Raw genomic sequence first — 59,822 nt, 5'->3', positions numbered from 1 at the left:
AAACAAGTGAAATAATTTTTCAAACTATCCCATGAAACCGAATTTGAAAAAAAAACAATGTTCTAGAGAGAGCATTAAATTTTAAAGAATAGTTTGAAAGGATTGAGTTGGGGGGGGGGAATTGGTGGACTTTGCTTCTTAAAAGAAAGAAAAACTAAATCTCTATACAAATGAAAAAGAAAACAAAAAGAGATTGAGAAAAATAGAAGTCAAGGTTCAAAAGTTAAAGAGGTTGGGAAAAATAATGAAAAAAAGTAAAGTAAAGTACTCCCTTGAGAAAATTTTCAAAAATGCTCTCTTTTTAACTTGGCATTGAAAATCTAAAAAAAACCATTATCCAAACCAAGCCTCATTACAACCAAAATAAAGAACTTAGTGATCTTTGATTATTTATGCAATTTAAGAGAATAGGTGAGACAAAGAACAAGTTCAAATTACTTCAAACAAATGATTGAAAATTTGAGTGAAACACTTACCCTCCAAAAAAGTTCCAATTTTGAACTTGTGTGCAAAGAACACTTTTTGGTCAGAAAAATATTTGCTTAGGTAAATTGTTAAACATTTTTTATAAACAAAAGCATTTATTCCTTGTTTGAAGCATTATGTGTCAAAATTCACAAATCATGAAAAATCTCATTGAAATCAATTTTTGACATGCTTATGAACATTTGAAATCATGTTGATAATCTTTAAACTTAGCCAAATGTGAATTCAGATAAGCTTTACCTTTTGTTTGAGGACAAAAAAAGTTTTAAGTTGGGGGGAGTTTGATAAGTGCCAAACATACCTAAATTTCATACACTTTTATGACAATTATCTTAAGCATAATTGACAAAAACCAACTTAAAACAATACTTTTTGGATAAAATAGCACAATCTTGTATCTTTGTGTTTGTATTTCTTTTTTATGTGTTTTGTAGGATTTAGAAAAAAAAGAAAAGAGAATAAAGACTCATGGTCCAAGAAGAAAAAGAAGTCAAACTCAAGGTGCTCAAGCAGGCAGCTGGGCATGGACCAAGCGACGCTGAGCTGACCTAGACACCAGCCTGATCTGGACATCAACTTGGCAAATACCAAGCTGCTCAAGCAAGCAGCTGAGCGGACCTGCTTGACCGCTCAGCCTGGCAATAGACAAAACCTGACACGGTCAAAACTCAAGCTTGGCACGGTCAGACACAAGCCTGGCACACGCCCAAGCTGCTCAAGCAGCAACTCAGCGGTGACACATGTGTGCTCAGTGGTGAACCAGACACCTGCCCACGTCGGCAAGCACCAAGCCACGTCTCAGTCATCACAGTCAAAGCTGCTCAACAATCAGCTTAGCGGTGCCACAGGTATGCTTAGCGGTGTGCACCCAGACTTGACTTACCCATTAAGAAAACCATGAAGTCACCAATGAAATCACTTCAAGTAGCACACCATAGGCTTTTCAAAGTAGTTCACCATAGCTGGTCCTAAAACTCTCAACTAACTTTGGTGAGTCAAGCTTAAGGAGGTGACAAAAATTCTTGACCAAGTGACCAAACTCATGCTAAAGGGTTTGGTCAGCTGCTGAGCAGTGCAAATAAGCAACTCAGCAGCTCCAGGGAAAGTTCTATAAATAGGAGGCATTTCATTCGAACAAAAAACATCATATCTCATCTTGCCTTGAAATTCTTCTTCCCTAAAGTGAAACATAATTCTCTCTTCTTGTTCTTAGTTCATAGGAGCTTTGTTTAAGTAAGTTTTGTATTTTTTTTTAGTTTATAATTCAAGAGGAGAAAGGAGAAGGCAAATGAGATGCAAAAATCAATTTTGTAATCTCATTTGGAACTCAAAGTATCCAATCAATGGATGGATGGCTCATGCTCCTAACAATTTAATTTGAATGTTGGTTATGTATTTATACTTCTTCTTTTATTCTAAATTTGAATTTTTATCATTCAAGTTGGTGCTTTGGTTAATTTTATTGGTTTGAGAAGTTCTTAATGCTCTTTTTAGATTGATCACCTAAAAATGATTTCAAGACATAAAAATTACTTGTCTCAAACACTTAAAAAATAAACTAAGAAGTAGTTGCACTATTTAGTTTATTTGCCAAGTTAAGCATGCTTTTCTTAATATATTATATGCGTTACTACTTCAATATTAGAGTAGCCAAGATTAGAGTGTGACAACCTAGTCTCTTTGTGGACGTAATATTGTTTAGTAATAAATATAAGTGATCATCATTCTACCATTTTAGGACATACAGTAAAAGGAGGATTTTAGAACTTGGTGTTTGAAGTTAATCAAAGTAAAACATAAGAACTTGTCTAAGTAGTTCAAATTCATAAAAGGTTGAGAAATATTTTCATCATTCAAAATGATCTTGTCTCCTCAAGAATTTGTTAATATTTAGTTTATGTTTCTTGTTAATTGTTTATATGTAATTCAAAACAAAAACCACCAAAATATGTTTAACTCATTATTTGTGCATTTACATATTCATATGATTCATTCTATAAGGCAATTCCTCGTGGTTCGACATAACCCTATACTATATATACTACAATTTTTGTGGTTCGACATATTCATAAAATAGTAAAGTTTTATTAATAAATTTATTTGTTGAAAACACCTTTTAATATACAAAAGTGATGAAGCTAACTTACTAACTTTTATTTATTGTTATTTGCATTCCGTAATTTATTTATTCTTTAATACCAACCTTCCTTAAGGAAGAAGTTTGGTTTGTTAATGAAAGGAACCCGAAAGGGAGTAAATAAATAAAGGTCACTTAATTTTATTATTCTTTTGTTCTTTATTTATTTATTTGTTTCTAACAACTAACTATTCATCACTTTTGTACATTAGAATACCATTAAACTGGTGTTGGAATTTATTCCACAAAACCGAGACGGTATTCCAAGGTACTTAATAATTATGTAATAGGGGATTGCTTTGATACCATTATACGGGCGTTAGAATTTATTCTAACAAAGTCGGGATGAGGCAAAGAAGGAATAACTTATTCACATGATTATTAGAAGTAAGTTGTAACTGGAATATTCTTGAAACCATTATACCGATGTTGGAATTTATTTCAACAAGGTCGAGATGGCGAACAAAGAATAAAACCGAGTTCACTTACTTAATAAAATAAAAAAGAAACACACCGAAATGAGGGAATTTTCGCTTTCAACAAATTGGCACTACTGTCAGAATGATTTGTTGAGAGGGGAAAACCTCCTCAAAAATATCTTTCAACACTTTCGTGGAATTAAGAGCATGTATAGAAGCTTTCAAAGCATCTATGGCTCTCATCCAAATTTCCAAGGTGGAACCTATGAGGAGTTTGTTGCTAACACTCAATGGCCGGAAGGGAAAACACAAGGCCTTGATGAAGATGAAGAGGGTTGAGCAAAGCAACAAAATCGATTTCTCTTTACTTTAATTTTATGCATTTGATCTTTTGCAAACTTATTTCCTTGTTTTCATACCTTAAACTTTGATATTTGCTTTCTTTTTTTTTCGTTTTTGTTTGAATTATGTTGTGTGACTTAAATTGTTTGCAAAATATTCATTTGTTAGTTTAGTTATGTTTAATTTTCCATATTCATCAAAACATCCCCTTTCAAAAACATTGTTTTCATTGGCTTGAGAACAAGCCATCATTTAAAGAAGGGAAACATGATTGATGAATATATGAAAATTATAATTTTTTTGGAGAATGTACATTTATTTAGAAAGTAATTAGTTTGTCCATAAAAAACTCAAAAAAAATTCAAAATTGAATTAAAGTGGCTAAATGAAATAATTTGACAAAGGTCGCATGATTAAAAAAATTTCTAAGGCATATTTTTAAGCTTCATTGAGCAAAATGAGATATAAGCCTTAAAGTTTTTTTGTGAAAAATCACATAATGTCATAACAAGAAATTTTTGTGCAAATGGACTTTTAAATTCGTATAACATGATTGTTGCAAACAACTTTTCAAAACAAAAGTGTAAATCTAAACCAAGTGAGGGAGTGAGCCAAACACATGTGAAAAAGAGTGAAATCAACATTTGTTTTGTCTAATTAAAGGCATGTTTATTCTTTAGTTGAACCAAAATGGCCAAAAAGTCTAACAAAAAATAGGATCATCCTTTGATAATCCCCTTTGAGCCAAACAAAGTGAATTGTGTTTTTTTTAAAGTGTTTGAAAAAAAATAAGTTAGGGGGAAATTGGTAGGCTCAGCTTCTTGAATCGAAAAAGTGAAAAATATTTTTTTCAATCTCTTTGCAAAAGCAACAAAAGTTGTAAAATAAATGGAAAAACAAAAAGAGATTGAAAAATACAATGAAAAAGCCAAAAAGTGCCAAGGTTCAAAAGCTAAGAGGTTGAAAAAAGAAATTATGAAAAAAAGAGTAGTAAAACTGCTTCATAGATATGCAATTTAAAAGAATAGGTAAGACAAAGACCAAGCTCAAATTACTACATTCAACTGGTTGAATACTAAGTGCAACAGTTACATCCCTTGAAAAGTTTTATCTATAAATTTGTGTGCACAACAAACACTTTTTGATTGAAAATTATTTGCTTTGATTTTGTTACACAAATTTTGATGAACATAAGCATGAAAAATAATGTTTGAAGCATTATGTGTGAATTTCACAAATTTTGAAAAATCTCATTGAAATGTTTTAGCATGCTTAAGCAAAAATTCAAAATCATGTCAATCTAATCACAAAAATTAGCCAATGTAATTCAGATGTTCTTTACCATTTGTTTGAGGACAAACAATGTCTTCAGTTGGGAGGATTTGATAAGTGCCAAAAATACCTAATTTTCATACACTTTTCATGGCACTTATCCTTTGGAAATCAGGCAAAACCAACTTAATTCAACACTTTTTAGATAAATTGTCATATTTTGATTGTATATTTTTGTCCACTTCTTTTCCAAATCATTGTGTGAAGTTTCTAGGAAAAACGAAAATAAGAAAAAATCAAGAAATAGTCAAGCAAGGAGGTGTCCACATAAGCCACTATAGATGCACACATGGCAAGCTAACTGCTTGACCACAAGCATGGAACAACAACATGAAGCTGCTCATTAAGCAGCATGGCGTGGACACACAGCACCGCCCAACTGAATTGGCACCAACTTGGCTCGGTTAGGCACAAGCTTTACACGGTCAGACTCAAGCATGATACAAGCCAACCTGCTAAAGCAGGCAACTCAGCGTGCACCTTGGGACCGCCTAGCTGAAACCACACACTTGGCTAGAGTAGGACAAGCTGCTCAAGCATGCAGCTTAGCGTGGCCACTTAAGCGGCCAAGCGGGCTGGACCTAGCAAAGGGGTCAACTTGACTTAGCCACCAACCAACCATGACATCATGCTTGACCTCACTTGGCACGGCCTCTGAACACTTTTCAAAATATCTCACAATAGCCTGGTCAAGTAGCTCATAACTAGCTTTGGTGAGTCAACACCAAGCAGCTGACTAAGCTGCTTGGTCACGTACCAAACCCATGCTGAAGGGTTTGGTGCACTCAGCGTGGATCAGGAAGGGGCCAGACGGTCACGGTTGCCTATAACTAGAGCCCCCCTACTCTTCAAAGGCATTCAATTCAATCCATTCAACTTCAATTCTACATTCTTCTCTTCACTTATTCTCTCTAGAAATTCTGGTCACAGATCTAAGCTTGTTCTAGGTAAATTCTTGTAAATTTTAGTTAGAATTCAAGAGGATAAAATGAGATGGCGAATGTGATACAAAAACATAATTTTGTAATCTCATTTGGATCCAAAAACATCTCATCCTTGGACAGATGGCTTATGCTCCTATACATTGATTTGGATTATGGTGTAAACTTATTTCTTTTCCTCATTTGTATCATCTTTTGAGTTCAATATATTCAAGTTATTATTTTTAGTTAAGTTTTGATTCTTTGAGAAGTTCTTAATGCGGTTTTAGCTTGATCACCTAAAATTTGATTTAAAGATCCAAAAATGCTTCTTCTTTAAGTGTTGACAAGTGAACTAAAAAGTATAACCTACACCTTAGTTCACTTCTCATATCAAGCATCTATTTTAAGAAACTTATGTTCAAGGCTAAATAATGTTAATGGAGTAACGTGTGACAGCCTTCTCCGACGAGTGGCACTTAACTATTATTTAGTGTATCACAAGGTCGTAAAATCATCTTATCATACTTTTATCATACTAGGACACTAGGTGAAGGATTTAGAAATGGTGTGTGGAATTAACTGAAAGTATAACACATAACTTGTAATTTTTTTCAAAATCATTTGAGTCTAGAAATAATTCCATGTTTTAAACCAATTTTCTCCTCAAGAATTTGTGAATATTAGTTTATGTTTCCTTGTTAATATTTTTATGCAAAATAACTAAAAAATAATGAAAAATTTGTTAATCATTATTTTTGCTATAATATGCCTATATAATCTTCTTCTAATGCAATTCCATTTGGTTTCGCAAAAACCTTATACTATACTACAATTGAATCTTGAAAAGAGATGCAATGTAACATAGTAAATTGTTGACTTGTAAATTTTATTTGTTGATTAAAAGATTCATAAAAGCATAAGTTCAAACCAATTCATGGTTTGTAACTTTGTACATAGGAATAATATGCAAAAGAGTGTCATCCAATCAATGATTTGTTACTTCACAAATAAAGAGTGATGAATAATAATCTAACCACTAACATTTACTTTCTACAACTAACATTTACTTTATGTCATTTACTTTCCGCAACTAACATTTACTTTCAGTTATTTACATTTCCGCAACTAACATTTATTTATTGCTTTATTCTTTATACCAACCCTTCAAAAGAAGTGGTACGGTTAACTTTATACTTTTGTTCATTTTATTCTTTGATACCAACCTTTCATAAGAAATGGTATGGTTACTTAATAAAATGAGACCGCCCTTTATGGTATGGTTAAAAGGAACCCAAAAAGGGAGTAAATAAATAAAGTCACCCAATAAATAAGTTTTTCATCACTCATCATTCTAAAATAAAATAAAATTGCAACAACCAGGAAAACCCTTTCAACAAAGTGACATGTTTTGTTGTTGAAGGGAGCATTCCTGGCTTAGTGAAATCTCGCTTTCAACATGTATCCACATCTGATGTGTCGATTTCATAGTAATCAATGACACATGAGATTAAAATCCCATACGCAAGCAACCTTGACGAAGAAGAAGCTAATTGTTGAAAGGTTTTTTTCTCTTCGATGCTTTTTGTGGCAAGTTTCTGATTTATTTATTTAGTTATTGGTTTTTTTTTGCTCACCATCTCAGCTTTGTTAGAATAAATTCTAACGTCGGTATAATGGTTTCAAGAATATTCCATTTGATCAAAAACTTAGCTTTATCGAATTATTAACAACTTCATACCATCTCGGGTTTGTTGGAATAAATTCGAACGTCGATTTACTGGTATGAATTACTGGTATGAATTTAGCAAATCAACATTAGTGATAATGAGTGATATTTATTTACACTTTCCTTTATTAATCGAACTACTTCCTTATGGAAAGTTGATAAATAATAAATAAATAAAGCAATAAATGGTTAGTTGCAGAATTTAAATGATAGAAAATAAATGTTAGTTGCAAAAAATATAAATGACTGAAAATAAAAGTTAGTAGTTAGATCACTCATTATGACTGTGTATTTTTCCTTTTCACAAAGATATAATTTATGAATTAAATTTCACTTTGATTGAAGGGTTTCTTTCTTTGTCAACAAATAAAATTTATAAGCTAACACTTTACTATTTTACATTTTCACCTCTTTCAAGATTCAATTGTACTATAGTAGAGGGTTATCTCGGACCAAAGGGAATTGCATTAATAGAAGAAAATCATATAGACATATTATAGAGAAAATAATGTGCATAAAAAGTTAACAAGGAAACATAAACTAATATTCACAAATTCTTGAGGAGAAAATTGGTTTGAAATATGCAATTATTTCTAGACTCAAATGATTTTGAAAAACATTATCAAGTTATGTGTTACACTTTCGGTTAATTCCACACACCATTTCTAAGTCCTTCATCTCTTGTCCTAGTACGATAAGATGATTTTCAAACCTTATGTAATACACTAAATAATAGTTAAGTGCCACTAGTCGGAGTACGTTGTCACACCCTACCTCAGGCTTCATTAACATCATTTAACCTTGAACATAAGTTGCTTAAAATAGATGCTTGATATGGCAAGTGAACTAAGGTATAGGTTATATTTTTTAGTTCACTTGTCAACACTTTAATAAGAAGCATTTTTGGATCTTTAAATCAAGTTTTAGGTGATCAAGCTAAAACCGCATTAAGAACTTCATAAAGAATCAAAACTTAACCAAAAGTAATAACTTGAATGTATGGAATTCAAAAGATGATATAAATAAAGAGAAGAAATAAAATTACACCATAATCTAAATCAATGTGTAGGAGCATAAGCCATCTATCCAAGGATGAGATGCTTTTGGACCCAAATGAGATTACAAAATTATGTTTTTGTATCACATTTGCCATCTCCTTTTTCCTCTTGAATTCTAAGCAAAAATTGCAAGAAATTACCTAGGGAAAATGGATGGAATGGGGGCCTAGAGATAAGAAGTGAATAAGAAGAATGTGTATTGAAGTGTTGTATTAAGTATCAAGTGTGTTCTTCAAATGGGTGGAATAGGGGCCTTATTTGTAGGCAATCAGGCCACCGCCTAGCTCACCTACTTGCCCACGTCAGGCGCACCAAACACTTTAGCATGGGTTTGGTCAATGACCAAACAGCTTAGTCAGCTGCTTGGTTTTCACTCACCAAAGCTAGTTGTGAGCTACTTGACCAGGCTATTGTGAGCTACTCCAAAAAGTGCTCAGGGGCCTTGTCAAGTGAGGTCATGCATGAAGTCAAAGTTGCTTGGAGTCTAAGTCAAGTTGACCCCTTGCTGGGTCCAGCCCACTTGGCTGCTTAGGTGGCCACGCTGAGCTGCCTGCTTGAGCAGCTTTTCTTGCTCCAGCTAGGTGCGTGGTTCCAACTTGCCGGTCCCAAGGTGCATGTTGAGTTGCCTGCTTCAGCAGGTTTGGCTTATGTCAGGCTTGAGTCTGACCGTGTAAAGCTTGTGCCTAACCGAGCCAAGTTGGTGTTAGGTGAGTTGGGCGGTGATGAATGTCCACAGCAGGCTGCTTAGTGAGCAGCTTCATGTGTGCATCAAAAGTGGCTTATGTGGACCCCTCCTTGCTTGACTATATTTTATTGATTCTTTTTCTTCTCTTCATTTATCCTAGAAACTTCACACAAAGATTTGGAAAAGAAGTGGACAAAAATATAAAATCAAAATATGACAATTTATCTAAAAAATATTGATTAAGTTGGTTTTGCATGATTTGCATAGGATAAGTGCCATGAAAAGTGTATGAAAATTAGGTATTTTTGGCACTTATCACTATTCCATTCATTTCCTTTAAGATTTTAGCAGGCCAATTAACCGCAATACCTTCCTTATGGCAAACATTAGCTTAAGATTGTTGTTGGTCGGTTGAGCGTGGTCGGTGTTTCTCTAAACTAAAATGTATGCAATCAGATAACGCAAGAGTCGATTTTCAATGGATAATGACCCCGTTTTGGTAAATTCTTCTTATACATACAACTGATGTCTTCTTAAGCATGACTTATACACTTTAATAGCATCAAATGAGTCTCATAACTCATTGTTGCCATCTCCAAGCATGGATCCATAACCGGATAGTCCTGCAACATCCAGAAATAATTCTTCATCCAAAACAATCATCTTTACCATAACTATGATGCGTAAATCCCATCCTTATACCTAAAGTTACTATAGAATTCCCTAACAAGCGATGGATAAATTTTACCTCTTAATTCCAGAAATTTGTTTGCTCCTTGGGTTTCCAATCCATGGGGGAACTCAAATCCTTATTCGACTAGGCATGCCACATCCGCATATCGAATGTCTATTTTCGTCCTTGGAACTTGGCTAGACGAGCTTCTTGGAGTATCAGAGAGAAGTAGGGATCAATGCGGTCCTTTCTTCAATCTTGAGCGGAAGATGGGCCTTTTTCCATATGGTGAGGATGTTTAGAAGTGGTTTTTACTCTCCCTGTACATGGTTCACTCATGTTTCTCAGGTATTTTGATGATAAATCAATTGAATAATCAATCTCTGAGATTTGGGATTTAGGGTTTCCAAATAAAATTTGGGGAAAAAGTTAGGGTTTGAGATTTTGTAGAAATTGATGATTGTAAGAAGATGAGACTACGTAGTAGGATTTGTATTAGCTATTGAAAAGGTTTGGAAACCACAAATTTTGAAAAGATTCAGAAAGGGGAAACTTAGAGGATTTAGGGTTCTTGGTTGAAGTGACGTGATTCTGATATACTACCATCGTTAATTGATTAATAGCAATGGTTAATCGATTAAAACATTTGAAATTTTGAAATTTAAAAAAAAACTTGAACTCAGGCAATCGATTAAACATCTTGGTAATCGATTAAATCCATATGAAAATTTATTTTCAAGCTACTAGAACTCAAATTAATCGAATAAAACACAGAAAACCGATTATTGACAGAGCTAATACAGATTTTAGTGCATTTTAGAGATTTCTTATGTAAGCAAAGATACTATGCTCAAGGCACTAACCTAAAAGGTATATGACACACTACATAAGCATAAAACCAATTATGAAATCAGATTAAACATATGAAACATGCATTCAACATATATTACATATAAGCATATTTTAAAGATCAAGAAAAGAATATAACACCTTAAAGAAAATTAGTTAAGACATCTTTCATCAAGGATGCCAAGTTCTCTGTGTAAACAAAGAATGTATCCCGTGGAAGGGGCTTGGTGAAAATATCTGCCAATTGCTTCGAGGTTTCAACAAATTCAAGCACACAATCACCTTTTTGAACATGATCTCTTAAACAGTGATGCCTAATCTCAATATGCTTAGTTCTAGAATGCAAAATGGGGTTATTTGATAGATTTATGGCACTAGTGTTATCGCATTTTATCTGTATTTTTAGAAGTTTTAAAACGAAGTCTAATAGTTGTTGCTTTATCCATAATATTTTAGTACAACACACGTCAGTGGCAATATATTCCGCTTTGGCGGAAGACGAAGCAACACATGCTTCCTTCTTACTATGCCAAGATACTAAAGAGTTTCCCAATAGATGGCAAGTTCCACTAGTACGTTTGAGGTCCAACTTACATCCCACAAAGTCGGAGATAGAATATCCTATCAAGGACAATGAGGTATCCCTAGGATACCATAATCCCATAGATAATGTTCCTTTAAGATACTTCATAATACACCTTTTTGAACATGATCTCTTAATCGCGCACATACATACACTAAACATGATATTGGGGCGACTAGTAGTTAGATAAAGCAATGAACCAATTATTCCTTGATATTTTGTTATCTCTATAGCTTTACTTTTATCATCCTTGTAGAGATAGCAGGATGATGCCATAGGTGTTGTTGCTTCGTTGCACTTATCCATTTTGAACTTTCTCAATAATTCCTTGCAATATTTCGTTTGGTGAATGAATATATCGCTGCTCATGAGCTTTATTTGCAATCCTAGGAATAATGCCAGCTCTCCCATCATCGACATTTCAAACTAGCCTTTCATTATATCAGAAAACTCTTTACACAGTAAATTGTAGTAGCACCAAATATTATATCATAAACATAAATTTGTACTAACAAGACATTATTTTTTTATTTCAATATAAAGAGTGTTGTATCAACTTTGCCCCTTACAAACCCATTTTCTAAAAGAAAACTACTCAATCTATCATACCAAGCTCTAGGAGCTTGTTTTAAACCATATAACGTCTTTTGAGTTTATAGACATGATTAGGGTATTTAAAGCTTTCAAAGTCCGGCAGTTGATTGACATATACTTCCTCTTGAATATAGCCATTAAAGAAGCTACTCTTCACATTCATTTGAAAGAGTTAAAAGTTCATTATCGATGCAAAGGTCAATAAAATTATGATAGCCTGCAACCTCGCAACATGGGCGTAGGTTTCATCATAGTCGATGCCTTCCTCTTGATTATACCCTTTGGCAACTAGACATGCCTTATTTCGTATTATCAAACCAGATTCATCCACTTTATTTCTAAAGACCCATTTTCTACCAATTAAAGGATTGTCTTTAGGTTTCGGGACCAAGTCCCACTCATTATTACACTCAAACTAGTTTAGCTATTCTTGTATAGATATTCCCCAGTGCTCATCCTCTATGGCCTCATCTATGGTCTTAGGCTCAACTTGAGATACGAAATCTACAAAGTTACAAAAATTATGTAGAGAGTTATGGGTTACCACTCCTGTTGAGATATCACCTATAACCTTGTTGAGCGGATGGTCTTTCTTAGTCTTCCACACCATTGACATATCTTGATGATTTGAACTCCTTTCCTGATCATCCTAAACCTCCTTCTCGATTTTCGTCTCCTTTGTGTGTGTGTTCTCCAAGGCACCTGAAACTTCATCACACAAAATTCGACATGCATTTTATATTTATTCAAAATTCGATATGCTTTATTATGAACAAAGTACCCCAAAAATATTCCCTCATCAGCTTTTGAATCAATTTTTTCCAAAAGTCTTTTGCCATCATTCAATATAAAGCATTTACATCCAAAAGCATGTAAGTGTGAAATATTAGGTTTTCAGCCTTTCAATAATTCCTATGGTGTTTTAAGTATTGTAGACCTAAGAAGTACTCGATTTATTACATAGCAAGAAATATGCACTACATCGGCCCAAAAATACTTAGGGACCATGCTTTCATTTAGCATTGTCCTAGGTAGCTCCTCTAAAGCTTGATATTCCCTCTCAATGACTCCATTTTGTTGAGGAGTTCGAGGAGCTGAATACTGATATAGGATCCCATGCTGCTCACAAAAATTTTCAAATAGGTGATTCTCAAATTCCCCACCATGATCACTACAAATATAAACAATCTTGTGATAAAATTGGTTTTGGAGTTGTTTGGCTAGTTTTTTAAAAAGACTTAAAAGCGACACTTTTCATAGCAAGAAACAAAGTCCATGTATATCTAGAGAAATCATCAACAATTACTAACGCATAGTAGCTATTACCAAAGCTCATAATTTTTTATGGTCCAAACAAGTCCATATGGAGTAGCTCCAAAGGTCTTGTTGTGGATATCACATTTTTATACGAAAATGAACTCTTTACTTGTTTACACTTTTGACAAGTGTCACAAGTGTCTTTTGATATAAAATTATGCTTCGGTAGTCCTACAACTAAATCATGTAATAATAGCTTACCTAGATGCTTTAAATGGACATGTGCTACTTGTTTGTACTACAACCATATGTCACTCTTTTTAGAGATAAAACATTTTGAAAATAGAGTGGTGACATCATCCAAATCAATCATATAGATGTTGTTTATTCACTGCCCTATGAACTTAACATTATTATCTAAACCATCATGAATGATGCAACAATTTGAGTCGAATGATATCTTATTACCTTTGTCACACAATTGGCTAATGCTCAGAAGGTTGTGCTCTAGCCCTTCAACATATAGCACGTTTTCTACAATGGCTTGTGAAGCATTATCAATCAATCTGACACCTAGTACCATTCCTCGGTTGTTGTCTCCGTAAGTGACATACCATTTACCTTTAAGTGAAAGATCCAAGAACTTTGATCGATCATCTGTCGTATAAATCAAACATCGACTATCTAAATACCAGCGTTGCCCCTGTGTCTGAAGGCATACATGCAAAACAATTTGCTTGCCTTGTTTAGGTACCGAAGTTATATTGGGTCCCTTCTTGTTACTAACCAAAGAATCTAGTCATTTTTGCACCAATACATATTTGCCACTTGGCACACCATATTTTCGAAGATGACCATATGTACCACAATAAAAGCTAGTAGGCATGTTATGATTAAATCTATTATGCATATGAGCTACTTGTTTTCTATATGGTTTTCTTTTATTCTTAGGTTTGTATCCTAGACCTCCATGATTACCTCCATTTCTAGATGCAGCAAGTAAGTTGGTCAGGTTTTGACTACTATAGGTGAACTTTGCCAACTTATCTTTCAAGTCATAAAATTCAGCATTTAAAACATCACATTATTCACATATAGGAGTCTCAATTAACTTAGTAGAGCAAGTACATGAGGCACAAGAGTAAATAAGGTCTAGAGTCTCATTTTCTAATTTTAGTTCATTCAATTCTTCTTGCATTTTAACAATCTTATTTTCATGCAACATGATGACTATTTTCCTATCTATATTTTCCCTAGCTAGTTTCTTTAACTCCTCATGTAACTCAACAAAAGCACTATAACGTTCATCATATGTAGGAGATTCTTCAAAACATGAAGAAATTTCAGATTATTGTACCTCATTGATATCATCCTCACCACTTGAGCTGCCAATTGTTTGAGTGTTTGCCATTAAGCATAACTTCGTGGTCTCCTCCTCTTCATATGTTCTACATGTTGTTTCATCCTCTGGAACGTCCCAAACTATATAGGCCTTCATGGACTTGAATTCTCGAGGACTGCTCTTATCATTCTCAACTTTCTTGAGGTAGCCCGGGCATTGGTAGCGCATGTGTCCCGGTTTGCTACACTCATGGCAAGTTAGGTAGTCTTTGGGAACCTTGCCCTTTATAGTTGATTCCCTCGCCTCTTTCTTCTAAAACCACTTGAACACTCCTTTCTTCTTGAGAAATTTACCAAATTTACGGACTAGGAGTGTCAAGGTTTTGTCATCCATATCATAATTGAAATCTTTTCCATCTCCATCTTCTTGTGACATTGTGGCTTTGGGAGTGATTCCCTTTTTCTTTTTATCTATATCTTCATGCATGGTTAAGTGCCCCAACTCCATTTCATGCTCTTGGAGTTTGCTGAAAAGAGTTGCTAGAGGCATTGAATCTAGATATTTTGATTCCATGATTGTTGTAACTTTGGGCTGCCATTTCCTGTCAAGACAACAAAATACTTTGTTAGTTAGTTCACCCTTAGCAAAACTCTTATCTAAAGCAACAAAATGATTAACTATATATGAGTGAATCTTTTCTACGTTTCATTTATCGATTCATTTTGAAACATTCAAAATAACTCATATTCATGTGTTAATGCATTTAGTCTTGTGCGCTTAACTTCGCTCGTGCCTTCGTGGGTTACTTGCAAAGTATCCCACATTACTTTCGCATTAAGGCACTGTGAGACACTAAAGAAATCGTCATATGATAAAGCAGAAGTAATGATGTTCTTGGCCTTAACGCTGTGTCAGACTTTTTGTTTTTCTATGTTAGTCCATAAGCCTTTAGGTTTTTGTTTAGGCTCACCATCCACCATGTGTAGCGGAGTAAAAGGCCCATTAACAACGGATTCCCAAATCTTCGTGTCGATTGCCTCAATAAAGATCCTCATATGCACTTTCCAGTAGGCGTACCCCTAGCCACTGATTATACTATGATTATTAACACTTAGCTCAAATCACAGAATGCAATTAACACAAAAATCAATAAAGACAGAATCGTAAAAGAGATAGGGAAAGAGAGAGTGCCCAAGGATTTTTATCCTAGTTCATTTGCGGGTCCACTTGCCAACTACATTCAAGTTGCCCCTTCTGATCTTGGGTCTACACGCTCGGTTTGATCAAACTAAACGCCTACTAGGATATCACATCGTTCACGAATCTAGCTCCATTTCTCTAATGTGATTATGCTAACACACCACGAGAATAATCATTTTTATTCACAAAATAAGTCGAGTTAATTGCACACTAAATGCGCGGATAAAACTCTGAATTCAGCTCTATAACCTTCTACAAAAATCTCACAACAGCCTGAAACTAAATGTGAAGTTTATGCATGGTTTTCAAATGAATGTAAAGATGATGCCACTGTTAAAAGAATTTCTCTCTTTTATCTCTTAGTTGTACACAAGAAATCTATCAAAGATAAGCAAAATGCTTTGAAAATTGCAGCTCTCAGAATTTTGGGTTTTCTTTTTCTCTCAATGTAAAAATGAAATTTTGTGAATTTTTCACATGAGTTAATATAACAGCTTTTATATCAACCTAATTTTAATTGATGTTAATCGATTATGAACATACTTAATTGATTAACGTGCTAATGAAAAATATTTTTTCACTTAAGGCTTAATCGATTATCAATCTACTTAATCGATTAATGAGCTAGAAATCTTCGGAGATTAGCTATTGCTAGTTACCAGCAGGTCAAAACACACCTAGAAGGGGGGTTGAATAGGTGTAGTGGTAACTTTTTTCGCTAATCCGATATATGGCGCAAAACTGAAAACTATTGCACTTAATCGATTAAGCTTGGTTTTAATCGATTAACCAATGTTTGGACTTAAATGATTATGCTTATGGATAATCGATTATCTTGAGTCTTGTACTTCTTGATTTTATGGTTTCTTGCACAACAAATTACCGATTACCAATCTTTACTTAATCAATTGATTACTGAAGTTACAGAATGATAGCTAAACAGATCCTATCAGGCAACTCAGATTAAATCAATTAACAAGAATGTAAAGAACAAAAGTAAAGGAGATAAGGGATAGAAAATTGTGCACAAGGAATTTTTATCCTGCTTCGTTTACAGTCCACTGCAAACTACATCTAGGTTTCCCCTTATGATCTTGAGGGATTTTTCTTCACTATTGCATTTGTATGTTTACATGCACACTTCCAATTGCAAATATAGAAAACTAAGTCGCTTCTTTCTTGGCACCTATGAGCTTAACAACCTTGGTTTGACCTTTCTAACTCGCCTACTAAGATCTCCTATCTTTTTGCAATTCAGCCCCAGCCTCGGTATGGCTCGAACCAAGACCTCCTAGTCTTTGTGAATATTACCAATATCTCTCTTGAAGTGAAACTATTCACCAAGAGATCAACTTCCTTGTTCAATATTGATATTTTTAAGTTGCTTTGAGAACTTAATACTCAGATACAAAAATGTAAACTCAATTATAAAACTCTAAGCATAATACTCACAAAAACCTAATCTAAATGATAATTAATGCAAAGTGTTTTTTCACAAAACAGTTTCACAATTTTCAGAAACGATTTTTCTCACTCTCACTCAAACAAATCAAGAGAGTATGCAAGAATGCAATGCATTAAAACTTAGAGATAACATGCAACGATTTGACTTTCTAAGCCTTCTTCAGAATACGCTCACTCTCTAAGCTTTCCTAATGCACCATCTCACTCTAATGCAATGTATGAAAATGTATGTTGTAAAACTATTTCTGGATTATTCAAGTTATGCTATATGGGCTAGAATTACAACATTTATACCAAACATACTGATACTACTATTAATCGATTATATAGTGACTTAATCGATTAACGAGTTTTTAAAAACTGATTTTCTATTACGTCATAATCAATTAACCAATGACTTAATCGATTAACGCATCATAGGTTTCAGATAGGTTAGCTACTATAATTCCGATAATCGATTAATACATGTTTTTAAATGACTTAATCGATTGATGAATGATGAACTACCTATGACACGTGATCATGCAATACATGTTTTTAAAAAGATGATATACCTTTAATGCACAAAACCATGTATGTATAGGCAAGAGCTTACTTATCATATAATACTTAGATGATATGTGTATGTTTTAGTCTTGTTCATTTTTAGTTCTTGTGAGACTCCTACCTAGGTTTACCTAACCTAGACTCGATCTAAGGCAATCATTTAAAGGCTTCTAGTAAAGTAAAGTTATAAAGCCCTAAGTCTATAGAAATCACCCTTGAGTCTTTGGTTCGTTGTTTGTTGCAAGATCTTCAAGCTTTCTTTGTATGTCCACTATCTTCATCAAAACCAAGGTCAACTTCAAATATGCAAGTCTGGACTCTTTGCACTTTCAATCTCCCCCTTTTTGATGTTGACAAAATCTACACCAAATCCTTGTTTGATGAGCTTCATGATGATCAACAAGTGTTTGCAAAAGGTTGTTAATCTCAAAGTTGTGCGGCTCCCCCTCACTTTGTTCTCCCCCTCAAACAAGCAATGAGGTGAAAATATTTAAGCAAGAGTGTAGGTAGCATCTTCATGGAAGCATAACAACCTGAAAAACACTTCAAACAACAAAACAACCTTTCTCCCCCTTTTGACATTATCAAAATGCATAGGCATTAAAATGATAGTAATTGGTCAATAGTAAGAAGATATATAAAAGTTTGTGAAAAGAAACTGATTTTAATTGATTAACAACAACATGTAAAAAGTTTTGATCGATTAACAAGTGGGTTATAATCGATTAAACAGTTTTGAGAAGCTTAAACAAGTGCACAAATTTCTACATTTAATCGATTAACAACAACATGTAATCGATTAAAATGACTAAAAACAGAATATGGACAATATTTATATGACATATCCATTATGCATATAAGAAATTGGGCATGGAATGAATAATATGGCGATTTATTCAGTTAAGGCATGTATTAATCAAACATATATGAAATACACTTAGTATAAGATCAAGATTTCCATATAAACACAATCCATAATCCATTGACATAATTAAACATAGTTCAACAAGATGTGATATATCAAATTTCAACAAGTACATAACAAGAGTTTCGTCAAAGTAAAACATATTACAAGCAAAAAATACAATGCCCGAATGAAATGAAGTACATGACCCAATATAGCTACTTGGAGCTCAGTTTAGGTGGCTATAATATAACAATAGATCATTTTCACCAGTTGATTGAAAAAGGGGAAGGAATTATAAGATAGGGTTTGGAAAAACGTTTCTCAAGCGAGTATAGAATCTCATATAATTATTATCGTTAATCGATTAAGGCACCTGTTAATCGATTAAGACGCATTAAAGTCTTACATTTTTTAAAAGGTTGAGCCCATGTAATCGATTAAAGAAAGACTTAATCGATTAAGTGTTAGAAAACAAAAATGCTTAAGCTATTGGAACTCAGCTTAATCGATTATGACACAGGTTAATCGATTATTATTAGCAAAAACACAGATTTGGGTACGTTCTTGAGAATGGCATAGCATGCTAAGACACTTAACCTAAGAATCTATTCTTGACAGAATTAAACACTTCTAGCACATAAACACAGAATCATGAATACAATTATTAAGTACAAAAGAATCATGCATTCAAAAAATATTACATAAAGAAGCATATTGATCATGTAAAGGCACACAATACCAATAACCAAACTAGTTGAGATATTGTTCATCAAGAATTCCAAGTTCTCTTCTAAGAACAAAGAAATTATCTCATGGAAGGGGCTTGGGGGAAATATCTGCTAGTTTTTCAGTGATTTCAACAAATTCAAGCACACTATCACCTTTTTGAACATGATCACACAAGAAATGATACCTTATTTCTATATGCTTGGTTCTAGAATGCAAAATGGGATTCTTGGATAGGTTTATGTCACTTTTATTATCGCATTTAATCGATATCTTTACTAGCTTGAGACCGAAATCCATAAGTTGATGCTTCATCCAAAGGATTTGAGCACAACACACACCAGCGACAATGTACTTCGCTTTGGCGGTGGATAAAGCAACACAAGCTTTCTTATTGTTGTGCCATGACATTAAGGAGCTACCTAAGACGGTGGAAACTTCCACTAGTGCTTTTCCGATCCAACTTACAACCAGCGAAATCGGAATCAGAATATCCTACCAAGGATAGAGAGGCATCTCTAGGATACTATAATCCCATATTTTGGGTTCCCTTAAGATATCTCATGATCCATTTAACAAAACTAAAATGTGATTCTTTAAGCATAGATTGATATCTCGCACACATGCCAACACAAAACATTATATTAGGGCAAATCCAAGTTAAATACAATAATGAGCCTATCATGCCACGATATTTAGTTACCTCTATCGCTTTTTCTTTTTCATCTATGTCTAACTAACATGAGGATGCCATCGGTGTAGATGCTTCTTTGCACTTTTTCATCTCAAACTTATGAAGCAACTCTTTGAAATATTTCGACTGGTGGACAAATATTCTGCTTTTCATTTGCTTAATTTGTAATCCAGGGAAGAACATAGGCTCCCCCATCATTGACATTTCAAATTCACCCTGCATTAAATCAGAAAACTCCTTGAAAAGGAGATCATTAGTAGCTCCAAAGATAATATCATCAACATATATTTGTACTAATAAAACATGATTATCTGATTTTTGGATAAAGAGTGTTGTGTCGACTTTTCCCCTTACAAACTCATTTTCTAAAAGAAAAGTGCGCAGTCTATCATACCAAGCTCAACGAGCTTGTTTCAAGCCATAAAGTGTCTTTTTGAGTTTATAGACATGGTTCGAAAATATATAGTTTTCAAAACCATGCGGTTGTTCAACATAAACCTCATCTTGAATGAATCCAATCAAGAAGGCGCTCTTGACATCCATTTGGAACAATTTAAATTTAATGATCGATGCAAATGCCAATAGCATCCTAATGGCCTCTAACCTCAAAACAAGGGTGTAGGTCTCATCGTAATCGATACCTTCCACTTGGTTGTATCCCTTGGCCACTAGGCGTGCTTTGTTTCATATTATTAATCCAAATTCATCAAGTTTGTTTCTAAAGACCCATTTGGTGCCAATTATTGGATGGTCTTTTGATTTGCGGACCAACTCCCACACATTATTACATTCAAATTAGTTTAGCTCTTCTTGCATAGCTATACCCTAGTGCTCATCCTTTATGGCCTCATCAACGGTCTTAGGCTCTATTTGAGATACGAAAGCTATGACATTACAAAAATTACGCAACGAATTATGGGTTATCACCCCCGTAGAAATATAACCTATTAGATTATCATGTGGATGGTCTTTCTTAGTTTTCCACACCCTCGACAAGTCCTGATGATCCTCGTGGACTTCTTGATCATCTTGTCCCTCTTGGTCTTTTTCAAAGTCCTTAGTATATGCTTCTTCTAAAACACCTCCAACATCATCAGATAAAACATTTTTTTCTCTCTTGGAGAAGATTCGTCAAAATGAACATGGATCGACTCTTCTATAAGCATGGCGTATTTATTAAAAACTCTAAATGCCTTACTATGCATCGATTACCCTAGAAATATATCTTTTGTCTTTGAGTGAAAAATCAAGGAATTTAGATCTATCACTGGTCATATGCCTCGAACAGTCGTTATCCAAATACCAGTGTTATCCATGCATTCGAAGGCATATCTACAAAACTGATTACTTGTCTTTTTTGGGTACCCAAGTTATATTGGGTCCCTTCTTGTTAGTAACTCAAGTATCTATACTTTTCTGCACCCATACATATTTGCCACTTGACACACCATATTTTCGAATATAGCAGGATATAGATGTATGATCATGTGTACCACAATAAAACCAAGTAGGCATGATATGATTAAATCCAGTTTGCATGTGTGCTACTTGTTTTCTATATGATTTTATTCTATTTTTAGGTTAGGAACCTAGACCTCCATGATTACCTACATTTCGAGATAGAATAAGTTGTTTAGATTTTGACTACTATAAATGAACTTTGCCAATTTATCTTTCAAGTAAGAAATTTTAGCATTCAAAATATCGCATTGGTCACATATAAGAGTCTCAACTATCTTAGTTGAGAAAGTAAATGAGGCACAAGAGTAAATAAGGTCAAGAGTCTCATTTTCTAATTTTAATTCATTCATTTCTTCTTGCATTTTAACAACTTTATTTTCATGCAACATGGTGACTCTTTTCCTATCAATATTTATCTTAGCTAGTTTCTTTAAATCCTCAGGCAATTCAACATAAGCATTATATAATTCATCATAGGGAGTGAAATCATCCAAAGATGAAGTGTCAAAATATACCTCGTTCGTATCATCTTGACCACTCGAGCTGCAAGCATCTTGTGTTTTTACCATTAAGCATAGTTTCGCAGACTCCTCCTCGTCGGATGTGCTTCATGTTGATTCCTCCTCGGGATCATCCCATGCAATATAAGTCTTCTTGGATTTGAATTCTCGAGGAGTGCTCTTCTCGGGTTCAACCTTCTTAAGGTAGGTCGGACATTAGAACCTCATATGTCCAGCTTTCCTACACTCGTGACAAGTGAATAGCTCATTTGGGTTCTTTCGCAACGAATTATGGGTTATCACCCCCGTAGAAATATAACCTATTAGATTATCATGTGGATGGTCTTTCTTAGTTTTCCACACCCTCGACAAGTCCTGATGATCCTCGTGGACTTCTTGATCATCTTGTCCCTCTTGGTCTTTTTCAAAGTCCTTAGTATATGCTTCTTCTAAAACACCTCCAACATCATCAGATAAAACATTTTTTTCTCTCTTGGAGAAGATTCGTCAAAATGAACATGGATCGACTCTTCTATAAGCATGGCGTATTTATTAAAAACTCTAAATGCCTTACTATGCATCGATTACCCTAGAAATATATCTTTTGTCTTTGAGTGAAAAATCAAGGAATTTAGATCTATCACTGGTCATATGCCTCGAACAGTCGTTATCCAAATACCAGTGTTATCCATGCATTCGAAGGCATATCTACAAAACTGATTACTTGTCTTTTTTGGGTACCCAAGTTATATTGGGTCCCTTCTTGTTAGTAACTCAAGTATCTATACTTTTCTGCACCCATACATATTTGCCACTTGACACACCATATTTTCGAATATAGCAGGATATAGATGTATGATCATGTGTACCACAATAAAACCAAGTAGGCATGATATGATTAAATCCAGTTTGCATGTGTGCTACTTGTTTTCTATATGATTTTATTCTATTTTTAGGTTAGGAACCTAGACCTCCATGATTACCTACATTTCGAGATAGAATAAGTTGTTTAGATTTTGACTACTATAAATGAACTTTGCCAATTTATCTTTCAAGTAAGAAATTTTAGCATTCAAAATATCGCATTGGTCACATATAAGAGTCTCAACTATCTTAGTTGAGAAAGTAAATGAGGCACAAGAGTAAATAAGGTCAAGAGTCTCATTTTCTAATTTTAATTCATTCATTTCTTCTTGCATTTTAACAACTTTATTTTCATGCAACATGGTGACTCTTTTCCTATCAATATTTATCTTAGCTAGTTTCTTTAAATCCTCAGGCAATTCAACATAAGCATTATATAATTCATCATAGGGAGTGAAATCATCCAAAGATGAAGTGTCAAAATATACCTCGTTCGTATCATCTTGACCACTCGAGCTGCAAGCATCTTGTGTTTTTACCATTAAGCATAGTTTCGCAGACTCCTCCTCGTCGGATGTGCTTCATGTTGATTCCTCCTCGGGATCATCCCATGCAATATAAGTCTTCTTGGATTTGAATTCTCGAGGAGTGCTCTTCTCGGGTTCAACCTTCTTAAGGTAGGTCGGACATTAGAACCTCATATGTCCAGCTTTCCTACACTCGTGACAAGTGAATAGCTCATTTGGGTTCTTTCCTTTCTTGGTTGATTCTCGCGCTTCCTTCTTTTGGAACCTCTTGAATCCTCCTCTCTTCTTCGAGAATTTTCCGAATTTTCATAGCAGGAGATTCAAGGTTTCATCCTTTGGATCAGATTCAGAATCGTCATCCTCTTTATATTCTTGATCTTATAAAGTGGTAGACTTGAGAAAGATGCCTTTCTTATTTCTATCTGAATCTTTGTGCATCGTCAAGCGCCCTAAATCCATCTCGTGCTCTTGGAGTATTCCAAATAATGTCGCTAAAGGCATGGAATCCAAATCTTCTGATTCCATGATTGCGGTTTACTTTTAGTTGTCATTTCCTGTCAAGACAATGCAAAACATTATTCGTTAGTTCTTCTTTAGTAAACGTTTTATCAAGGGCAACTAAATAGTTAACTATATGAGTAAATCGCTTTTGCATTTCACTAATAGATTTGTTTGGTAACATGTGAAATAACTCATACTCGTGTGTTAACGCATTTAGTTTGGCGCGCTTAACCTCACTAGTGCCTTCATGGGTCACTTGTAAAGTGTCCCACATTTCTACCACATTTTGGCACTGTGAAACCCTAAAGAATTCATCATATAATAAGGCCGATGTGATAATACTTTTAGCTTGAAGGTTATGTTGAACCTTTCTATGTTCATCATCTGTCAAAAGACTTTTCGGCTTTTCTTTAGGTTCATCGTCCACCAAGTGGAGTGGAATGAAAGGACCACTGACCATGGATTCCCAAATATATGTGTCAATCACCTCGAAAAAAGATCTTCATGTGCACTTTCCATTAGGCGTACCCCTCGCCACTGAATATCGAGGGGCGGTTGATGGAAGCACCATCACCACCAAAAGGGTTAGTGGAACCCATAGTATTTTTCCTTAGGATCAAACGAATACGCGGTCAAGCTAGCATATTTGTAGTAGCTCTGATATCACTTGTTAGGTACCAGTAGTTCAGAACACACCTAGAAGGGGGTTGAAAAGGTCTAACGGTTACTTTTGCCCCTTATCCAATATATTGCGCAGAACTGAAAATTGTTGCACTTAACCGATTAAGCTTGGTTTTAATCGATTAGCCAGTGCTTGGACTTAATCGATTGTGCTTGTGGATAATCAATTATCCTGAGTCTTGCACTTCTTGATTTTATGGTTTCTTGCACGGCAAATTACCAATTATCAATCTTTACTTCATCAATTGATTACTGAAGTTGCAGAATGATAGCTAAATATATTCTAACAGGCAACTCAGATTAAATCAATTAACAAGAATGTAAAGAACGAAAGTAAAGGAGATAAGGGATAGAAATTTGTACACAAGGAATTTTTATCCTGCTTCATTTGCGGTACACTACAAACTACATCCAGAACTCCCCTTCTGATCTTGGGACATTTTTCTTCACTATTGCATTTGTATGTTTACATGCACACTTCCAATTACAAAAACAGAAAACTATGTCGCTTCTTTCTTGGAATCTATGAGCTTAACAACCTTGGTTTAACCTATCTAACTCGCCTACTGAGATCTCCTATCTTTTCGAGATTCGGTCTCAGCCTCGGTATTGCTCGAACCAAGACCTCCTACTCTATGTGAAGATTATCAAGATCTCTCTTGAAGTGAATCTATTCACCAAGAGATCAAATTCCTTGTTCAATATTGATTTTGTTGAGTTGTCTTGAGTACTTAATACTTGGATACAGCAATGTAAACTCAATTCTAAAACTCTAAGCAGAATACTCACAAGAACCTAATCTAAATGAGAATTAATGCAAAGGGTTTATTCACAAAATGGTTTAAACAATTTTCAGAAAAGGATTTTTCTCACTTTCACTCTAAAACAAATCAAGAAAGTATGCAAGAATGTAATGCATTGAAACTTAGAGATAATATACAATGATTTGACTTCCTAAGCCCTATTCAGAATGCTCTCACTCTCTAAGCTTTCCTAATGCACATTCTCACTATAATGCAATGTGCGAAAATGTATGTTGTAAAACTATTTTTGGATTATGTAAGTTATGCCTCATGGGCTAGAATTACAGCATTTATACCAAAGATATTGATACTGCTATTAATCGCTTTTACAGTGACTTAATCAATTAATGGGTTATTAAAAACTGATTTTATGTTACGTCTTAATCGATTAATCAATGACTTAAACGATTAACGCATCATAGGTTTCAGATTGGTTAGCTACTGTAATTCTGATAATCGATTAACATTGTACATAATCGATTATGTTGTATAATCATTGTTTTCTTGATGAATGGTAAACTACATATATGACATGTGATCATGCAATACATGTTTTTCAAAGATGACATACCTTTAATGCACAAAACCATCTGCGTATAGACATGAGCTTACTTATCATATAATATCTAGATGATATGTCTCAGTTTTAGTCTTGTTCATTTTTAATTCTTGTGAGACTCACACCTAGGTTTACCTAACCTAGACTCGATCTTAAGAAATCATCTTAAGACTTCTAGTAAAGTAAAGTTATAAAGCCCTAAGTCTATAGATATCACCCTTAAGTCTTCGGCTTGTTGTTTGTTGCAAGATTTTCAAGCTTCCTTTGTATGTCCATTGTCTTCATCAAAACCAAGGTCAACTTCTAATATGCAAGTCTTGACTCTTTGCACTTTCAGCTGTTGTAACTCCTTTTAATCAATTACACCAATCCTTAATCAATTAACGGATTTCAACAAGATATAATAGATTATCAATTATATTAATCGATTAATATATATATGAAAAGGATTTTCCTAATGCATGGTAAACATTTTATATGATGAAAGAACATGCAACACATGATTTTAAAATATATGATTCTTTTATGCACAAAAACCATGTATGCCTAATGCAAATGCATGAATCTTACTTATCATATATTTATACTTAGATGTAATGCCTCAACCTATATGTATTTCATTTTAGACTTTTGTGAGGCTTCCATCTAGGGTTTACCTAACCTATAATCAACACTAGGCATATATCTTAGGACTTCTAGAATAATAAAATAATCCTAAGTCTACGAAGTTGACCGTTGAGTCTTTGGCATGTTATTTATTGTGATGCCCACATCTTCAAGCTTCCATTAAACTCCTTGTCTTCATCAAAACTAAGTAGATCAATCATGATGTCATCCTTTGACTATTTGTCATGTCAATATTATTTTCGACGTTATCATACTAAATGGTTAAACCTGTATTTATTTTGAAAAAAACTAAGTAATTAATTACAATGTCCCATTCATATACTTTAAAAAATAGAAAATAATAAAGCAATTATATTAAAAACTAATAAAAAATAATATGCTAGAAAAAAGAAATTAAAAAAAAATGTTACATTAAGAAATAATGAGAAGTAATATCACAATATTTAACATCTTAATTAATTAGTATTTTTTTTATGAAATAATTTTCACACCTTAATTAATTATTTTCGTTTCTAAAACATTTTACTTTACCAACGTCCAGTTCCTAAAGGAAAGAAATTAAAATATTTATTGCTTTAATTATCATTTTAGAATTAAAATCGATATTGATTTAATGTATGATTGTTTAAATTCTCACTCAAGACTTTTCGTTTTACATAACTGGATGAACGTTCAATTAGTTGTTATAAGGTCATAGTATTTTTTCATATAATTTTCTGCATAGGTACAGAACTATGTAGGGAAGTAACTAGCATTACTTTTGTTACTGTTGTGAGTAGAAAGTCAATTTCTTTTGTCTGATTACTATTGTGATTGTATTTATATAAAATGTTCTTGCATTGGTGGTAACGAGTTCTAAATTAGATTGAGTACATGTTTATTCTATATTAGATTGGTGGTGAATTTATGGATTTTATAATTGTGCTTGATAATACAGAAAGTTTGAAAACAATTTGCACATAATAGATATATAGATGCCAAATGGAGATTGAATGGTTACAACAAAAAACACATAAAATAAAATTAGTTCACAATGTTTGTGTTTCTATATATTTTATTTTATTTTATCAAATTATTACATTGTATTACAAATATATATATATATATATATATAATATTGATGCTTACGTGCTTCTAAACATGCATAAGAAATCAACCTAACTCATGTGAATGAATGGTAACATGCATGTTCTAAACCATGTGAGTGCATATTAACATGCACGTTCTAAACCATGTTAGTGTACGAGTAACATGTGTGTTCTTAACCATGGGAATGCATAGGGAATGTGTGTTTTCTTAACCATATGAATGCACATATAACATGTGTGTTCTTAACCATATAAATACGCGGGTAACATGTTTGTTCTTAACCATGTGGATGCATGGGTAACATGTGTATTCTTAACTATGGGAATACAGGGTAGCATGTGTGCTCTTAACCATGCGGCAGAAAAATATTGTCTTGTACAAATGCACGGGTAACTTCCTAGTCATATATTAATATGATCATCCCAAGGATAATGTTACTATTAAAAATTATTTTATAATATATATCAACTCATTAATTTATGAAAATGAAAATATGATCACTTCATTCATTCAAGCCTTGAAGAGCATTGTTAAAAGAATGTAATATATATATTCTGTAAAGATTTATACAGAACCAATATATCATATATTATTATTTATAAAGTTATTGAATATGAATGATGTATGATACAATCATGATATAATATATATAAATGTATTTTTCTCTTATTAAATGTGTATGATAAAGTTGTTTTATGTGTTCTCAATGGTATCATGGCATAGATGGCTTCATGTGTGATGGCTATGTCTTCCATGAATTCAAAGATTTGAAATGGTCCTTGTTTGTGTGATATCATCACTTTAGGGTGTGTTTGTGACTTGATGTTGAGATGGGAGGGAAATGAGAATGAAGAATTGAGAGCTATTTCACAAGTATATTCTATAACTCTGAAATCTTTTCATTCCTTCTATTGCCCTCACTGTATCGGAATTCATATTTAACAAAGCTCATTCCACAGTTCCCGTGTGTTACAAGCTTTTAAATGTAAGACATAAGACAATCAACAACATTCGAAGAAGCAAATAGCATTGTCATTAGGGGTGGAAACAGGTCAGGCCGCCTATCAGGGGCCTATTATCTGGCTTATAACAGGCTAGGCCAGGCCAGGATTTTTTCGTAAACAGGTCATGCTCAGGCTTTTTGAAAAGCCTATTTAGTTTAACAGGCTAGGCTTTAGGCCATCCAAATGGCCTATTAAGTCTAACAGACCGGCCTATTTAGTTATATTATATAATAATGTTCATATTTTATAATTTTAATATATAAGTAATGTTATTATATATGTAATTTTAATATAAAAATGTATACGAAAATATAATTTAATTGTTAGGATTATAAAAATCTATTTAAAAGTATGCATATCAGTTATTTAAATATAGACATGATCACTTATTTCAATATAATGTAGTATAATAGGCCTTTAAACAGGCTAACAGGTCAGGCCTAGGCTTTGAAAAAAAAATTAAACAGGCTAACAGGCCAGGCCCAGACTCCTATATGCTATACAGGCTCGGCCTGTTTAAGGCAAAGCCTGGCCTAGCCTGTTTCCATCCTTAATTGTCATGGGCATCAAGAGCAAGCACTATTGAATGTCAATGTTTCAAACTATCAACAACACTTTTAGAAGGGTGGTTGAATCTAGCCCTACTCACATAGACAATTTCCAAAAGCATTGTTTAATGTTAATTTTATGCGCAATTATTTTGCAATTCTAATGTAATGTCTATAATAACCACCTCGGAAATATACGAGTACATTTTATGTTTTGCTACAAGTCACTGGATGAGGGTGGTGTGACAAACAATTCATAGAGGTTTAGGTATTACTATGGGCTGATAAAGGATGTTGTTGACATGGATGGTGTGCTTATGTGGGACATTGTGGTGCTTCCGAGTATGCAATTCTATTGTTTATTTGTGAATATGGATTAGAGATGGTAAAATTATCCATAATATGTAATTCATCCAAATCCAAAAAATTAAATACATTCAAATTCATCCATCGGAGTTAACAAACATAAATGAATATAATCTGAATAACTTTGTAATTGATGGATTTAAATTCATCCATTTTATCAAATGGATATCAATAAATTTATCTATTTGGATGGATATCTAATCCATCTAAAACGAAACATTAAAACAAATTGTGTTGTTTGCTTTTTCAAATCTATTCATCATATCAACTCTCATTTTTTTGTAGTACTTCTCACTCTCACTCTGATTTTTATTAAATTGAAATCAAATATACGACATGTGGATGTAGTTAATATTAAAAGTTTGTTCTTAAGTACATAACATATATAAATATCTTTTAAAAATTTTACACATAGAACCTTGAACATCAAATGCTTATAGAATATTGGAAAAGAAATAAATTTTAAAAAATTTCAAATAACAGTTTCTTTTAAAAAATAAAAAACACTTTAAAAAATGATTATCAAAAGTTCCTTTTTATTTAAAGAAAGTCAACTTTTAAAAAAATTCCGTTGAGATAGTTATTTTCAAAGAATGATTTCATTCAAGAGTGTTTTAGTTCCAATAAAAAAGCAAATGAATTATATGTTCATCCATCCAAATCTATAAAAATGGAGTCATGGATGGATTAGAATCCATCCATTAAATTTTGATAGGGGTAGATAATTTAAAACATAATTTATATGGATTGATGAATGATCTTCATCTATCCATTTACCATCCATAATTTGGACCAACAGTTAGCTTGCAAGGTGGCCCAATACCTTGGGTTGGTTTCTTTAGAATATTTTGAAGAATATAAGTGGAGATTGAATTATGTTTATTAATAATAATTGAACATAATAAATGATTTAGGGGGATTAGTTAGGATTTATGGTTTTAGTTAGGGTTTATGACTTTATTTGCATAAAAATAAAAGTGATAAAATTAAAATAAAAAGATAATATTATCAAAATAAAAGTGATAATTTTACTAGGAATTGGAAATCATTACATTATTATCAAAATAACAAAATGATGTTACAATTGTTCCATTTCCTAGTGGTATCTATGAGATGATGTGACGTATGAACGTGTCTTTCTCCTTCAGGGTGGTTGGACTCTTAATTTTTTTTTTGTTATTGACGTTGTCTTGTTTATCCAGTACCACCTCTAACCAATTGTGACTCCTCTTCATCTTCCATGTTGTCATCTTCATCATCTTCGTCATCATCATCAACTTGTTGTGTACCATAAAGTTGGCTTGTTCAACTTGTGAAGGCAATGTAGAATGATAACATTGTTGAGTTAATTGCCGACAATCGTGTTTTTGAACTAGTTCCAAACATTGATGGTAGTGTTCTTTGAAAATGTGATGAAGATGTGAATTCAGTGAAGGAATAGTCACTTGTTGCACTGAAACCTTCAAACTCAAAGGGTTATTGTTGTTGTTGTTGTTCTTGTTGAGGAGGAGCGTGTGTTTGAGTATATGCATGGGGATGAGTATTCGATTGAGTTTGACTCTCATATTGTTGTGGGAACTCAGGTGCAGCAGACATATCAAAATGGAAAGTGTGAGTCTCTGGCCTCCGTCTCTTAACCAATGCAGTTATGAGATGGTTGTTGATATCTGATGCTCCAATATCCAAAATGTTTCCAAAAATGGTGTTCTGAATAACTTATAACACCAGTTCAGAGGGTAGGTTTTTCCAAAAGTTGTATCTTGCCCAAAAATTAACATCTCCCACATTCCATATGTTGATTGAAACATGATCTTTTTGAAGAGTGAGTAGGGAAGGCATAAGGGGGCCAAGACCAATGTATTCCATTTTTTGGGAATAAGTATATTGGGGAATTCGGATAAGTTGAGGAGAGTAGGGAATTCAGATAAATGAGGGGAATTAGGTTTGTGTGACTTTGACCAAATGAGGGGGGTATACATAGTAAACCGAAGTCATGGATGGGGTCTACGGCTTCAATGGAAGTCATGCATGCCAACCATGACTTCAAAGCAGGTACCGCAAACTGTGCTCTAGCCTACTTTGAAACCCTAGACTATGCCCTATCCTACTTTGAACTCGTGGGTTGGGTCCACAACAATCATTGAAGTCATTGACGGTTTGCACCATTTCCATGCAAAATGGTATAGTTTCTCTTGCACCATTTCCATGCAAAATGGTACAGTTTCTCTTGCACCTTTTCAATTTGTACACGGTGCAACTCACAAACAATGGAAAACTGGAACTTGCTACGAACTCGTGGATGTTGACCACGAGTTACCTGGGAAATGTGCTACTTGCTCTAAACTCATGGATATTGGCCACGACTTCCCTGGGAAATCTGCAACCCTGCTTTGAAGTCGTGGATTAGGTCCACGACTTTTTGTCTTGGTAATGGATGAAAACGCTTTTGTTTGTTGGAATTTAAGAGTGTGTGTGGGAAATTTATAGTGTGTGGTGGAAATTAATAGTGTGTTCAATAGGTAGTTTGATTAGTAAGTTTAAATTAATAGTGTGTTTGATTAGTGTTTTAATTAATAGTGTATGCTTAAATTAATTAGTGTGTTAAATTAGAGTTTAGTGTATTTAATTAGGGTATAGTTTATTATTGGGGTTTTGTTTATCAGATTAGGGTTTTGTTTATTAGATTAGGGTTTAATGTGTTAAATTGGGGTTTAGTATATTAGACTAGGGTTTAGTTTTAAATTAGGGTTTAGTGAATTAAATTAGGGTTTAGTTTATAAGATAAAGGTTTTGTTTATTAGATATGGATTTTGTTTATTAGATTAGGGTTTTTTAGTATGTTAGATTAGGGTTTAGTGTGTTAAAATAGGGTTTAGTGTATGAGATTAGGTATAGTGTGTTAAATTAGGGTTTAGTGTATTTAATTAGGGTTTAGATTATTATATTAGGGTTTTGTATATTAGATTAAGGTTTAGTGTATAAAATTTGGGTTTAGTGTATTAGATTAGGATTTAGTGTGTTAGATTAGGATTTAATGTGTTAGATTACGATTTAGTGTATTAGATTAGGGTTTAGAGTGTTAAGTTAGAGTTTAGTGTATTTAATTAGGGTTTTGTTTATTAGATTACGGTTTTGTTTATTGGATTAGGGTTTAGTTTATTAAATTAGGGTTTAGTGTAGTAGATTGTGGTTTAATGTGTTTGATTAGGGTTTAGTATGTTAGATTAGGGTTGCATTACTTCCGTAAATATCTCAAAACTTACACTATATTTATTTTGGTTTTTTTTATTAGATTAGGGTTTAGAGAATTATTTTAGGGTTTAGTGTGTTAAATTAGATTAGGGTTTATTGTATTATTTTAAGGCATAGTGTGTTTGATTAGGGTTTAGTATGTTAAATTAGGGTTTAGTATTATTTTAGGGTTCAATGTGTTAATCATTAATAACTTAGAATATTTATTTATTTTTTATTTATTTACCAATTGATACAATTTATAAATAACAATATAATTTAAAGAATAATAAGTGAATGAGACACCATGCTGATAAACTCTTCTCTTGACAGTTAATACTAAAAAACTTACACAACTTATAACTTAAAAGCTTATATAACTTACAACTTAATATATTACGCAACTTACAACTTATAACTTAATATATTACACGCCTTACTAGTTAAAAGCTTACACAACTTATAACTTAAAACATTAAATAATTTATAGGTTAAAACCTTACACAACTTAAAATTAACAAAACATTATTGAGCATCATAGAGTTCCCTTGAACTTTCACTAACTTCTCTATTTCTGAATGGACATTTCTTTCTGTTGTGACCTTCAGTCCTACATCATCCATATTTTTTTAATTTGTTGGGATTGAGAATTGTCCAACTCATTATGTATGCATGTAGTTTTTGGCTTTCGACTTCGATTCGTATACATAAGCGGATTAGGAATGAAGGTTGGACCTAAATAAGGAGGCCAATATTCATCATTACCAATTCGTTGAAACTCATGTCCATAAACCTTCAATAAGTTATCTAACCGATATATTGGTGAAATAAGTTATCTAACTGATATATTGGTGAAATAAGTTATCTAACCTTCAATAAGTTTTCTTATTTAATTTGTCTTGAAGCGTTGTCTTCTTTGTCTTCATAAGTATTCTTTATTTTTAGGGATGGCAAAAAAACCCGTACTCGCGGGTAAAATCCGCACGGGTATGGGTCACAAACGGGTACCCGCGGATATTATAAACGGGTTTTTTAAAATACCCGTAGCCCAAATGGGCGGGCACGGGTATTGTGGTACCCGTCCCGCGGGTACCCGGTATTTGTGTAATTATCATATTACCCTTAATAAAATTCATACACTACTATACACTTCCCTAAAAACACAAAATTTCTATTTACCCTCTTCCCCTGAAACTAAAATCCCTAACCCATTTACCCCCTTTCTTTGAATCTTTGTCATTCCCTTCTCTAAAACCTAATTTACTTTCTCATTCCCTTCTCTAAAGCCTTCAAACATAGGTATGTTTGTTTCTCTCTCTTTAATCCTTGTTGTATTTTAAGTTCTCTCTCACTTACATTGTGTTCTTTGTTCATTCATTCCTTCAATTTATTTCCTTCTACATAACATATATATGTTTCAATTTATTTCCTTTAATGATAGATCTATATCATAAACATTCTGTTTCTATTAGTTTCCTAATGATGTTGCTTTCTAAATCTCACCTTTCATTCTTCCTTCCTTTTACTGTTATAGTTGTTTAGGAGATGGCGGAATATATATGATGAAATGAATAGAGATAAATTTCAATATGTTTTAGTGATTGTAATTGTTTCATGTTTATTTTTTGAACCATCTCTTGGTAGTTGGTACTACTTACATTCACTGAAAGCACTCTGAATCAAACTGCAAAAAAAAATGTATTGTATTAGGCCTAGTAAATGGTATATCAGTGACTGCATTTGACTTAGTTTTACCCTTACTAGATGCATTTGAATTATAAATATCAGTGATTGCATCTGTAATTCTGTATTACCCTTACTAGATGCATCTGTGTTTTGGTATATCAGTGACTGCATCTGTATTAGGCCTAGTAAAACATCTAGTAAGGATTAATTTCAATGAAACATCTAGCAATGTTATGTAACAGGAGATGACATTGCAGTTTGCATCATAGAGATAGATAGATAGATAGCTAATAGGCAAATAGTGTAGAGTAAAATAGGCAAAGAAAGCATAATGAAACATCCACATTACATTAGCATTATAATTTACCAAAACCTTGAGGAAATTTTCAAGAGAAATGGTAGGCATCATAAAATAAAAGGGAGTGTAATTAAATATGATGAAAGACAATCCACTATTTAACCCCAAAATACATTACTTTCAGGTTGGGCAGAACTAAGAAATAATAGCTTGCTCAAACAGATAATAAAACTATCAAAAGTTAGTAAAAAGAGATAGAAACCAAGCATGATAAAGAATTAGACATACCTTAGATTTGGTGCTTCATATCCTGCAAAACAAATTGAGCATATCAAGTTAAAAATTAAAACATTGTATTGTTCAAAGGTTATAGATTTATGTCTAACACATCTCATATACAAGGCTTCCTCAAAATATTAACTTTTAAAATCTTCAGTGACTACATTAGGCCTAGTAAATGGTAACCTTCAAATATCCTATTGTTAAGTTCAAGCCAATGATATTATAAATGGTAACCTTCAAGTATCCTTTTTGAAATCTTCAGCCACTGCACCTAGACCCCACATTAGAGGGCATACATTGAGGGCATACTCCTACCTTATAAAATTTGGTATTTAGTTAGAACTTAGAAGGCCAGGTTGATATTGAGTAAATAAATTGAAGAAAATATTGGTATTTAGTTAGAACTAAGTTTTTTATCTATATAATTTTGATTTTCATGTTGTATCTATCTTTGCAGTATGTCTACCGAGCAAGCCTCTGTTGAGTAAGATCAAGTTCCCAATGCCTCTAATGTGGGTGAATCAAACTCAGTTCCAATGAATGTAGATGTTCCTTCGATTCAAGATGAAACTCATTGTTCAAGTCCAAATGATGTTGAAGAAGTTCAACCACAACAAAGATCATCTGTTTGGAATCATTTTAAGAGGCATAGGGAAGATGGAAAGTGGAAAGCGGCTTGCAATTATTGTGGCAAGCGACTATTGGGAGATCCAAGTCAAGGAACAAAACACTTGCATAATCACTTTAAAAGTTATCTACGTCGTACAAATTCAGATATAAAGCAAGCAGTTCTTAAAACTGCAAAAAAAAAGGTATTGGATCATTGTTGGTTGGTTCGTATGCATTCAACCAAGAGGCTGCAAGACGCGCACTTGCGAAGATGATAATTTTTCATGAGTACCCATTGTCCATGGTTGACCACATCTTATTTAAGGAATTTTGTGGTGCATTGCAACCTTTATTTAAAGGGATTTCCCGCAACACAGTGAAGGATGATATCACAAGGATGTATAATGAAGAGAAAGTGGATAACATGACTTTGATTTCAAAAAATCAAAGTCGGGTTGCAATTACAACTGATATGTGGACCGCTAGTAACCAAAACAAAGGCTATATGGCTGTCACGGCACACTTTATTGATGACTCATGGGTTCTACAAAATTGACTTGTGAGGTATTAATGCTAAACTTTATTAACATTCTGACAATGTTTATTATTTTGTATTGTTTTTGTGACATTGTTGCTTTAATTTTCGATAAATGGTAGGTTCATATATGTGCCTGCTCCTCATACTAGTGAAGCTCTTAATGACTGCTTGTATGATTGCCTATTGGATTGGAACCTAGAGAGAAAGTTGTCTACTCTGACCGTTGATAATTGCACTAAAAATGATAGAATGATTGAGTGCATGTTGTGTAAGATTTCACCTAGATCATTTATTTTGGGTGGGCAGTTATTTCACATGCGTTATTCTGCTCATATATTGAATTTGATTGTGAAGGATGAGTTTTCCGTTATCTCTAGTGCAATAGAGAGGGTTAGAGATAGTGATAGCTTTTGGATGGACGGCAACTCCAAAAAGAGAGGAAAAATTTGAGGAGACGTGTGAACATTTAAGCATTCGATATGATAAAAAGTTAGAACTTGATTGCAAGACTAGATGGAATTCTACATTCTTGATGCTTCATGTGGCACTAATATATAGAGATGTCTTCCAAAGATTATCACTAAGAGAAAATCAATATAAAAAATTACTGAGTGAAGATGAATGGGAGATGACCAATGAAATTTGTCAAAGGTTGAAGTTATTTTATAATGTGACATTAGTGTTTTCTGGTACTTTTTCCAAAAATTTGTGAAATTAAATTGGCATTACTTGACTGACTTGAATCTACTAACCTTGTTATTCAACAAATGGATGAAGCAATGTATGTCTTGTATGTCAAATTTGATAAGTATTGGGGTGATATAGGTGCTTTGATGGTTGTTGGTGCTGTGTTAGATCCTAGATACAAACTATGTTTTTTAGAATTTTTTTATCCCATAATTTATGGAGAACAACATGTTTCTGAAATGAACAAGGTGAAAGGTATTTGTGAAGAGTTGGTAAAAGAGTATGAGATTAAAATGAAGGGTAAAGAAAGTGTTTTTTCAAGTCAAAGTCATAGTCAAACTCTAAATTTAATAGATGTGGGGGCAGATGGAGTGAATATTGATTAGAGGGCAAAGTATCAATGTTTTGTTTTTGAGCAAAATATTGCTATAGCACACCGTAGGTCAGAACTAGACATATATTTAGAGGATGGAGTATTACCCGATCAAGGTGGAGAGTTTGACATCTTAACTTGGTGGAAAGTAAATGGGATAAAATATCCAACCTTGCAAAGAATTGCAAGAGATTTACTTGCAATTCCTATCTCCACTGTTGCTTCAGAATCTTCATTTAGTACTGGAGGACGGATTCTTACTCCCCATCATAGTAGATTGCGTCCAGATACCATAGAGACATTGATGTGTCTCCAGGATTGGCAAAGGTGTGACATGAAAGGTAATATTATCTATTACTTTTAATTACATATTTTGTAGATTCATTATATAAATCTTGAATGAAGTTATTATGTTTTTGCAGGCTCTTCAAATTCAAAACTGGACATCATTGAGTGTGGTACAGTATTGGAAGATTTTGATGTTAGTAACATTGTTAAGTTGTAATTTGAGACCACTTAAAAAGAATTATATTTTTTGCTTTGATTTTAAATTTTGTTTTTTTATAGGATTCAACTAGCCAAGGTAGTGCTATTGGAGGGAATGACGTTAACCGTTGAAGATTCAGAAACTGCAGCAATGAATACATTTTTTATTTCATTTTGTTAAAGACTTAATATTTTGAAAGTAGTTTACATTTTAAAATTTGTATGAACAATTGAATTTTTAGGATTACTCTTCAATATTATGAAAGAATTGTTGAATTTATGGTTGAGTAGGAATTAGAAATTTATTGATAATGCAAAACCCCATGGGTACTCAGAAATACCCACGGGTACCCATAAATACTCGCGGGTACCCAGAATACTCGCAAAATACTCGTATGCGGGTACCCGTACGGTACGGGCGGGTACGGGTAATGACCCCAAATTTCAAAATGGGTAGCGGGTAGCTACTACCCGTGCCCGTTGTCATCCCTATTTATTTTTTTACTACGGGTAATGTATTCATCAAAACCGTGTCAAGGTCAGGAGCAAAGATGTTCTTTACAATTCACACTTCTTTGTATAACGAGATTTAAGATCAAATTTTCCCTTCCTATATCTGAATCCTTTCACGTCCAAGTGTAACTGTTTTGCTCTTACTAAACCCTCCTCTATTGGACCTCAATATGACGATAACAAACATTTGTGAATATCCAACATCACACTCAATTCATGAGAGCGTCACGATTGGGAAATTCATGTAGTGCTATGATCTGGAAACTTATTTCGTATAATTGGAAGTTTGTCAAGTTTATGTAAAGATTCAATATCCACATCAGACATGTACTCAATACGCGATGACACTAGGTAATGTCAATCATCTTCATTGACACCTATAAGAACACTGAAAAATGCAAGAACAAAAAGGTGTGAATATTAAGATGTTGGTGCACAAGTTTATAATGAATTTTCTATAACTTTGCGATGAGGTCATGAGAATGCATTTTATAACAATCTCTAATGTGAATTAAATGAGTTAAATGAGTTATTTCTTTTTAATTCATTTTCTAATGTGAATTAAATGAGTTATTTTAGTCAAATTGTATTTAACATTTGCATCATTTATTGACTTCTTAAATTGTGTGCATAACCTCAAACGTCAAAAGTTTTGGAACATATAGAGTGACACTTTTTGATTATTAAAATTTTTGGTAGTGTTGTTTTGCTATTGGTGTTGTTATGATGCTTGTGATGTGTTTCTACTTTTATTTTTATTTATTTTTTTAGTTTTTGAAGATGTATGAAACTTGATACTTGGAGTAGACTTGTTGGCTTTTATGTTAATTTGATACTTTAAAATTGTACAAGACTTATTATTTTGAAATAAGCATGTTTCTTATGATTTTTTTATGCAAACTTTTATTAGAAATCAAATAGTAAGAAAAGAATGTGAATTTCATTCATTGAATTATTATTTTTTATAAATGAAAATTTTATTGGAGAGAAACCAAATTACAAAGAGGGAATTAATATACAACACGAGACCAAAAGGAATATCTATTTCTCTTCCTTCTAAACAGACCTAACACTAACAATCCAAAAGTAACATCGAATTAGAAACACATCCAAACCCATACATATGTGTTCATTTGTGTCTGCCTTTGATCCATAATCAAGACATGAACTTAATTTCATCCATAAGCTCCTCCATACACACCTTGTTTTTGCTAAAGACGACATCATTTTGACCTTGTCAAAGAGACCAAAATTCAGCCATTTAAATCACGTAGCAAACTCTTTTCATTAAACGACCTTTCATCGATAAATAATATCATATACAATGAGACTTACTAGTTGAAGGTAACGCCACCATAAGCCTCAACCAACCATAGAAGAGTTGTCAAATTCAATAAGAAAAGCAGCAAGAAAAGAAAAGATGATCCCCCGTTTATGGTTGCACCTGACACCAAACACACAAAAGATTTACCCGACAAATTAGCACCCCTCTTGGCTAGGTTCCATTTAAAAGGGATCTCATCCAATATTAGTCTCCAAACAAGCGCACAAATCTTCAAAGGAGCCAAAGATTTTCAAACCACACTCTGCAACTTTCGATCCTCTGGTCTAGCCTCAACCACTTTCCAAATAACTTTGTAAGCAGACTTAACCGAGTAATAATTAGACACATAATGAGTCCATATCCATCTGTCTTCTACCGCCTCCTCTAACTTAATCAAACTCAAAAGCTTCAAATACTCCTCTAACGAAGGTTTTTCCCACTTGAATAACTCTCTTCTCCAATGTAAATGCTAGTTCCACAAACCCTCCCTCCAAATACCTAACTGCCCAATCAGAGCCTCTTTATCCAAACTCAAATTATAAAGTCTCGCGAACGACTCCTTTAATGAACCTTCTCCATCCAAAAATCCTCCCAAAAACTAGAATGTTTCTCGTTCCCTACCACTTTTTTAAACTCACCCTTAAGATTCCCTAGAGAATTATCTGACCCTCCCACGGCCTTCTTCAGATCTCTCCACCAAAGAGACTTAGAGGACCCCCCCCCCTTCCAAACCAACTCCACCCCAATTAGAAATAGTCTGAATCCCATAATTGGACTCTAAAACTTCAGTCCAATGAGCCTCTTTCTTATATAACAAACTCCATTAGCCCAACAGGGCTATGTTGAGAGACTCAAGATGTCTGACACCCAGGTCGCCCCTATTACTATCCTTAAAAACCAAGTCTCACTTGACTCAAGGGATTTTCCTGTGAACTCTAACTCCCCATAGAACATCTCCCTTGATCATAGACTGTGGAGCTTTGTCGAAAGATAGAAGATAAACTGGAAGTGCATTAAGCACTACATTAATTAGAAAGACACGCCCACCAAAAAATAAGAATCAACTCTCCCATGAAGCTAACCTCTTTGGCATATTCAAGAGCACATATTTCCACACATCCTTTCGAATATAGTTCACACTCACCATTGAATGAATTGATTTGAGTTGAATCAAATTTTATTACAAAGAAACTAGTCAACATATTATATAGAAAACACAAGTGACTTAACTCTACCTAACTCTTAACTGACTAACTAAACTATTTTGCACATCTTTAAATCATGGAAATTGAATTTAAAATGATTACTTATTATGTAAGGTAAGTTGGTTTAAACTAACCATTAGTCCAATACAAAATAAACCAAAATTTATTTCAACACCCCCCTCAAGTTGAAGAATAAATGTTCACAACTCTCAGCTTGGACAAAAGATGATTGGATGGAGAATGCTCCATTGCAAAGGTTTTCTTTGACATTTTGTTGATCTACCTTTGTTGGTTGCACTGTTTCAGCACTTTGATTATCATTGGAAGCAATGAGATTTACTTTTGCACTTTAGTTACTCTTCTCCAAGCATACTGTATACTCCAGGAAAAATTTACAAAGAATGATTGTATATAATGAGAGCCACAGAATGCTTGAACAGTGAAATTGAACGTAATAATATTGTTCATCAAGAACCAACACAATAGAAAGAAGATCAAATGATATTATTGCTCAATAATATCATATCATCTTGGTTTCTTGGCCAAAGAATGTGAGAGTTCTAGAATATGATGAAATATGAACAATATTTGTTCAAAATAACAATGCTCAAAAATATCATATTAGTTTCCTGACCAAAGAATGAGAGTAATTTAGAATATGGTGAAATAAACAATATTTGTTCAAAATAACAATGCTTAATATTGCCATATTGGTTTTTTGACCAAAGAATATGATGAAATATGACCAAATTTTGCTCGAGAATAATAAGAGAAAATATGATGAAATGAGCATTTTTTTGCTCAAAAATAACACAAGAAGAATATGGTGAAATATGAGTAATTTTTGCTCAAAAATAACATAAAATATGATGAAATATGGGCAATATTTGCATCAAGAACGTCATGAAGAATTGAGATAAATAGAGAATATGAAGATTATAAAAAAGAATGATAAAGAAGGAAAGCAACCAATTTCTAATTGGGTCTATTTCTTTCTCTAGAGCAATGTATTTTGATGATTATCACCATACTCCTATAACCGGATTTTCTCGTTTTGGATGATGTGCACGAGCCAAATTCTATGGCGATGTGAGAGTTAAGTGTTGAAGCCATGGAAATCAAAAACTGTGCAACACCATGGAAGACTTAATTATTTTGTTCTGATACCATATTAGAAATTAAAGAGTAATAAAAGAATGTGAATTTCATTCATTAAATGAATAGAATTGAATGAATTGAATTAAGTTTAATCAAATTTAATTACAAAGAAACTAATCAACATATCATATAGAAAATACAAGAGACTTAACTCTAGGGCTGGAAACGAGCCGAACAGAGTCGAACCAAAGTTCAGCTCGATAAGGATTAGTCTGGCTCGAAACTCAACTCGAGTTCGATACGAGTTATTTGTTAAGCTCGAGTTCGGCTCGATTAAATTTCATGAACTATTCGGCTCAGTTCGATTTGGTTCATTTGGACAACTTAAATAGTTAATTAATTTTTTAAAAATACTACAAAAAGTTTTATACATATAAATATAACCTTGTTTATATATATATAATAAAAATAAATATAAAAATAATGCATGAGTCATAATAAACATAAGAATTAGTTTATTATATATATTTATATATCGAGCCAACTCGTGAACCTAACGAGTCAAACTGTATCCAACTCAAGTTCGACTCGTTTATTTAACGAGCTCAATTTCCAGCTCAAGTTCAGCTCATTTGGTTCATGAACCAAATTCATCGAGCTAAATAATGAATCGAATTTCGAACGAATACCGAATTGGTTCGGTTCATTGTGAGCCCTACTTAACTCTACCTAACTCTTAAGTAACTAACTAAACTATTTTACACATGTTTAAATCATGGAACTTGAATTTCAACTAACTATTAATCCAATACAAAATAACTCAAAATATATTTCAACAACTTTGGTCATTTGAAAGTATATTAGACTTGTTATTATTTTATTAAAAAATCGAATAGGACCAGACAAAATATACACAATTTTTGTATCAGATGCTTAATGTAAACCAACTAAATGAGGCTATGTATTATTTATATCTTTGGATCAGTGCTTGAAACCAATCGAAATTGATCCACTAATACCAATACATATATACCTTGTTAAGAACATATACTTGATCTACGAGAGTGAGGAAGTTGAAAAAGTTATCACATGTTTTTACTCTCTTATTTGAATATGCATAGCATAGGTGCACATTTGTTGTTTGTGTCACTGAAAATAATTAATTTTTATTTTTAACTTAAATATACTTTCTCAACCAATTACATGCTAATAATACATGCAATAACAACTTATGGAACAACAGATATACTTCCGTGATTGGTGTACTGGTTTGGTCGGGCTTAGACCTCAACTAATTTGTCCAAGGCAGGTCCACTACAACTCCAAATGCCTTTCACATTCCCTTTTTTCTACTTTATTCCCTTTCTTTTTCTTTTTTGTTGAACTGCATAAATATACTTTTGCTATGTAAACTTACACTACGGAAGTATCCACCTTCAGAGAAAAGAAAATCCATTTTCCAACAAAGTATGCAAGATTACCGATTAACAAAATAGACAATAGAAAATCTTACTTATATGCAGATTCATTCATGCGCTGAAAAACGCATACCTATACCTATATGCAGAAAAGAGCATGTGCAAGAAAGGGCAAAATCTTATATCAAGGCATTGTTGGAAATATAAGGTGTTGAGTTTCCCAACTTGAAATCTATTTTTTTGACTCATTTTCAACTCATTTGGCAGTAGCCAGCTGGTTGCGAATAAGTTTTGCAGAAGCAACCATATTGGTTAGAGCAGACTTAACCTCGGAGTACTTGCGGGTCTTGAGGCCACAATCTGGGTTGACCCAGAGAATGTTGCTTTCAAGAACTGCAAGCATCTTATTGATTCTGTCAGCAATTTCTTCTGTGGGTGGGATCCTTGGTGAGTGAATATCATAAACACCTGGACCGATACCAGCACCATACTTAACTCCCTCGCGGAAGACAGAAAGTAACTTATCTGATCTCGAGTTCTCAATGGTGATCACATCAGCATCCATATCTATGATTGAATGAATGATCTCATTGAAGTTGGAGTAGCACATGTGGGTGTGAATCTGCTAGACAGTAAGATATATTCATTTATTACTCTCTTAATAAGACTTAATTCTCACTAGTAAATATAAAAGGAAGAGAAGTGAAGCTGAACCTGGGTAGTATCCTTCACACCAGAATTGGTTATCCGAAATGAGTGAACTGCCCAGTTTAGATAGAAAGCCTCCTCGGATTTCCTAAGAGGTAAACCTTCTCTAAGAGCAGCCTCATCAATCTGGATGACAGTAATACCACTTTTCTCAAGATCCTCAACCTCATCCTTCATAGCCAAAGCAATCTGGTAGCATGTTTCAAATCTAATAACATATAGATAATGTTATAGATGAAACTGTTATCGTATAAAATGATCTTTAAACTTGCGTAGTAGCATAAAGGGTTATTTCCATACCTCGGCTGGTCATCTCTTACAAAGGACCAGTTCAAAATAGTAACAGGGCCAGTAAGCATTCCCTTCATAGGTCGTTTGGTCAAGCTTTGAGCTGTTGAAGACCAGAAGACAGTCATGGGCTTGGGCCGGCTCACATCGCCATAGATGATGGGTGGTTTGACACAGCGGGAGCCATATGATTGCACCCACCCATTGGCAGTGAATACAAAGCCAGACAATTGTTCTCCAAAGTACTCAACCATGTCATTCCTCTGAATTAGCCAAAACAGTTAATAATAAATATTTGAAGTTTTATACTATATTTTCACTCAATAAAAATGCCCTCATTAAACTACAGAACTAATAACAAATATCAGTTCTGAACCTCAGGCTCTCCGTGCACCAAGACATCAATGTCAAGTTCTTCCTGGAACTTGACAACATTGTTGATTTCCTCCTTGATGAAATTGACATAATCTTCCTCAGAAATCCTATTAAAATAGTAGAATAAAGAAGTTTAAGTGGTAAATGTATTAATCATTGGACATGCATTTAACTGAATATGAAGACTTGATGCTCACTTCTTGGCCTTGAATTCATGGCGAACCCTTCTAAGATCTGCAGTCTGAGGGAAAGATCCTATTGTGGTAGTTGGAAGAATAGGGAGATTTAGTTTTTTTTGTTGAGCATCCAACCTGACACTGACATTTGTGGCCCTCCGGTGATCAGAGTCGTTCAGAGCAGCAACCTAAGAAAATAAGCTTACAGATCAAAGGACTATTCTTGTTAAAAATTCATCAAATGCAGCAATAACCAAATTGACCATCCTGATGAGCACGCACAGCTTTTTGGACAGTCTCATTTGTCACCCGAAGGGAGGACTTCCTTGAAGCCAAGGCAGCAGCATTAGCAGAGAAGAAAACCTGCAAAAAGAGAGCTAATGAGAGGAATAAAAATATTTAGTATGTGACAAAAAGCCCACATGAGTATGATGTACCTCCGCCTTTTGTTCAGACAATGCCTTGGCCAGGGCATTTACTTCAACTACCTTTTGTGTTGCAAAAGCAAGCCAAGACTTAATCTCTTCATCCAACTTGGTCTCGTTCACCCGATCTACTGCAGTGTGAAGAAGAGAACATGATGTAGAAACCACGACCTTCTCTGCAAAAGAAATTACAATAACATTTAGCTTACATTGTGCTTAATATATACATACATATATATATATATATACATACATATATATATATATATATATATATGTATATAGGTAGAACATATCTTATTGTGACAAATGAGAACAATTAATATGAATCATTAGATCTTATTTGAATGATTAAGATTAAAATATAAATGCACAGGACTTTTTAAATGATCATGTGTATATACATATATATACATATACATACATATACATATGCATATATACATATATATATGTGACTGAGCCCATCATGTGAGCTGGTCGGAAATGGTCCAGCATCCACGTGTGGATGCACATCGGAAGGTTCCCACATTGCTGGCGGTGCTAGGGTTTTCATAGGGATGGATCAGATCGAGCTCTGATACCATGCGGAATTCTAATTTTAATTCTATATGAATCGTACGATAATACAAAGCAGAATTTATACACATTAGGAAATTAAGGCTAGGCGCTAATCTAGCCGAAGAAAGAGGAAAGATATTCTCCCTACAATTGTTAATTCTAATAAATAGGAAAGATTAGAAATCAACTAATACTAATATACATTTAAAGACATAAACTTGTCATAAAACTATACAAATCAGAAAATGTTGATTCTCCTTAATTTGCGCCAATCTTCAACAATATATATACATTTATAAAAGGTGGTCCAATGCACCATGGTTGTTAAAGCGTAGAGTCAACCTTGGAGCGGGAGAGGGGGTAGGATCGTGTAAGTGGTAGAGCGTAACACGAAGCAAAGATCCACTTAAAATACAAAATTACATTAAAAAAGATAGAAAAGAGAGTTGCAGGAGCATAAATGTATTGGGGTGAAGAAGCAGAAAGGTTTTGGGGTGAAGGAGCAGCCCTGTAGCGCAATCTGAATAGAAGAGATAAATGGAGAAGCACTGCAACATGAGTTTTGTAGAAGTGAGTGAGTTTCTGTTAAACTGCTCAGTTTCCCATGTTGCAGCAGAAAGGTTGAAATGGCTGCTATGGTACCTCAACACAAAAATCATGGCAATTTAGCGATCCAAGACTCGGATGCATCGCTCTGCCTCGCACCACCACTGGTCTGCTTTTTTGCCCGCTTCAACGAGTTCTCCACCATGAAAAGCGTTGAATTTGTGATTCAACACTTTGGAGCGCGCTTTTAATAACCATGTAGTGCATGAGGTTCCTACCTATGAAGTGTGACGAAGGTATAAGTTTGCACCCTTATCCCAGCAAACAAAGAGGAAGTTTCTAGGATTTGAACCTGTGACCTACTGGTCACTAAGCATCAACTTTACCACTGAGCCGAGGCTCACCATCTATATACATATATATCAACAAAACATAAACCAATAATAATACCTTTTCCAACAATGTCTCCAAGTGCCTGTAAGGTATTCAAAGAAGATGCAAGATTATTGGCCCAAATATTTCTTCCATCAACAACTCCAGCAAAAAGGAACTTTCCAGGCGGAAATCCTTGCTTGATTGAATCAAGGGTCTTTGTTCCACGAACAAGGTCAAACCCATATGCAGTAACAGCCTTCAAAGAGGTGAGTATTTTGTATGCTTCAGCAGGGACATCAGCAAAGTATGTTTCTACAAGAACATTCCAACCAGATAAAGTTGATTCCAGCTCTGCATAGGCATAAGGAAATGCCTGTAATTGGTGAGCTTCAAGATCCTTGACAAGCATGGGTTCATCAAACTGGATCCAAGTAGCACCTGCTGCCTTCAATTCAGCCACAACCTCCCTACAATAAATTATAAGCATGACTAAAGCAACTATCATATATGATTCAAGAACATATCTGTATATTAAGGCCATACTTGTAGACGGGGATGATATTGTCAATTAGAGAAAGAAGGGAAAATGACTTCTCAACAGCCATCGCTGGTTTGGAAAGCAACAAGTAGGATACAGGCCCGACAAGCACAGGTATAGTGTCAATTCCCAGCTGTATAGTAGAAAGAAGAAGCATTTTATAAACATAAGTGAACGAAAACAATAATTAAAACAATTTTTCTCCCTTATGTAATCAACATTCTTCCAAGATACTTATATAAAAAAATTAACAAATCTTCCAAGATTAGTCCTCTGTAATAGCATTGTTCATGTAGTGAAAACTTTTCATACATCAGAGTCTTCAGTAGTTAATCATTGAAATTTTCAGATCAAAGGTAAAATGGTTATGCTAAAGCAATCTTTAAACTTACAACTTTGGCCTCATTGTATTCATCCACTGCCTTGCGTGATGCATAGGAGAACTTAACATCTGGACCCAATTCAGGAACAATGTAGTGGCTGTACCATAAGAGATTATGATTTTGTTACAACAATAAAAGATACTAAACCAAATTGTCAAATTCAGTTTTGAATAAGAACCAAGAGTAGTAGCAGGATGTATGAAATAGTAGCTGGAGTGACACTTATCACTGGTAATTACTTTATGTTATTAAGTGTAATAGAAGAGGTGACCTGCTCAGCAAGTTACCTCCTATAGTAGCTTACATTAGTTAGAGGAACTAACCTGCTCAGCAGGTTACATCTTATAGTAGCTTCCTTTGTAAGCTTTCCAAAGTCTATATATATTTGGAAAGGCTTAAATTGTAACCAACCAATTCATTCTTCAATTCAATAAACTGCATTCAATTCTCTCTCTCCTTCTTTGTTTTCTCTCATTTCTTTAGTCTAGGGTTGTGCTTTTACATGCATTCATATATTTTAATAAAAAATTGTGATTAATGTATATCAAATACATTCCAGAAGTTATTTCAAAATCATACTATATTAAGTATAGTTAAGCACCAAAGTATCCATTATATGATCATACGTTCATACCCTAACATACACCTTTCTTTCTTCAATTTCATTGAAACAATTTGTATAAGAGAAAAAACTAATACTTTTCACCAATAAATACATGGTTGCAAATAATTACCAGTTATCAGGCCATGGATTACTTACTAGTTGGTGTCAAACCACTTGGTCATTTCCATAGCTGGTACGGATGCATTTCCTCTTGCCATGGAGAAGTAAATATCAAAGCCAATCTCTGTTCCATTCCAATTATATCTATCAGGAACAGCCCCAAGCATTGCTGTTGTGTCCAATACTTGATCATAGTATGAGAAGGTGTTGCTTGGAATGTACTTGATTCCGGCTTCGGCCATCTGCATCCAAATGGCTGACCTAAGGTCTGCAGCAACCTTCTGCAACTCCTCGGCACTACTTTTTCCATCCCAAAAGGATTCCAATGCAAACTTAAGCTCTCTCTTGGGTCCTATGCGAGGGTAGCCAACAATATGAGATGCCATTGCTCTGTTATTGCAAACACACAATTTAAATAACTACATGACCAACTCAAATAAGTTCAAAAAAAAGTTCTAACAAATCAAAGTAAATCATTTTCAAATAATAACAAGGATGAAAAAAAAAATATTGATGGTTAATAGATAAATTGTTTTCACACATAAATTCTTTAAATATATGATTCAGTAACAAATGAGTGATACATCAGGCACAAATATTCAGGAAGGGATCCACTTATACTCATAAAACATATATTTGAGAAGAGATCCATTTACTCTAAGACTAAGTCTTAGACACTTACTCATTTATAATGTTCTAATTAACAAATCTAACCATTGAATTAAATGATATTTTCTTATCTTAGTTATTGTGCATACCAAATTTTAGATAAACCAGATATCTAAGTAGTCAATAGCACGCGCTATCGCACTAGGATAGTGGCGTTACGGTGGTTGTCGGCCCTTGCACATGGTAGCAGCGCGGATGGCCATCGTCCATGTTAAAGGTCAAAGAGCAGCGTCTTCACGGGCCAAATCGCGGTCAAAACCCGCTCCAACAAGGCTTGCATGAAATCCTAAATTTTAAAGGGGGAAATCCATTTTTGCCCTTATTTTTTAATAAGTGACATGGTATTTTAGGGTTTTGGGTAATTTACCCCTCCTTCTTCTATAAAAACATGAGAAAACACTACAGCAAACCCTCTTCCCCTTCTTTCCCTCTTTCTGAAGCAGTGAATAAGCTCTGCAATTTTTGGCCACTCACTCTCATCTCAACCTCCCATATATGTATTTCTAGGGCAAAGTTTTTTCCCCTCACTTCCCTCCTCACATATGCATTTCTTTCACAGTCATGATCTCATCTCAACCTCCCACTATGACACCACTCCCAGTAGTGTCAAATACAAGTTTTAAAAGCTTAAAAGAGTATAAATGACTTAATTTTTTAGTATCTTAGGCATATTTTTTCCCTAAGTTGTAGCATCCATCCCACCACCCGCTATCCCACTATGATATTTTTTGATTGGCCTCTATGCTCGGCCATCCGCAATTGACTACCTAGCCAAATATTCATATTAGAAATGGAAATATCTAACAATGTAATCTTATAGTTGATATTTATTTATATTTTAAATAAAATATTATATTATATGTTAAAATAAAGTTGTGCGGTATGAATTAAATTCTAAATTCTGTGAAATTCGGTAACCTTGATCAACCTGAGAACTTTAATATTGGAATAATGACATTCAAGGGGCATAGCCACATAAGAAGTTATTTAACCCTATGTTGTATAACCAACTACGTCATCTTACACATTTCAAAAAATAAGTATGTAACGTTATACGAAGAACGAAAGCAGAGTAGTATTATCTATGATTAAAACATAGCTGCAATATTTTGTACCAAAAACAAAAGAAATAATAAATAAGTAAATAAATAAATAGAAAGGATGAGAAGTTGTAAACATCAATTTAAAACGAAAAATGAAATTTGTGACTGAAGAGGAAAATGACAAAGGGATGCAGAAAAGGAACAAACCGAGAAGAAGAAGCACGAAGAGAGAAGCGAAGAAAGGAGCATGGTGGATTGGATGAGAAAGAGAGAGGGGCGAGTGAATATGAGAATGGCGTAAGTGACTGAAGAAATACTTTGTTCATTTATTATTACTGCTACTGACTCCTGTGCCCGCCTCTCTCTCTCTCTGTTCGTCTCTATCTATCGTCCTTCTCTCTATTTACCTTCCTTTTGCTTATATATGTCTTGCTTTGGCTACCCATGTAATTTGTTAAAAAAATATATATATTTAAGTTAAAAATTAATAGTTTACTGATAACACATGTTGTAATGCTCCGAAAATTAGTTCATAAAATAGTATGATTAATCTTTTGAAAAATTGGGTAAAATTCTTTTCTTTTATATAACATATAAATCATAAATTATTTTCCTTAAATCATTCTTTTTTTCAGATGTCGCATTTTTATAAATCGTAGAGAGATAAATAACTGATACATAATGGTAATAGAAATGGCATATCACTTTTCTGAATACTTCTTGGATAATAATGAGACTTGACCCTACAACAGGTTTAACGAGGTGTTGTTTAGTCAAGTAAAATGCTAGTGCAAAATACAAGGAGGAATGAAATCATCGCCTAAATTGAAACTATACAAAATAGGTTGAGACTTTCAGCACTTCAAAAGTACCCTACACAGATACCCTACCTAAAAAGCAAAACAGAAAAGCAAATGACTTCTAACGGCTAGCTTCAGTGTCAACGGGGGCACTAGAACCCGCGTTCGGATCTTCCTCCATCTCAAAGTCAAAGGAGAGATCTACCACCTCGATGGAGTCCTATATGCAAATCAATTCCACATAATCCTCCTCCTCGGCTTCCAGCTCCTCCTCAGCTTTCATCTCCTCCACCGTGTCATAGGCCGAATTCTACGACCTAAACCATGTTCTCGCATCTTCCTGAGTTTCAGGCATGGTTCGCCGAGCGGCTCTCCTTCACAGTGGGAAATAGATCACATCGTCTCAATTCCTTCGCCTCGTAGATGGCCCTGCAACAGCTGGTCTGCAAGGAATCACAAACTGGGTAGATGATACGGCAAGTGTCGGCCTCCGTTCTAGCATAGTAAAGGAAGCCTCTAAGTCCGTATGGTGGGATGAGAAGCGCATCGTGATAACATCACACACCATCTCCAGCTCCAAGGCACAAGGGCCTGTATAGGTGTAACGATTTTCGTCAATCCTCTATGCCCTCTCCCGAGACATCGAGAATTGGTAGCTATATATCCTCGTTGAAGGTCCATCTAAACAAAAACTCATACCGAAGACAAGCAGAAAGAAAAGGGAGTAAGACATCTAATGAATATTATTCATTGACATCATGGAATTACACAGAATATCACATCCAGACAGACACACATATTATACACAATATAAATCACATACATAAATGCAAATGATGAATGATCCTTGTAACTCGGATATGGGGATTAACATCCACGAGTACAATGTATAAATCTGATGTTTATTTCATTCATCCTTACACCAATATTCTCCCAATAAACTATTCGGAAATAACCGAGAGTACAGGTCTTATAACAAGCCGATTTGAAACGCACCAAAGTTATTCCTCGCAAGGATATGTGATTGATCTGTTCCAACGGAACTGTCCATTTCAGGATGGTGTCGTATCAAATACAAGTGACTCGTCTCACATAGACTCTCCCTCAAGACTTTGTTGATGAACCACTGCATCGCCATCCTCTCAACATTGCGGGGATCGGTCATCTCCCATAAATTTCCTCTCCACTACTTTATTATCCATAATGAGTATGTATACTAACCGAGGTTAGCCGATTAAATCTTTTAATCGTTCTTTTACATGATCGGCCCAACCTAAGGCATCTCCCAAAAGAATGCTCATTGCCTTTCCTTGAGAACATTTTCTCTAGCTCAGTTGGATGTCTTGGAGCAAAGGCTGGATAATAGAATGGATCTTCATTTTTAGTCTATGAGGACTCCTACCATACAGATTTGAAGCAACTTGAGGAACGTCAGGTTGCCTACATTGATAACCACTATCAGGCTATAAGGAGCTTTGTTCAGAACACTGTTGAGGCACGGAATGAGAGATTTTGTGCAGAATTTGAAAAGCTGAGATTCCTCATCCAGGGTGATAGTAGTCTAACCGTTCTTGATGATAGAGACCTTCCTCCACATCCCTAGATTAGAAGTCCTTAGACCTTAGGTTGCCTTAGGTTTAGTTCTTCTATATGGCTAATTTTCAGGATTTATGCTGCTTTGTACTTTTGAGACATATTTTATCTTATGCTTTTTGGGTTGTAACTCTAACTATCTACTTTTCCTGAACTATTGTGACTTGATATGCATGCCATTTGAACTTAAATCGTTACTATATTGGTTTTTAATTTTACGTACATAACATGCCTATCAATATCAAATATAGTATGAATATATGTTTAATGGTACTTGATCATGATTGTGTTATATACATCTCTTATGTTTGATTGATCTTGCTGTTTGAATGCTATAATAAATCTGCTTGATCATTCCATGCTTAATTAGTTCTTGTATAACCTTCCATGCCATTAAATTTGTCCAATTACTATATTCTGTTAGTTTAATCGATTAACACATTCATTTAATCGATTAAATGCTAATCAACATGCACACATGTTCAATTTTTCCTTCAACTAGTTGATTAATTACATTCCCAATATTAATTGATTAATTACAGTTTGATTTCATTTCATAACTCTTCTTACTTTTGACCAAAATTCATTAGTTTATCTTTTTTATAATGTCAAAAGGGGGAGAAAGGTTGCTTTGTTGTTTGATCACTTTGATGTGTGCAGGTTGTTAATAAAATTCAGCTTTCGTTGTCTAGCTATACACTTTAACTTTGAAATCAACAATCATGCATTATATGACCATCTTCAAACTATGCATCAAAACAAAATTTGGTGTGGAGTTTGTCATCATCAAAAAGGGGTTGATTGAAAGTGTAAAGTGTCAAGATAGCACTATTAGCTTGCCTATGTTTTGATGAAGACAAGGAATTAGTGAAAGCTTAAAGATAATTCAACAAATCAACATGACAAGGACTCAAGAGCTTCATGTCTAGACTAGTGTCATAAATAGAGTAATCATTAATAGTCTTAGATATGTGTCTTAGTTATTGAGTCTAAGTTAGGTAAACATAGATGCAAATCTCACAAATCCTAAAAACTATCATATCATTTATATGGGACATACCATCTAGATTATTATATGTTCATGCATTAATCATACATGTTATTTGTGCATCTTAGGCATAACATAATGGTACAACATGTATAGTTGATAAGCATAACATATAGGTAGTTTACCATTTAATCTCTTAGCTGAAAATATGTCAGTTAATCAATTAAGCAAGGCGTTAATCGATTAACATGAAATCAGTTTTAACAGATAACTGAAAAACAGAATTCACTTATTCTCAACAGTCCGTTAATCGATTAAAAGGGCACTTAATCGATTAACTGGACGTTAAACAACTTTTCTATATAAACTGTGATTTTACACCATGCTTAATACATTCATTCATTCATTTTTAGAATTGCTAAGTTGCATACTTTCGTGCTCATTGTATGTCACATAGGCAGAGAGAATTGCATGTGAGATAGTGTGAGATAGTATCATGCTTAGAGATTAAAATATCATCCAATTGCATGTGATTAAATGTCTTCATCATTCTATCTTTTCTTGCATGATTCTTTCATTTCTTTTAGAGATTTCGTTGGGTAGAAATTATATGTTTCTGCATGATTCTGATCTTATACATATTCTTGATAATTTGTGAGATTTGTATAGGGTTTATAGTTGGTCTTAAATTGTAATATTTGAGCCATTTTATGATTCATAATACTCTGTTTTTGTGATAAGGAAAGTTGTCTCTTGGTGTCTTACCACCAACGAGATCCTCTGAGTCTTCACCAAGACTTAGAGGTCTTGAGTTTAGAACATACTATTGGTTGAGGCTAGATCGTAGGAAAGGTTTTCCTAGGCAATTAGAGGAGTCAAACCAAGGTAGGGGTTCTAGGAATTCAAGAAGGTAGCATCTAAGGTCTTGTAATTAGAAGTGTGTATGTAATATATATTTGTTCAGTTTTAGTGAACAAAATCTCCCGAGATCGGAAGGGGAGGACTGGATGTAGTTTTGCAGTGGACCCCAAAACGAACCAGTATAAAATCCTTGTTGCAGGTTGTTTCTTACTCTTATCTCTTTACTTTTTCAAGTTGTTTTAATTGCCTATTTTAGCTGATAATTTGAATACTGTGATTCTGCCATATAAATATTAATTTTGTTCAAATATATATGTCGTATCATTTCTATATAATCGGTGAGTGGTTGTGCAATCAAGTCATTCAACAACTGTCTGTTTTGTGCGACTTAATCGATTAAGTCATTGCTTTAATCGATTAACTGGGCGTTTTCCAGAATAAGGGCTTTGGTGCCAAAAGCTGTATTTGGGAACCGCGACACCTACTCAACCCCTTCTAAGTGTATTCTATCACTGATCCCTAACAATAGAGGCTTCTGCACTTGACAAAAGATACGAGAAAAATACCCAAAAAAATAGAAAAACACACAAAAATAAAGAAACACATAAAAAAGAATTTTGTGTTGCTCCTCTCCTCCTTTATGATGTTAGAGGCATGTATGAACTTTCTTTTCATTTTTTAATTTTTTTTTTTAATTTTCTTTTTTGGTCTTTTAAGCATTGAATTTAATATATATATTTTCTTCTTTATTATGTCTCATTTAACATAATAAAAATAAAAATTGCACTAAATATTTATTTTTAAAACTATCTCTTTAGGATGGGATGTGGTAGGAACATTTGTTTATATTGTTTCACTCTTCTTAAGGTAGATAAATTTTAATTATTTCTTAAAATAATACCTTTGAGATGAATAATATTAAAACTTCAAACTCTTCTTAAAAGTCGTAAACACTCAATTTTGTCCGGCCTATTCTCAAATTAGCAAAAAAAAATAATACAAAAATTCCAAAACAACATAAAAATTGAAAAAAAGCATTTTAGGAGTGGATGAATGAATCTACTTCTGCTTGGGAGAACAAAAGAAAATCCAAGATTATTAATACATGTGTTTGTGGTAGTAAGAAAAAAACTTACTCGTACCACATATTACTAAGAAATCAATATATTTATCATAAATGTTTAGCCAAATTGAGTCTATGGTCGTTGATAATTGCTGTTTTTTTTTATTTTAACCTTTAAGCAATTTCTATCCAATAACTTAGCTTTCAAAGTATTCATTCTTTTTTATAAAGAAATTTGAAGATACAAAAGTGGCATAGGAAATCAGAGAAAAAGAATTAGAGCCTGATGTGGCGCAAGGCAAGAAATCCAATTCACATAGTTAGTTGCAAAGGATGTCAAGAATTTTGAATTCGTGGTCGTAGATGTTAGGAGCTGTCATGTTCAAGTGATAGTTTTGGACAGCAAAGGATACCATTTTTTCGTAGTCACTACAATTCAAATTAACAACCAAACAACGATGGAGAACTGACAAGGATTGAATTAGATTTATGATAGACATTGAGTGCACTATTGCAAAACGCAACACTACAAATAGTTATGTGAGTATATGGTACAAAACAATTAGCCTTATGGTATGGATGGGTAATAGAAACCAAAACAAATTCAGTCTCTATCTATATGTTGGATTGAAAAGGAAAACATAAGAAATTATTTAGAAAAATAATAAGAAAACTATCTACCAATCTATACAAGAGATGCTATCTTATCCCAAGGAGCCATGGGACCTTGAAATGGATAGTGATGACACTTTGACACTGGAGATTCTTATTGAGCAGTTGCCATATGATGATGGTGGTGATGCAGAGATGTGATTCAACCCTAATCAAGTTGTAGTTTATGATGCTCGAGTTGAAGGGGTAGGCTACAACGTCTTCAAATGGTAATAATAATACACTGACCGCTGAGCCGATTTAGAGCTTCTTGTTGTGCTTCGAAAATCAAGAGTTGGTATCTGCCTTAACTTCTGGACAAGCTAGTAGCATAACAGACGAGGATATAGTTAAAATGCTTCATCAAAATCACATGAAAACCCCATCAAAAGACTCATAGTATTTGACCTACCAGCCATAACTGTCAAGCTTTTGTATTAGCAAATATCATAAATTAATAGGGAATGACAAATAGACCAATTACATGATGACTGCCAAAAGAAAGAGCAACCAGCCGAGAGTTACACATGAAAGATAACCAAGCAAATGCAAACCAAAAGTCATTGGTTGTTGGCATTTTATGCTTTCAGTTACAAATTGTTATTTATCAACATGAATGACAATAATCAGTTCAACCTTAATAGAGTAAAAGGCAAGAATCAGAGTAACCAGGAAACGTTACACATTTTGGGCAAACCATCAGACCACCACAATCAACTATATAAGAATAGAACAAACATCATACAAAAGGGAAAAGCAATATCACACAGAGAACTCACACAACATGTAACAACCAGAGAGCAATCCTTACACGTAAATAAATAAAAAAAGCAATACAACACAAGCATTTAGAGTACATAACACACTGAGAGAGAGTAACATTGATACACATACGACAAGAAAGTGATATGATCCTCAAAGAGCCTAATCTTGATCTTGATGGTCTTGAAGGCATAAGTGGTCCTATGACTAGGGCTCGGGCAAAAAGGGTTCAAAATGCCCTTGGACAACTCATAATGTTGATCCATGATGGTGAGCCAAAAATAGCCCAAGGGGGTGTAAAGATGCTCACTAGCATCTTGGTCCATGGCTCTGACCGAGCCAAGGGTGGACCAGGCCATGCGCAGGACTCAGGCCACGGGTCTGGGCAAGGCGCCAAAAATGGCCCTGACACAGAGCCAGACGCATCAGGCTCAATTCCAGACCGAGACAACTCTGACCGAGTTGGGGACTTTGCTGCACCCAGTGTTGCACCAGGCGCTGGGCAAAACTGGTCTGGCCAGGAAATCTGACCGAGGCGCATGCGCCTAGCATGCCGCATCAGGCGCTGGGCGTAGCCTGACCGAGTCAGGCCTAGCCAATTTAATTAGTATTGAGTCATTTTAAATTTTATAATAAATGTGTAGGCTAACTTTTTTCCAACACTTAATTTAATTAATTTAAGCATGTTTTTAATAAATCTGTCCATAAAAATTGACCAGAATGAAATTTGACTCGTGAGTAGTTAAAGCAAGCCTAAAAGTGTAACCGACACTTTAATGCTTGGACCAACTTAATATTTTCGTGAACCAAACTCGTTCTGACTTTGTCTATTATTATTTGGCAGGTAAATAAAGTCTAATATGGCCGTTGGAAGGCATTTGCTCGAGGGAATCTTCAAGGTGACCGTAGAGAGGCTTAAAGGAGCATTTATGGAGCTTAAATGCTATGTTTGGACCGTTGGAGCTAAAACCACCTTAGCATAATTCATTTAGAGGCATTCTAAGTCAATTCTAGAGCCGTTGGAGCAAAGTTGCTCGTGTGGAATTGGCATATGGCCGTCTGAGACCTTAATGATGCATTAATGGTGCTTTATGCACATGACTTAGCCGTTGGTAGCCTACCAACACATCCCAACGGAATCCTATGTTATTTAGTGCATTCTTCAGCAACACTTAGCCGTGGGAAATTCATTCCTTAGCAAAGGAATCCTATGCCAAAACCAAGTGGATCCGAGGAGCATTAACAAGACATAACTCCAACATTTTCCATGTGCCAAAATTGGAAGAATCCTATGAAGCTCATCAAGACTTACTCGTGACCATTAAGGAGTCTTCAAGTCTGTTGATCATTTCACTTAATGATTGAGCCGTGCACTTAAGATGGAAGGGAATCCCATGCTCATCCAACCGTGGCATTGAAGTTCAATTGGCCAAGTCATTAAGTTTGTTTTCAATTGTAATAAGGAACATGTGCCATTTCTTTTACTACTGGAATATAGTCTAAATTAGGAGTAGATTCATTGCTTTTAGAGTATCCAATGTAAGCGTGCAAGGCATGCACTTTATGATTGCCAGCCGAGGGAGCCTTAGAGGCTTGCCTATATATGTAATGCTTTATGCTATGGAATAAACAACATTGAGTCAAAACTAAATTGTATTCATTTGTGAATCAAAGAGGATTATATCCTTGTGAGAGTATTCTCCAAACCTTCTTGGCTGAACCAAGATTAGAAGTTCTTATCAAGAACCAAGTTCTTGTGGCGAGCATCACTTTGGCTTATAAACAACTGAATTGTTTGTGGCGCCCCACCTCATATCTTTTCCATCTTCTTTTATCCAAACACAAGTTATTTCCGCTGCATATCTCAAAGGCTTAACTCAACCGTGAGCCTAGGCCATACACCAACCAAGATAGATCGTTTCAAGAGCCTTTTACCCAAGAGGTTCACATAAAAAGCAATACATACAGAAAACAAGAGAAAAAGATAGATATACACAATAGAAAGGAGCAACCAGGCACACAATATTAACCCAGAAAAAGTATTGTTAGTACGGATAAAAAGGGATACTTGAGAAGGGATTCCTGAGGCAAAGAGAAGAAGAAACAAGGAAGCACAAGAATTAACCAGAAACAGGCTAGCATTCAAAAAGCAAAGGATAAAAGGTACACTGTAACACCACGAATTTTACTACCTTGAAAATATATGTTTTTATTAATAATTTTATTAATTATATTTTCAAAAATGAATTTATGGGAATTTTCGGTAAAGAATTAGACGAAACTCTAGTTGAGTTTTAGTCTTGTAATTCTATTTCCAATTTGGTGGTAAATTTCATGATTTTCGGAGAAATTTGGTTTCGGACCGCTGTCGGGGCCAAATCTCACTCGAATTCGGCCCAATAACGTGTTTTTGAGTTCCGTAGCTCAGAATCGAATTCCGATTGCACCATTGGCTTCGAAATATTATTTCAAGTCAAGATAGACACCAAGTTTGTCCAGAACACATTTGTAATTATTTTTCACTCCGAATTCCATGTTTCGAAGTTCTAATCATAAACCGAAATTGGGAGATTTTTATTATCCGACTGGGTATTAGCCGACAATACTCGAGAATGGTTTTAATCGCGCACGTTTCACCGAAGTCGTCACGTCGCATGAGTCACTTCACAAAATCTACATACTAAATCTTATAGATTTGCGCACGTTTCGCCGAAGTCGTCGCGTCGCATGAGTCACTTCACAAAATCTACCTACTAAATCTTATAGCTTTCACTCATTAATGCCTTGATTTACTACCACCAAAATCCCCTAAATCACTCAACAAATCCTCTCACTCCACCACCATTTGACACATCACCTATATTAGTCTAACTCTACTTACCTTGCATTAAATTTTATGATTTGATGAGGGTGAGACTCTCCTATAAATACCACACCCCATTCTCTCATTTCTACTCTAAATTTCCTATACAAACTAAGGTAGTCTTTTATGTTTCTTCTTCATCTTCTTCTCATACTTCATAGAAAGTTATGAGCTTTTATTATGTTGTTCATAAAGTAAAGTTTATATTT

The 59,822-nt window shown here is 34.2% G+C and overlaps 1 protein-coding gene and 2 long non-coding RNA genes across 3 annotated transcripts; 2 read left to right on the top strand and 1 right to left on the bottom strand.

The window, feature by feature from the left end:
* On the top strand, positions 31,117-46,257 carry LOC109350075. Its single transcript, XR_002108069.1, has 3 exons — positions 31,117-31,129; positions 32,437-32,442; positions 45,657-46,257. It is a non-coding gene; the product is annotated as an uncharacterized LOC109350075 (long non-coding RNA).
* LOC109350074 lies at positions 36,913-37,779 on the top strand. Its single transcript, XR_002108068.1, has 3 exons — positions 36,913-37,518; positions 37,600-37,658; positions 37,745-37,779. It is a non-coding gene; the product is annotated as an uncharacterized LOC109350074 (long non-coding RNA).
* LOC109350072 (5-methyltetrahydropteroyltriglutamate--homocysteine methyltransferase-like) lies at positions 43,281-50,417 on the bottom strand. Its single transcript, XM_019591199.1, has 12 exons — positions 50,240-50,417; positions 48,357-48,710; positions 47,606-47,693; positions 47,219-47,346; positions 46,751-47,142; positions 45,206-45,369; positions 45,051-45,131; positions 44,790-44,956; positions 44,594-44,699; positions 44,230-44,480; positions 43,936-44,137; positions 43,281-43,843 (listed from the first exon to the last, which is right to left on the bottom strand). Exons 1-12 carry the CDS (start codon positions 50,356-50,358, stop codon positions 43,478-43,480), a joined length of 2,418 nt encoding a protein of 805 aa, XP_019446744.1. The 5' UTR covers positions 50,359-50,417; the 3' UTR covers positions 43,281-43,477.

The sequence above is a fragment of the Lupinus angustifolius genome, chromosome LG06 (genome assembly GCF_001865875.1).
Source record: "Lupinus angustifolius cultivar Tanjil chromosome LG06, LupAngTanjil_v1.0, whole genome shotgun sequence".
In the NCBI taxonomy this organism is placed as follows: Eukaryota; Viridiplantae; Streptophyta; class Magnoliopsida; order Fabales; family Fabaceae; genus Lupinus; species Lupinus angustifolius.
Note: the sequence above shows the minus strand (reverse complement) of the source record. Positions and strands in the feature narration are given on the sequence as shown.

Coding starts and splice junctions, on each gene's coding strand:
- LOC109350072 (XM_019591199.1), bottom strand. CDS start 50,358: ATGAACAAAGTATTTCTTCAGTCACTTACGCCATTCTCATATTCACTC. Junction 45,132..45,205: donor TGTCTGAACAAAAGGCGGAG/GTACATCATACT, acceptor CTCTTTTTGCAG/GTTTTCTTCTCTGCTAATGC. Junction 44,481..44,593: donor TGGTGCACGGAGAGCCTGAG/GTTCAGAACTGA, acceptor TGGCTAATTCAG/AGGAATGACATGGTTGAGTA.